This window comes from Hevea brasiliensis, chromosome 8 (genome assembly GCF_030052815.1).
Source record: "Hevea brasiliensis isolate MT/VB/25A 57/8 chromosome 8, ASM3005281v1, whole genome shotgun sequence".
Classification (NCBI taxonomy): domain Eukaryota; kingdom Viridiplantae; phylum Streptophyta; class Magnoliopsida; order Malpighiales; family Euphorbiaceae; genus Hevea; species Hevea brasiliensis.
In genome coordinates this window covers 29,327,270-29,399,358 of record NC_079500.1, presented here as the reverse complement: position 1 = coordinate 29,399,358, position 72,089 = coordinate 29,327,270, and the positions used below count along the sequence as shown (strand labels likewise).

The following is a 72,089-nucleotide window of genomic DNA, read 5'->3' as shown; positions in this document are numbered from 1 at the left end:
AAGCTATACAATAGAAAATTAGGTGATTCTAAAGCCAAAATAACCATAAGACATTGAACTAAAAACTTCATGTTTGGACCTAAACCCAGTTTATAGGGTAAAGTAGGGGAAATGTTGAGGTAATTCAGGAATGCCAAATCTGGAAATCCTGCACTTCAACAAAATTGTCCTGTGACCTCTGAATGGTTATCAAGCCATAACTTCCTCTAAAAAACTCCAATTGAAGTAATTCAAAATTATTTAGAAACCTAAGACAAATGCCTACAACATTGTTTTAGAGATCTGGTCCAAATTCAGAGCATAAGATGCTTGGAAATTGTTTGCGGTTTTATAACCACCGTAAGTACACGGATCACTAACAAGTAATAAAGTAGTGAGTGAAGTATCATCCCATGAGGAATTTAGTTAGCAAGTACCAAGCTACACAATAATTCTGACTGTTTAGGCTAACGAATATGGGTGAAGAGTGAATTAAATCTAATTTGGATACTGAAAATAAACTTTGAATAAAACTATCTATTAAAGTAATTCCAGAATTAAGATTTCACATTGTAACCTTATTATGAATTTTAATCATGTCTATTCATTGGATTGAGGATCGTCACTTTGATGAAAATTAATCCTAAGATATCCTAGGTCCTCTCTCAAGGCACCTAAGGTGTGTTTCGATTAGAGCTAAACCCTAATTTCGTTGGTGATTAGTCCTAATAAAAACCCTTTAAGATCTTTGATTAATTACAGAACTCCACAGAGGTCATCAGCCTATCTCTAGGTCAGATTTCCTAGGTTCAAAATTCTGATTTTCTAATATTAATCTTTATCTTTCAGTCCTTCAATTAATATCTGTAATCAATACTAAGTGGGTACAACCACATAGCATGCATTAAAATCGCAAGAAATTGAATCAAAGAACAAAATTCAAATCTAATAAATAAAAATCAATATTTATCCATAATAGTGATTACGAGTGTTACTCTCCTAATTCTAGAATTAAGAGATTACTCACTCATGGTGAGTTTAATAAACATAATAAAAATAAAATGAAAGAACATGAACAGTTCGCTTAAAGAAATAGAACAATAGAGCCGATGAGGGTTTCTTGTAGCCTTGGACTTGTGGAACTTCGGCTGAAGGTTTCCCTTTTCATGCTGATGCTCTCCTCTTCAATACGGCTGTATATGTGAAAAATGAGATTATGACTGGATTAGGATTTTTCGAACTCCCTTTTTGCTTTTTACTGCCTCTATTTATATTCCAAGTCTAGGGTTAGGTTTTTAGGGTCCCAAAAGCATTAGAAGTCTCTCCTCTCTGTAGAAACTGGAGCTGGAATCAAATTAGGAAATTGGTTGTCATGTGATACATAGCCCGTGTGTCACTACACGACCCAGGGCCGTGTAACTTATTAGAGCTTGAATGGTTGCATCTTGTATCGGGACAGAAGTTCACAAAGACCTCAGGTAGTTACACGGGTCTAATACACGGCCCGTGTACTTTTGTTCTTCAGAGAAGTCTTCAAGCCTGGCCCGGCAGAGACTTACATGGGTCTCCATAATTTACACGGGGCATGGTTCTTAATCTTTGGAGGCTCTCATTTTAAACAAGTTATGGAGCAATTTGTTTTTGCAAATAAGGTATACATCTAGACTGTGAACTAATCTATATAATTCATATTATTCATGTGAATATATGGCAGACTAGTGATACAATATGGTGGAGATCTTAGAATTGTATGAATATGGTTTAGGATCCATGTATTTGAATCCATTGTTGGGTCCTAATAATTTTTTCTTCATATTTGTTGAAAGAAATTGTACAGGTTATCGGGTTCAATTGGTAGATAAATGGCCATTGGTTTCATGTTTAAATCCCGTGAGAGGCATTTCCCATTTTTTCCAAGGTAAGCAACTTCACCCATTAAACCCAACCAGAACTAGTTTACCCAGTTGATTCACACAGTTACCCTGTCGGTTCATGTGATTTGATTCCAATTCTCATAATTATAGGGTTTAAGCTTGAATCAAACTAATTATTAGTTTGATTTCTTGTTCGACTAGTTAGTCTAGTTCTATTCTGACATCAATAGGGTAATGTTAAGCAGACTTTTACATGATCTTATGAAGCATGTATTGGAGCTGCATTCTAAAATTTACATGTGCTTTTCTCTGGTTTTCCTCCATTAATAAATGCAATCCAAACCATTAATTATCATTAAATGATGTTAACATAGCAAACATGTGGCGCTGACATGGTAAAACACATTGCACATATTTACCACATAGGCATCACATCTGCCATTTGTTGCCATGTCAACACTACAAGTTCGCCATGTTAGCATCACATGTTTGCTATGTTAGCGACATTTAATGACAACTAATAGTTTGGACCATATTTACTAACCGAGGAAAATATAAAATATTAAAATGACAAAAATTAAACAATGGTTCCTCATATGTTAAAATGCGCAATCACAAGATTTTTTTTTTAATTTTTCCCAAAAATATATACAAAATAGAAAAAGAATCATGGTCAATTATCAATATTAACATTTAATTATTGGCTACATATGAGCTTTAATTAATCAATTTTTGGATGCACCTAATATAGGCTCGAGCTCATATGAGAACGAGTTTAATTACCGTTAGATTAAATATTTGTATTAAGATATGTGTAAAATTAATTAAAGTATTTATATAAAGTACACGAATCTATAAGCAAAAATTCAATTTAACGAGGATATTTTCATCTTCATATGAGCTAGACAATGTGGCACATTATATATTATACACACAATAATATTATGTTCTTGATATAATTAATTTAACTGAGATTTAAATCAAAACTTCATAGCTTTTGAGATGAGCTAGTATTTTTGTTTTGAACAGTAATTGCTATGCATTATTAAGGGGTAATTTTTATAGCGTCTCGTATTTCATTTTCATGTCTTAACTTTAATTTGTTATTTAAAAATATTTAAAATTTAATTTGATTTCATAAAAATTCTTTTAACCTGCTGTAAACCTATTATAACAAGTTTTCAGGTTAAAAAGATAATAAAATTATATTTTTACCCCTTTTTTTCTCATACTTAAAAAATATCAGCCTTTTTAATTATTATTTAGACCTGTTACAAAAATATTAATACCATAATGATGATCTATTTTTTGTAAATAAGAAAAATTTACTCATCACTGAAAAGTGCTGAAACCGTATTTGTGGATTTTATATTGTGACTTAAATGAATTTTTTATTTTGAAAATCTACTATTACAGGTTAAATAATTTTTTTTTTAAATAAAATTAAAATTTAGAAATTTTTTAATAATAAATTAAAATTAAGAAAAAAATAGTTTAGAGACAGGTTAATTCAGGATGATTATAAAAATTACACCATTATCAAGGCTCATAGGTTAATTTAGATTAAAGGGTTTAAAAACATAAATACAAATAAAATAGATGGCCCAAGTTCAATACAAAATAATCACAACTCAACACAAAAATCGCAGCCCAAGCCCCAGCATAGAAAATCTAAATGAGGAAAAGAGGATCAGCGCTGCCACTCAGTCTCTACTCTTTGCTAGACCGCTGGCAAGAAAAATTACATAAAGCTGTTCAAACCCAAGGGCTACAAAGCCTATCACTAGAATATTTATATATTAGTTTGGTGAAACGAGGCGTATTTTGAATTTCAAAAAGCCTCAGAAACGCAAAAACATATACGCTGTAAGTGCGCTCACTTCCACTGCTCGCTGCCATCTTCCATTCCTGGCTTCTTCAGTTCACCTCCTATACGCACACATTCCCTGGTTTCGCTTTAGTCAGTCTTCAAATTGTGAAACCCAAGAAATAAGGAGAAAGAGAAATGGTGGTATCCAAGTCCAGGTATGAGGAAATCCGCCAAAAGAGGCTGGAAGAAAACAAGAAGAGAATGGAAGAGCTTAACTTGAAGAAGCTCGTTGTTGATATCCGTACGACCAGCCCTAAGACTTCTCCAGTAAGTGTGTATATTTGGGTTGGATGTGTTTTCTAATTGTATGTGTTTTTTAATTGGTATGTATGTCGATGATGATTTACATATGGTACGATACCTACCCTGGTGAAGCAGATGAAACCAAGGCTTCCTCGACCATCAACAGAGTTGGTACCAGTGAGGAGGTCCTCTCGTTTTGCAGGCAAGAGCCCTGTTAGCTATAAGGAGGTCTCTCTCTCTCTCTCTCTCTCTCTCACTCTCTCTCTCTCTCTAAATAGGTTTCTTCTCTCTGTGTGATATTTTTGTTGGTATGTTCTTATTGTCTCTGTTCTCTTTGTATTGGAAATTGTTAGGAATTACAAAGATTTCTGTGTGTTATTGAATAATAATCTCAATGTTATTCCAGTTAAGTCTGACCTTTGAATACTAATTTGATTATTGAATACGTTATTGTCAGTTAAAGATTATCGTTTTCTTGGGGTTCCTTTGATGTTATATCTTCACAACTCTGAAATGCGTATCTGATCCTGGACTAACATATAGTGCTTAATAGATTGAATTATTTAGTTTCAGCAAGCCTTTGAACCATCAGGTTCTCTTTGGTTTCGATAACGTTTTCTATTGATCCACAAGTTCCCTTTTCTCTTTTTGGCAGCTAGCACCTGAACCTTTGGAGAGACCCAGAAGGTTGCAATTGATTTCAGTAGATAAAATTTGCAGCATTTGACAATATATATATATATATATATATATATATATATATATATATATATATATATATATATATATATATATATATGTATCTTACACTTACTGTGAGATTCACTTGCAGGACCTACTGCTACCGACGACAAGATCTGTTGAATCGAATCTATGCTTCTGATGAAGTCAGGGGACATGCAGTTGATAGAGCAGGAAAAATTCAGTCAGCTTTAGAAGCTGATTTCCCTAGTTTTGTGAAACCCATGACTCAGTCACATGTAACTGGAGGATTTTGGCTGGTAAGTACTATCTTTGAGCTAAAGGGAAGAATCTTTTATCCATGTTAGTAGACCAATTATTTATGAATTATGAATTTGGTAATTGAGAGTTGCAATCATAATTTCTCTTGTAACATTTTTTTTACAGGGTCTGCCAGTTCAATTCTGCAAAGATCACCTTCCTTCTCATGACGAATATATTACTTTGGTGGATGAGAATGGAGATGCATCTGAAACAAAATACCTTGTTGAGAAAACTGGTCTTAGTGCTGGGTGGAGAGGGTTTACTATAGATCATAAACTGGTTGATGGAGATGCACTAGTGTTCCAGTTAGTTAGCCCAAGGGAATTTAAGGTAATTCCCGAGCTATTAAACTATTGTTTGTTTCATTTTTTATTCAAGGCCTAAACATTCTTGAATTTAAGTTTGCATCATGAATCCCTACTTGCATTTTTGTGCTTGTGTAGACACGTTTTTTAATGATATTTACTGGAAAACTATTTCGTATAGCCAACCTCAATTAGATTTGTATTAATTAAGGCTCAGTTGTGTTTATGTATTGAAATTTGTCCATGGTTTTACTACTTCCCAAATTTTCCTTCTCTAATATGCATTGTTCTAGTTTAGGCTTCTTAATTTCTTGGATGGTTAAAGATTATAGAAGTATTCAGTTAACAATCATATACACAGGGTTTTGAATTGTTTTCCTTATCCTTACATGATATTTTAAACAGATTGAACTTCTCTTTGCCACTTGCAACCCTTTTTCTTGAAAATGACTCTCTGCTCGATAATTGTTACATACTATAATAATAAGTAGTGTTAATCTCAGATAGTTAAGGGATTGGAGGGATAGATACTTTAGTAGTTAACAGAATCTGTTGTAGGCAGTTATACGATTCTGATAGGTTGTTAGGAAGCAATTAAACTGCTCATGTATAAAGGAGAGAACTCCTTCTGTAATGAGGCATTCCAAGTAGGGCTGTGCACGGTGCTAAACCGAACCAACAGGAGCCGTACCGAACCAAACTTATTTTGACACTTTGATTTGATTCTGATTCTTCACTAAGAACCGAATTAGAATTGTACCGAAACCGAACCGAAACTGTACTGAGCTGAAAATCGAATTTATACATATGTTTTTCTATAATTTTTTTAGATGCGTTATATGGTTTCAATATATATGTGTGTGTGTGTGTGTGTATGTATAATTGTGATTTTCTTATTAATTTTAGTTATAAATATATTAAATTACCTTATAATTCTTAATTATAAATATACTATATGTTAATTCATAATCATATTTGTATTTTATAGTTATTATTACATAATAAATAGTTAAAATTTATATTATATAATATAATATTATAGTATATAACATAATATTCTCATTTATAAAGGAGAGAACTCCTTCTGTAATGAGGCATTCCAAGTAGGGCTGTGCACGGTGCTAAACTGAACCAACAAGAGCCGTACCGTACCAAACTTATTTTGACACTTTGATTTGATTCTGATTCTTCACTAAGAACCGAATTAGAATTGTACCGAAATCGAACCGAAACTGTACTGAGCTGAAAATCGAATTTATACATATGTTTTTCTATGATTTTTTTAGATGCTTTATATGGTTTCAATATATATGTGTGTGTGTGTGTGTGTGTATGTATAATTATGATTTTCTTATTAATTTTAGTTATAAATATATTAAATTACCTTATAATTCTTAATTTTATATATATATATATATATATATGTTAATTCATAATCATATTTGTATTTTATAGTTATTATTACATAATAAATAGTTAAAATTTATATTATATAATATAATATTATATTATATAATATATTTAATCCTAAATTATATGTATACATTATGGTTAAAGATTATTTAATTTAAAAATAGCTAAAAGATATATTATATAATATATTATGTATTAATAACCTAATTCAAAACTTAAATGCTAATTTAAGTATAACTTTTTAAGGAAATAATTACATAAAATATTTTATGAGCTGAGAACTGAATCGGAACTGTACTGAACCAGAATTGAAGAACCAAGTATCATATTGAGCCAGAACCGAACAGTGAAGAACTGAATTGGAACCATACCAAAATTTTGGTTCGGTTTCGGTTCCTAGACAGACCCTTAACTGAACACGAATCGCACACCCCTAATTCCACGAATCAATAATAGAATATATTTCTCTCTTCTACTTTTTCTGTTCTCATCTCATCCGATATGTTCTCTTCTATTCTCATCTAATTTTTCTTCTCTGTTCCGAGTACAACTGATTACGTGTTAGTATACATTAACAATTGCTATTTTCTCAGGTGTACATTATAAGAGCATATGAATCAAAAGACAATGAAGAGAAGGAAAATGAAAAAGAAAACAATGAAGATGATGGCAAGGATATAGAAGTTACACCTTTGAATAGAAGTGCCAAACGGACTAGAGCAAGTAAGTGCTTCCAATATTCTTCCAAGTTCTAATACCTTTACAAGTGGTTCTCGTTACATAAAAATGTTTGCATATGCATCCATATAGTTCAAATAATTTGAACTACTTTTAACTTCTTATAACTATGCTATATGGATAAACTGTGTACTACACTCAAAGTACGTGCTCTTTCACTTATATAAATGTAAGACCCATTTCTTATAATTTATGGAAATTCTACATCTATGTGAGTATAAAGAACACTAAAAATTTAATATTTTAATTAAAGGGAGAATGTAGATTTGATCCTTAAAGGAGACATTGTTAGGAGGGACAATCACAAATTCTAAAGAAATTAATTTTTTGTAGACTATAAAATAGACGTGGAAGGATACCGGATAAAATTAAAAATTTTAATATTTCAAGTACACCGAATAATTTCTTGATAAAATATGCCTTTCTTAATAACTATTCATAACTATGCTAATATATGTCCTTTTTAATAAGTGGACATTTTTTTTTCTCAATTGGGAGCCTATTGATCTTGGACTACACAATTGCTGGTTTTTCAAACTAAAATTTTACCCATAAATTTTATTACATTTTTTAAAATAATACTATTATACATAAGCATTTTCATATTTTTCTTCAGATTTCATTCATATATATCATATTATTTAATTTTTATATTTTTATTTTGACCCTATGTTTTTATCAATATCTTTTATCTTTGCAATATTTAAAATTGGCTCCTCCAAAGGTAATATTCTAATTCTGCCGCTGCCACCCAAAATATGCCAAAATGACTCAATTTGCCTCTGATTTTATTTTTTAAAGTCAATTTAAACCTTATATTTCAAATTGTGTTAATTAGGCTCTTATAAAATTTAACTTTGAACAATTAAGCCTTTTTTTAATTAGATTAGCATGGGAAACACATGGATGTTAGCATAATATGTTACTTGCTATCTAAACTACACATTAAAATGAATAAAAAAAAATCTCTAAATTTTAAATATGATCATAATTTGGGAATTTTTTTTTATCCTTTAACACATTTGTTTATCAAACTTTGTATTACCAAACAATCATGAGTTTAATACTTTAATTTCAAACTAGTTTGAGTCGGACCATTTTTTGTTAGACACCAAAATCCATATCATGTAAATTTTTTATATTATTTTCATTCATGTCATCTTGGACTCCTTCTCTTGCTTATAGAGTTGGAGCCTCTTTATACCTGGAAAGGCTATGTGCGGCCCCCGACAAAAAAGATTGAAATGATTTTCTTTTTTCTTTTACTTTTACACACGCACGCGTACACACACACACACACAAATTATTATAAATAATATGTAAATATTGGTCCCCATATTTGTATTTGTTTTAATGATTAACGCAAACTAATTTTCATTAGAAGGAATCAATGAATTTTTCTTCATTGTTATCTTTTTATGAAAATTAAGTAATTAAATTTATAAATAAAATATGATTGATGGGTAGTTAATTGTTATTTTAATTTGTTCTTATTATCTTCTAATTGTATAAATTTTTTGTTAATTTTTTTTATTTTACGTATTTATTTGAAAAAGCATAGTTTAAAATGTAAAATAAAATTTCTAATAAAAAAATAAATGCACAAACTCAATTTTTTAATATCCATTTTATTATTATTATAGTAAATAATATTTAAAATTATTAATATTATTATGAATCATAATTTGAAAATTTTTATTCAACATGATAAATATACAATGGCCCTCTCAAAGAAAATATCCAGGCTTCATCACTTTCTTACTCATCATGTTTTCGTACTAGGATATTTGATTCTCTGCGTTGTATAAAATCAAATCATCTTAATCAATCATCTCTCATTTTATCACGAATATGTACTGTATGCATTCTCTGATGGATGCAGTGAGTAAAACAAAGTAAATATTTTGAAAGTATGCAAATTCCTTTTTGGTGGTTCTGATTTGTACTATTATTGGTTTTGGCAGGTAGGAGGTAGTCTTTGACAACATAAAAGCTGTGTTAGAGAGCTGGGTCTTTTTGTTTTGGCTTGTAGTAATTACCATACATGCCAATGCATTGTAAAATGGCATCTAATTCCTTGTTTAGTGGCACAAATACTATGGTTGAGAAATTAACTTACTAGTTTTCTGTAGCAATAGCATGACATTGCATTTTCTTATTAATGGTTGTTTTAGGGTTGTCAATATTTAGTATAACCCTTTTTTTTTTGTTTTTTTTTTAAGTTGTAAACTGATTTGCATTACATGGCCCTAGGGGCATCCAAAATACACATCTCCCTCAATGCCGTGGGAGGAACAAAAGGCCAATTGCTAAATAGTTGATTTTGCAGGTTTAGCTTAGAAACACAATCATCAGCTTTATTAGTTAATCTATTAATATTTATAGAATCAATCTTCTGAAAATTAGGAATACTAGAGGCAATGGCCTGAATTGTTGCGTACATTTCCCACCTTTGACATGAAGGGAAATTTTTGATGGTTGCAATGAGGACCTTTGAATCAAATTCTACTATTAGCTTGGCAATACCCATGTTTTTTTGCCAATTTAATCACTTCAATCATTCGGGAAATTTGATAAGCAATAAGTTGAGGATTCAAATTGATTTGCTCAAAGATTACTTTATTCTAGTGTTCCAAATGCACCAACATGAAATACGGATAGTAGATAGAAAGTTTTGATTCATTTCTGAGTTAGGGAAAGTATGCAATAGATCCATCCACCATTTAGAGAAGGAAACAAAACCGTGCCTATTTGGCTTATAAGCACAGGGACTACCATGTTGCCCTTGAATGACTGCACCAAAATAAAGATGCTCAAGATTCTTTTCTTCTTCTTACTGGCAAGTAGGATAGGGATGCGAGGATAGCTCCCATTTTAGTAAGGAGGTTAATAGGCTACAGGAGGTGAGTTGATCAAACAGGTCATCAATGAAGGGCAATGGATATCTATTTTTTATTGTCACCTTATTCAGCTGCAGATAATCAATACATAAGCGGAGAGTGCCATCTTTCTTCTTAACAAACAACACTAGTGCTCCCTAAGGTGACACAATAGGGCGAATAAAGCCCTTATCAAGCAACTTTTGCAACTGCACTTTCAATTCTTTTAGTTCTGTTGGTGCCATTTTGTATGGTGTTATAGAGATTGGATCCACATCAGGCATAACATTAATTTCAAACTGCACTTCTCTTTCCAGAGATAATCCTGGCAGCTCATCAGGGAACACATCCGGAAAGTCACATACAGTAGGAATGTCCCTTATTGCTGAACTCCCCACTTGGGTGTCTACCACATGTGCTAAGTATGCTTCACACCCCTTTCTGATCATTTTTCTGGCCAGTGCAGCCGAAATGATGTTTGACGACAATAGTTGCCTCTCCCCGTGTATTACCACATTACCATACTGAGGAAGACCAAAAGTGACTGTCTTCAATCTACAATCAATCATGGTGTGATGCTTGGCTAACCAATCCATGCCCAAGATAATATCATAATCTCTGAAGGGCATTTCAATCAGATCGGACAGAAAAAGTATGTCCTTGGATCACCAAAGGACATTCTCTATACATTCTATTAACCCTGACCTCTTGTCCTAATAGACTTGTTACTAGCACCTCAAAATCCATTTTCACACAAGTAACAGTAGTAAGGCAAGCAATGCTGGCACTAACATATGAGAGTGTAGACTCGAGGTCAAACAAAACATACACATCTTGATTAAAGATTGAGAAGGTACCAGCAACTATGTCTGAAGTCTCAGCCTCTTCTCGCTGTCTCATGGTGTAGACTATAGCTGGAGCTTGCTCAGACTCATTTACTGTACTCTGACTCCTTGGGGTATTACCCCTACCTGTGCCTCTGCCTCTGCTAGCTGGCTGTGAACCCCTCAGTGTAGAGGCTTAGGCTGATCCCTCTGATGTGGCAGATGGTCTAGAATGGCGTGGACTGGTACAATTTTTTGTAAAATGTTCAGTCCCTCCATATTTAAAACATGCGCCTGTGGCTTTAAAGCATACCCCACCATGTGTTCTGCCATAAGTCTCACATTGACAAACCGATAATGCCCCTCTAGGTGTCTGCTGGTTCTGCTAACCAGATCAGGGTGGTCTCTGGCCAGAAAATCTGCCTCTACCAGATTTACAGGAGTTGGATCCCCCAAAATTCTTTTTCTTCCCAGAACCACTTTCAGGTGCTTGATCAGTGGCCTTTTCAGTCTTCTCTTTCTCTTGTGTCCCCTTCTTAACTGATCCTTCCTTTTTAATTGTTTCTAAATCCAAAGCCTGTGAGATCAACTCAGAAAAATTCTAATGTCGGAATTCCACAACTTGCATTCTCAGATTAGGCCTTAACTCGGCCTCGTCTCTCTCATACTCTGCTATGGTTCTGTTCCCTTGCTTCAAACTAAAAAATTCTTACAATTTCATATCCACATAAGCATCAGGGACCCATTTCTGTCAAAACTCCCTCAAAAAGTTTGACCAGGTAAGGACTGGAGGTTCCACAATGCTGTGGGGGATGGTCTTCCACCATTCATAGGCATCTCTTTGCAGAAGTGAAACAGAGTACTCAAACTTCAGCTCTTTTGCACACTGTAGTTTTCTAAACACCCGTTCCATCTTTTCTAGCCACTGTTCTGCTTCCAGTGGATCCACGGTTCCTTTAAACTCGGTAGCCCCAAATTTCATTAGCTTCTCATACTGTCTTGCTGGGGGCTGTGGTTGTGTTGCAGGGGTTTATGTCTGTGCTAGTGTTAGCAAGTTCCTAGCCATTTGTTGAAACAACGCAGCCATCTGTTGTGCAAACTGATCAGGAAACTGCGGTACTTGAGGAGGAGCTGGAGTGGCTGACCCACTCACATTCTGGAGTGCTGGGACTTCCCCTTGTGCCTCAACCTCGACAGATTGTTTAACAGAATGATATCCCTTTTCCATTCTGATTTCAATAATTTTCTACTCCCTGACAATAACACAAGGAGGTTGACCTCCGTTAGTTCATATTCATGATGTAAATATGTCATATGTATCAATTTAGGACACTTGAGCAGTTCTACTTATCACAAGAAATATTCACATGCATAGTCAAAACTCATTTAAAAACCATGCTCTGATATCACTAAAACATGTAACACCTTACCCCTTCATAAGGCATAACATGATCCCGTAGTATACTTAATGAATTACTGAACTTCACCTACTGATAACTCATTAAATACACTACAAGTGATTTTAAAAACAATTTTGTCTTCTTTTGAAGGTGGTGAGCACTTTTAACAGGTATTAAAAACTTTTAAGTTCATTTTAAAAACTAGGTAAAAATTTTGGCTCTTTTTATTTTCCCTCAAATTTTATAAAAATTTCGGCAGAGTACCGTCTATAATTGAGAAAAACCAAAAAATTTAAAACCTATAAAAAGCACTTCCAATAAATCACTTCATAAATCTCAACCTCCAAATAATCTCAAACCAACCTCATCAACCACAATTCAACTCAAAACTCTCAGATCAAACCATTTAAAAATAATTCTATCAACATTGTATTCAATAAAGCTAATTAACATTCACAAGTTTAATTTACAAATATAAAATCCAAAAATAATATTATTATAATTTACTGTACAATTGCTCAATTTTATATTAATACATATGACACTACGATATTTACATCAAAATAACTACAAGGATATTAATAAATACCCGTACAAAAGGTCAATATAGTCCTCTCAATAGCAGCTCACTCTGCTGCTTTCTCCTTGCACTTATCTGCGAAAGCAAAATAAGCCATCACTGAGTAAAATTTACTCAGTGGTGCATAATCAAAATTTAAAATACTGTAAATAAAACATTTATTGACAAATCATAATTCAATCATTTCACATTCTCATTTCACAATTTCCAAATCACATTAATAATACAATTTTGTCAAATAATTTCATAAACATAGTGTTGCCAATCCATACACAACTTAAGTCATGACACAAAATTTCTGATCAATGCCGTGTTGTACACCACGACAAAGCAATCTACAACCTCACTAATTGAAATCAATGAGGGAGGTGGCTAGCTAGCTAATGAGTACTCATCCAATCTCGACCTCAACTGGTAAGCCAGAGAGGGAGGAAAATAATCGATCTCAACCCCATAAATGGAGGAGGAATAATATGGCACTGTCATGCTAAGTGTGAATCCGAAATCAATTTAAAACAATTTATTCAAATATTGCTTGCAAAATCAAATCAATTTTCAAAGTCACATTTTCATTCACAAAATGGCAACACAAAAGTTCTTAAACTCATAATTAATACAGAAATTTTATATGCATACTAAATCAAATTTTCAATGAGAAAATGCTTTAATAAGGTTTATTGCGCACAAACCTGATTTGAGTCGCCTCTAGGCCTTGACTCAATGTTCCTTATCCTTTCTCGGATCTTTTTCAACTGAACACACAATTTACAGTGTTTCAGTATCACATCTTATAATTAATCCAATAAATAAATTCACACCTACTTAATTGTAGCCTAAATTTATTTAAAATAACGTTCTTTGAAGTTTACATTTCAGGGTTACTATTCATGATACTATTTAAGTCAAAATATTGACTTTCTCACGCTTAATAGGTATGTGAATTCAATTACACCCACATACCACATTTTGAGTGCCTAATTTGTTGGCCTTGGTTGCCATTTCAATTTCTAGGTCTCCTAAGAGAATTTTCAATTTTTCAATTTTGGTCCCCTGTTTTGCACTATTCCATTGGTTTAGTTACTCTGGGAATTTGGCTAAGTGTTATTCATCAAAGTTGTTCCTTATTGTCTTAGCTTTAATTCCCTTTTTGAATCACTCCAATTGGAGTTTTGTAGCTCAAGTTATGTTGATTTTAAGTTGGCTTCCCAGATTGGTCCTAACCCAGAATTCTAGGTAACCTTTAGGTTCTGACAGTTTGGTGGTGCCAACTTTGAGTGGCAATTTCACTTAGTTCTGGGCAGAATTTTGGTTTATATTCTTCATGAAAGTTGTAGTACATTGTCATAGCTTTCCAATGGTATAAATTTCAGGTTATTTGAACCTGCTTAGTTGTAGTACATTGTTACTATTCATGATACTATTTAAGTCAAAATATTGACTTTCTCATGCTTAATGGGTATGTGAATTCAATTACACCCACATACCACATTTTGAGTGCTTAATTTGTTGGCCTTGGTTGCCATTTCAATTTCTAGGTCTCCTAAGAGAATTTTCAAATTTTCAATTTTGGTCCCCTATTTTGCACTATTCCATTGGTCTAGTTACTCTGGGAATTTGGCTAAGTGTCATTCATCAAAGTTGTTCCTTATTGTCTTAGCTTTAATTCCCTTTTTGAATCACTCCAATTGGAGTTTTGTAGCTCAAGTTATGTTGATTTTAAGTTGGCTTCCCAGATTGGTCCTAACCCAGAATTCTGGGTAACCTTTAGGTTCTGACAGTTTGGTGGTGCCAACTTTGGGTGGCAATTTCACTTAGTTCTGGGCAGAATTTTGGTTTATATTCTTCATGAAAGTTGTAGTACATTGTCATAGCTTTCCAACGGTATAAATTTCAGGTCATTTGAACATGCTTAGACCAAGTTATGTCCAAATGAACAAACAGTGTTTATTTGGTCATTTTGGTACAGTGGCAGTGCACATTACTCGGATTTGACCTAATTGTTCACTATCTTAATGTCATTTTCTGGGCATGGTTCATTTTCTGGGCATGATTTCTACATGAAAATTGTGTCATTATGTATCTACTTTCATATCCAATTGGCCTTATATTAATTGGGGTGATATAATTACAATTTTGGTCCCTGAAAGGGACCTAGGCCATACTGCATAAAATTGACCCTTTTCCAATCCGAATTGCATTGCACTTCTAATCACTCCAACACATTTCAATTGGTCACAATTGACCATTTCTAACCTCAATTAGGGTCAATTGCATCAATTGACAAATTTCTCCAATTTTTCCCCCAATTTCATGAACTCAAGAACCCTAATTTTTGTAACTCATTCAATTAATGCAATTGAAGTGTCTAAACATTGTTTACACACTTAATTCAACTCAATTACCCTTTTTAATTCATCAAACTCACTCAAATCCTATTCCCACTAATGTTGGCCTCAAATCCCTCTTGGCCTCACATGTTTAATTTGTTTGATTTTATCACAATTTCTAAGTTATTTCACAACATACACATGAATTTAACTAGGAAGTGAAGAGTTAGAACACTAACCTTTACTTTAGATTTCAATTCTTCAATTGCTTCACTTTTTTCCTTCCCTTTCTTCTTCAAGCTTCTTGTCAAGGTCAATCTAGAAGCTTTTTAGGGTTTAGGGTTAAAATTAGTGGGAGAAAATTAAGTTATGCAAGCTTGATTAACTTGTTAATGGAAGACACAAATGGAGGTGAGGAAAGTGGGAGTTTCGGCCGGTTGGTGTGAGGAAGAAAATGGGTTTGCTTTTGCTTTTTTTTTTTTTTTTTTTCATTTTAATTTGTTTTTATGTGTAATTATCTTCCCTTTTTGACTTAGTCAAAAATTAGTTTAATCAAAATTTATTTATGATGTCATAGGTGATGTAATTTGGATGATGTCATTATTCATATTTCTTTTCTTTTTCTTTTTCCTTTTTTTTCCATTCTTCTTTAATTTAATTATATATTCTAAAATTTTCATTTCTCAGATTTTATTGGACAGTTAGGTTGTGAGTCACCTCTAGGGGCGAATTGACCAATTTGCCCCTTGCCGGTCTGATCCGATTTGCACATAATCCAGTGTTTCTTCCTAAACCCTAACCCAATTATTTGACCTACCTATCAACTCTTTTCTGTGATTTTCTCTTTTCCATTAGCCTCGCAATAGTCCTCAGGACTGCGGTGTCACAATTTCCCATTCAAAATTAGGATTACAATTGACCTCGCAGTCACTTCCCGATAAAGTCATCCATCGCTATGACCCCCGGCTCATTTAACCTTTTATGCTTTGTTTTCTTTATTTATACTTATCCTTCTAGTCATCACTATTTGTTTTCATTTAAGGCTTTTCTAGGTGTCTTAAATATGGTTTTAATCCTCTTAATTGTCCGGACCGACACCGGTGTCACACCTTACCCCTCTGTAAGGCATAACATGATCCCGTAGAATACTTAATGAACTACCGAACTTCACCTACCGATAACTCATTAAGTACCCTACAAGAGATTTTAAAACAAGTTTCTTACATTTTGGAAGTGGTGAGCATTTTAGTGAGAATTAAAAACCATTTATTCAAAGTTTAAATACTAGTAAAAATTTTTGTCAATTTAAATTTTGCCGCAAATTTTATAAAATTTTTTACAGAGTTCCGTTTGTAATTGGAGAAAATAGTTCTTCAAATACCTGAGAAAAACACTTCCAAAAATTTCCTCAACTCCCATCCTCCAATAAATCTCAAATCAGCTCAATTCAAATCACTTCAAAGTAATTTCACAATCCAAATCAAAATTTATCATCTCAAAATATTTAATACTTCATTCACAAGGCATAAAACATGAAATTCACATGTACAATATTAAATTTACAGAAGAAAATCCAAAATAATATTATTACAATTTATTTACAACTGCTCAACTTTCATTGATACATACAACATTTCTATATTTACATCAAAATTATCTACAAGGGTATAAAATAATACCCGTACAAAATGATTGATGTGGTCCACAATTCGATAGCAGCTCACTCTGCTGTTTTCTCCTTGCTCTTATCTACGACAGCAAAATAAGCTATCGTTGAGTATAAACATACTCAGTGGTGCACAATAAAAATTTGAAATGCAATACGTAAATCATTCATTATCAAAACACAGTTTAAATATTTCTCAATCACATTTCGCAAACTATCAAAGCTCATAATAACACAATTTAATCAAATAATTTCATAAACACAGTATTGCCAAAATCATACACAACTTAAACCATGACACAAAATTTTCGATCAATGCCGTGTTGTACACCACGACAAAGCAATCTACAACTCTATTAATCGAAATCAATGAGGGAGGTGGCTAGCTAGCTAATGAGTACTCATCCGATCTCAATCTCAACTGGCAAGCCAGAGAAGGAGGAAAATAAACGATTTCAACCCCATAAATGGAGGAGGAATAATGTGATACTGTCATGCTAAGTGTGAACACAAAATCAATTCAAAATAATTTATTTAAATAATTTATGAGAAATTTGATCAATTTTCAAAGTCATATTTGCGATTATAAAATGGCAACACAGTACATAATTAATCACAGAAGTCAAAATTTTGAGAATAAAATATTTAAACAAGAATTATTGTGCACAAACCTAACGTGAGTCGCCTCTAGGCCTTGACTCAGTCTCTCAGAGCTTCCAAATCTTTTTCAGCTGAAACACACAATTTCACAGTGTTTCAGTACCATAACTTAGCATAATTCCAAAAATAAATTTCACTTCATTTCTACTAGCTCTATTGCGTTAAATTCGACGTTCTCGAAGTTTTTCTATTTCGGGTTACTATTCACTACACTATTCAAGTCAAATTGTTGACTTTTTAAGGCTTAATAGGTATGGGAACTCCAACTTCACCCACATATCACATTTTGGTCATTAAATTTGTTGGTTTTGGTCATTTTCTCAAAGCTTAAATCATTTTGGCCAAATTGTCAAATTTTCAGTTTTGGTGCTCCAAGTTACACTGTTCCATTGGTAATTTTACTGTTGGAATTTGACAAAACTTCCTTCATAGAAAATATTCCTTAATATCTTAAGTTTATTCTCATTTTTGGATCACCCCCAATTGGAGTTTTGTAGCTCAAGTTATGGCCATTTGAACCAGGGCTGCAGGATGGAAAACAACCCTAATTTTTTGGGTAATTTTGGTGCTGGCAGATTTGGGGTCACCAACTTGGGGTGGCCAAATGACTTGGTTGCTGGCAGAATTTGGACTTGTGTTCTTCATGAAAGTTTTAGATCTATATCCCATCTAACCACTGGCAAAATTTCAGGTCAATTTGACCTGCCTAGCTCGAGTTATGACCAAACGAACAAACACTATTCATTTGGTCAGTTTGTACAGTGGCAGACTGCTCTTATTCAACTTTGGTCAATTTGTTCACTAGGTTTTGGTCAGTTTTTGGGCATTGTTCCTAAATGAAAATTGTGTCATTTTATGTCTATTTTTATCCCCAATTGACATCATATCAATTGGACTTGTAAAATTTCAGTTTTGGTCCTTCAAAGTTGACTTGGTCATGTTGCCAGCAGCATGACCATATACCCTCCGAATTTGGCTTCAACTCCAACAATTCAAACACAACTCATTTGGTCACAATTGACCATTTTTCACTTCACAATAGGTCAAACATGCCATTTATTCATTTCTTACATTTTTGGTTCACAAACCCTAAGTCCCAAAATCCTAATTCACTTAATTGTTGCAATTAACTAAATTCAAAGCTTTCAACCATAATCAATCAACTAATGGAGGTCCATAAACTCATTTAAATCCATCAAACCATACAAGATCATGCTCCCCTTCAACAGGCCAAAATTTCAGTAATAGTCCTCACCCCATATTTTTATCTCATTTCATTAATTTCTAAGCTCATTTCAACAACTAATGATGCATTTAATTAACTAATTGATAGTTAAGAGACTAACCTTTGCTTAGATCCTCAAATCTCAATCTTTTGTTCTCCTTTCTTCTTTCAATCTTCTTCTTAAGTTGAGATTACAAGCTCTAGTAAGGTTTTTATGGGATTTATGAAGGGTAAGTGAACAAATTAAAGCTTGAGTGCAAGCTTTAATGGAAGATTAAAAATGGTGAAATGAAGGAGAGAGTGAGGCGGCAAGGGAGATGGAAGATGACCAAATAATATATTTTTTTTCTTTTCTTTTCTTTATTTATTTTAGGTTATGGAAGACCACAAAATCTAAATTAATAATTAAATTAATTAATTTATTTATGGCATCACGCATGAGGTCATGCATGATGTCATCACCTTCTACTTTTTCATTTTTCTCTTTTTTTTTTCTATTTTTCTATTAGTTCTTTAATTTAATTCTCGATTCCGAAATTTTCTTTTCTCTGATTTTATTTGACAGTTAGGTCAGGAGTCAGCTCTCGGGATCAATTGACCAAATTGCCCCTCGCCGGTTCATCCCAGTTTGCAAATAATTCCATATTTCTTCCGGCTCCCTGACCTAATTATTTGACTGGCTTAACAGTTCTTTTTCGTGATTTTCTCTTTTCCACTATGTTCATAAGGGTCCTAAGGACCGCGGCGTCACATTTTACGGTTCGAAATTTGAGTTTAAAACGACTTGTGATGCTTCGAGGAGGTCACCCATCGCTGTGACTCTCGGCTCGTTTAACTTCTTATGTTCTGTTTTTCTTATTTATACTTAACTAATTGGACATTACTAATTATTTGTATTTATGGTTTCTCTAGTTGTCTTAAATATGGTTCTAATCCCCTTAATTGTCCGGACCGACACCGGTCACCGGAACGGTGAAATATACCAGGCTATACAAATAGGGGTGTTACAACCGGTCACCGGAACAGTGCATTACACATAGCTATGCATATAGGGGTGTTAAATGGAACCTTAAATTGCCAAATAAAATAGCCATATTCTTATGGAAATTGTTGAAAGAGAGACTCCCCTCAAATTCCTTGATTCATCATAGACTGCCCCATCATTCCTCGGATTGCAGGTACTATAGTGCCCCAATGACTCTTAAACATTTGTTTTTTACCTGCTCATGGGTTAGAGATGTGTGGTTCAGTTCAGTCTTTCAAATCCACTCCACCTTCATCCACCATGGCCAGTTGTTGGCAAGAGTTGATAGAATTTCTAACTCATCAAAATGAGAGTAAGAACTAGATTATCAGACTAGTTTTCTTACTATAGCAGATCTAGAAAGCAAGAAACCCACTAATCTTTAACAGCCAACTCCAAGCTAAAGGGATGCTTTCGAGCTGCTAATTTCCAATTTGAGGAATTTCAAAGTATGTCGCAAGCTTAATCCCATACTCCAACACCTAGTCTGCTTTGAACTTGCCCCAAGTTGGCTTCATCAAGATCAATTTCAGTGGCGTTGTGTCTAAAAGGGACAATTAGGGTGTTGCAGCTACAATTGCGAAGGACTCCTTTGGTCATCTTGTCGGATGGGTTTGCCCAAGTTTCTATGGTATAGTGGATCCCTTTGTCATCGAGGCCTTAGCTTGTAGAGAATCAATTCAACTTACGCTGGAGAAAAGGTTCGAATGAGTTATTTTTTTAATGAGATTCTAAACTTGTTATTTCTGCTACTAAGGATGCTTTCTGTCCTTTTACCATCTAAGGCATTACGCTTGATATTTCTCATTGTACTAGGGAGTTTATTTTTGTATTTTCTAGCATGTCTATAGGCATTATAACCAGGTGGCCCATCCTTTGGCAACCACTACATGACCTTCCAGCATCTTTTATTTGTAATCCATTGTACCAAACTAACTTTGTTCCGTCACTCTTGGCAGAGCAAAGCAATTAATAGATCACTGCCCTTCTTCTTTGGCAAAAAAAAAAAAAAAAACTTATAAACATAACTTTTAAGCAAAAAAGAAAACAATAAGTTACTTTTCATTTTTGTATTTATAAGCTTAATGCTTATAAAATAATTTAACTAAATATTTTACTATATTTCCTCATTTGATTTTATAATTTCATTATATATATTTATTTTCATATACATGTTACAAATTTTATTTTTTGTAATAATTTAAATAAATTATTTACATTATTTTTAATAAATTTAAAAATTATGTTTTATTAATTTTAATATTTTATTTATAAAATATTTATCTATTTAATTTAAAAATATATTATATTATAAAATATGATTGAAATATATTTTGAATACATATTTATTATTTAAAAAAATAATTTGATATTCTCTTTAATTATTTTAATAATAAACAGATTTATAAATTATTTTTTTACAATACGTAGCTACTTATAACTTAAATTAACTTATAAAAAAATTTTTATAAACGCGGTACTCGGTAGCAAAGAAATGATGAAGAAAGGTAACAGTAGTGTTCTTTTCTTAAAGCCTTGTCCACAGCATCATTCATTCTGAAAGCCCAACCAACCAAATCAAACTATACCTCCTTCCTCCACACCATTCTCTTTGAAACTCCCTCCTCCACCACCATGCTCATTGAATGGACCTCAAATAATAATAATAATAATAATAATAATAAGCGCCCCTTAAGCAGAACATATTCTCCCCCTTAAACGCTCTACTGCCATGCATGCACCATGCCGAGCAATTTCACTTAAAAAGAACATTATTTGTAGTTTTTGATAACTTAATTTGTATAATAAATCTTCCCATGTTCTCTCTTTATTTATTTATTTATCCATGTTTTTTCCTTTATGCATTTAACTTTGATTTTTCAGGACTCTAACAAGCCTCTTCAGATAAGCTAAAAATGAAGATAGAATTGAATCTCCTCGTTTAAGCGCATAACTATGTCCACAAAAGGTTATTCACTAATTGAAGATCATAGTTTCGCCATTTGTTCGCTGAAGGATGGATCAATGCAAGCAACGACCTGTAAAATTTGTCACAGAATTTTTATCTTTCTGAAAGAATTAATAGATGTGAAGAAGATGAATATGCAATATGAACAGGACAACTATGCATACCTTGCCAACACTTCTACCCGAGTGAAGATTAGCTTGTCTTACTGAAAGCAAATCTTAGGAATGCCATGGATTTCCCATGTTTGCAACCACCTGGAATCGAGAAAAACAACCTAAAAAGATATGCTCATACTTGTTAATTAGTATTGAGACTAATATCTAATTTGTATGCTTTGAAGGCCTTATAGGACCTGAGTTCTTAAAAGCATACATCATATCAAGCAAAATGGGTTCTTCAAAGTTCGAGCAGAAAAAACCTTTAAACCAGAGACCTTATAAGCTAATCCAGTGGCGAAGAGATTGTGCAAGAACAATATTACAAATAACAGATATCATGAAAATTTGTCTTCCTACACTATAGCCAACTTAACGAAACCAGAAAGAAAAATTGCATAAACGTTATCTAGGCAAAATGACTTCATTGCCCTCTAATTTGTTAGGATAATCCATGTTTGCCAAAATCACTATGAAACTTATTAAAACTTGACTAAAAAATCTGAGATATAGTCAGGATGTATTGCATCTAGTTTCATTAATTCAAATGACCAATCAGCGGAGATCCTCATTAAATTTCTTAGAGGTCCTCAGATTAATTACATTTGTAACAAGCCAAGAGCATATAATATGTATCCAGCTTGAAGGTGAGTGTCAGAATGCTAGCTATTTGTTTGTAAAGTGTGTGAATACTGTGATTATGATTATAGATATTATAGGCAACAATTATGTGATTTATTATATTACCTAATTGATGTATTTCAGTCTGTATATAAACCCAGATTTTGAAGAAATAATCAAGCAATTAATTCCAATCTCTTCTCTCCATTCTTTTCTTCTTCTCTATTTCTCCAATTAGGATGAGCCCTAGGCCCTTGAAACATAAATCATGTTTGAATTTGCAGTCTTGAACCAAAAGGAAATAAAGAAAGAAAAAGTGTCACTGTACACATTATTATTATATTCACTTTTGGGTCGAGCATAAAAGGTTTCGAGATAGTGGACCAGAGGCAAGTAAATGACGGCCTAATATCATGAAAAAGAAAACAAAGATTTAACCTTCCTCATTCTCAACTAAAAACAGAACAGAATTAAGCTTTCCTGTAGAAAAAAGATTAAATAGTCTGTCCAGATGCTGTTGCCATAGGTGACCATATTGAATTAGAAAAAAAACCAGCCTGCAAGCATTGGCATTGTTAAAACAACTTGATCAACCAAAAGAGGGAAGGCCAACATCATATTCACATGCTTCATCCAATATATAAAATGCAATAATATGTTCAGTTCTTTTATCTGTTCCCTTTCATTTATGGTAACGGTTACTTTAGCCCCTTAACAGTAGCAAATGCAAGAAATAATATTTCTGGTCCCTTTTCTCATAGTTGGAACTCAAGTCAAACATGGAAAAAGTTGCATCCAAAATAATCATGTAAATGACAGCTGAGGCAAACCTTTAGGATCTCACACGCCTGTGAGCATAAATGTTGAGGCATAACCAATTCCCATTCTAAGCTAGAAATGCACACACAAGGATGCACAATTTACGTATATCTATGACTACTGAGAACACTAAAACATGGAGGAAGAAGCAAATAATGAGATCATGACGAAGATTTTGGTGCAGGTTCATTACATTCTGGGAAATAGTCATAAAGGATGAGAATGATTAGAATGCAAGATCCTTGTGTTTTCCACATGAAATTTGCCATTTTTTGTCATTGAAATTAGACACTGACAGATAATCTTAAGAATTTCCAGATATAATAATTATCATCAATAATTGTTGTTTGTTGGAACATTATATGAAGTTAGTGAACATGGGCAGGTGTTCTTGGGAAATGTTACAGCCAGACAAGCCACACAATTGCAATATTTAAATATGCAGGCTTTCCTTGCAATGTACGCAGAAAGATTTTAGAGAATAGCTTCTAGAAAATTAGTATCAGATGAATTTATCATCTCAAATTCACACCTGGTTTGCAATGCTCATGTTGTGGATTCCTTTGTAGGTGCGACATATAAGAGGCGGGCCCAGCAACAAGTCCAAGTTGAAGAAGAAGAATGACACTTGGCAGCTGTTGCTATTGGATTTACTTTTTATTTTTATTCATGTATTCTTAATTAGCAAAGTCTCCTATTATAGTTATAATTCTTGTTGAATGGTGAGACTTCCTTATAGTTATTCAGTTTGAAGAAATGAGTAACACAAGTAGAATTTCACAATCAAATCTTGAGATTGGCAGCTCTCTCATTCAATTGAGTTCCAAGGTTTAAAGGTTCCCTCTGACAAATCTGAAACTCCATCACCATATGCTCTTCATGGAGGGGCAGAAACAATAACGGAGGGAAGTCTTCCAACCTTGAGGGAGATTATCCTGTACATAGACACGTGACGAGATCCATAACTCTGGAATTTAACAAATTGGCATCAGAACCTAGCGTCATGGGTGATCAATCTAATTTGCAGCAGAGACTGGAATCTTATATCCAGTTATCCGAGGAACGTTATCAACAGCAGTTTAACAAACAAAAAGAAATCCGTGGATTGTTAGAAGGAATTGCGAGGCAGTTATCTGTCAGTTCAAACAACGAGGGAGGGTCAAGTAGTAGCAATCAACAAAGCCTGCCACTCCGAGCATAGAATAGTCATGAGAATAGACCAGGGGCAACTGTAGTGCCGCGTTACACTAAGCTTGACTTCCCAACATATGATGGCACAGAAGATCCTATTGGATGGTTGAATCGTTATGATTAATTCTTCCATAATCAAAAAACAACAGAGACAGATAAAGTGGGACTAGTAGCGTTCCATATGATTGGAGAAGCCCAACTGTGGGCATTCAAATTAGAACAAGAGGAGCCAAGATTATCACGGGAAGCCTTCAAAAATTATTTCACCTACATTTCGGTCCCCCACAGCAGAGTAATTCCCTGCGAGAATTGGTAAACCTGAAACAAACAGGAATAGTGGACCAATACCAATGCAAATTCCAGACTCTTTTGGCAAGAGTTAATTCGATTCGAGCTGATTAACAAGTTGAGATTTTTATGGCAAGGTTATCCGAATTAATCAAAATGGATGTGGAACTATAAAATCCACCAAACCTTGTGACAGCCATGAGTTTGGAAAGAATCTTTGAGAAAAAACAATTACTGCTGTAAGGTGTAACCATGAGAAGGGCGGCCTCCTCTTGGATAGGAACTCGACAATCTGGGCCAGACACATCCATCCCTCGACCAACTCAAGGGCTGACCGCCAGTGGGGTATCAGCCGGAAGCAACGCTAGCAATGCTTCTGGGCCAACTTTTCACTGACTCTCGAAGGGAGACATGGTTGAGAGGCACGCCAAAGGCTTTGCTACAATTGTGATGAGCCCTACACAATTGGTCATCAGTGTAAACGCCTCTTTTGGTAGGTAGAAGATTGGGAGGACCCTTCACAAGAAGAACCACCTGATACAATGGAAGACCCAAAAATATCCTTGCATGCCATTTTTCGACTCAGAAATGCCTAAACAATGCAATTGCAAGCAAAAGTGGGGGAAAATATACTACTAATACTAATGGATTCAGGTAATACTCATAATTTTATTAGTGAAAGCAACAAGAAGATTACAACTATCAATTCAACAACAATCCGGATCGCAGGTGTCTATCGCGAATGGAGAGAGAATTCCAGGTGTGGGCATCAATGACACGGTAACTGTATCTGTTGATTTTGAATCTTTTCTTACTGTTCTCTTTGTGATTCCACTAGCAGGATTTGATGTGGTCCTAGGGATTAAGTGGTTGGAAACTCTAGGTCCTATATTATGGGACTTTATTGAATTAACAATGAGTTTTGAAGTGGATGGGTATACTATCAACCTACAAGGGCAACAATCCTTATCCAAGCCAACCTTAAATGCTATCTAAGAAAAACAACCTCTGCGAGCTGAGATGAGTGCCTTACTAGAAGAATTTTCAGATTTGTTCCAACAACCTATTAGATTACCACCAATATGTTCCTGTGATCACTGTGCGTGTTTATTGGCAGCATTTGTTCCAGTTGTACTTCGGCCTTACAAATATCCCCACCTTCAAAAAGACGAAATAGAACGTCAATGTGAAGAGATGTTGAAGCAAGGCATTATTTGTCCCAGTAAATCTCCTTTTTCATCCCCAGTTCTACTGGTTCGGAAACAAGATGGATCATGGCGATTTTGTGTGGATTATAGGGAATTAAACTCCAAAACTGTGAAAGCTAAATTTCCAACTCTAGTAGTGAAAGAGTTATTGGATGAACTACATGGGGCTCCATTTTTCACTTAATTGGATTTATGTTTGGGCTACCATCACATACGAATGAATTCATTGGATGTGGAGAAAATAGCATTTAGAAGGCATCATGGGCATTTTGAATTCTTAGTCATGCCTTTTAGCCTCACCAATGCTCTATCCACCTTTCAGGCACTCATGAATGAAGTGTTCAAGCCACATTTCCATTAGTTTGTTCTTGTCTTTTTTGATGATATATTAATTTATAGCAAAATGGGGAAGAGCATATTAATCATATCCAATTGGTATTTGAATTACTATGAGCTCACCATCTTTTTCTTAAGCTTTCTAAGTGCTCGTTTGGAGAAACCCAGGTTGCATACTTAGGACACATTATTACTGGTGTAGGAGTATCAGTAGATGACAACAAAATACAGGCTATAACCGAGTGGCCAGAACCTCTTTCGACTAAGGCATTTCGAGGATTCCTTGAGCTAGCAGGTTATTATAGGCGATTCATAAAGGATTATGGCATTTTGGCAACACTGCCCACAAATCTTTTAAAAAATTTTTTTTTCTCTTGGAATGACACAGTCACAGCTTCCTTGTAAGCATTAAAAAAGGCATTATGATTGCCACCAATCCTCCTGCCATCGAATTTTTACACTGAATTTGTCTATGAATGTGATGCCATAAGAGGGGGAATCGGTGTTGTTCTTCAACAACAAGGTCATCCCATTACCTTCTTCAGTCGAAAGTTAGCCGAGAGACACCTCAAATTGCTTGCATATGAACGCGAATTGATTGATCTACCCAAAGCAGTCCAACATTGGTGTACATATTTATGGGGAAGATCTTTTCTCATCAAGACTTATCATTTCAGTCTAAAATACCTCCTTGAGCAGTTGCTCACTACTTCTGCACAACAACATTGGCTAAGCAAGTTGATGGGACTTGATTTCAGGGTCGAATATCGGGGCAGAAAATTTGAACCGATCAATTGATGCACTCTCAAGATGTGTGGAAGAGTCAGGTACCTTGTGTTCCATCTCTCAACCAGTCCTTAATTTGTTTGCAGCCATTAGGCAGGAAGTAGAAGAATTGAGGGATTTGTGAGAGTTACGAACAACATTCTCAATGGCACCTTATCCGCACCATGGTCAGTTCACGATGGCTTTATCCTTTATCATAACCTTGTTTACTTGTTGCTAACATCCCCACTTATCAAATCAGTAATTGCTAGAATTCATAATGGGACGCATGAGGGAACTCTTCACCACATCAGACAAGATTTTTATTGGAAAGGAATGAAATCAATGGTGCAGGATTTTATATCAGCTTGTGATGTCTATTAACAGCATAAAGCTGAACATTTGAATCCAGCAGGTCTCCTCTAGCCGCTTAATATTCCAAATCAAATATGGTCCGACATTTCCATGGCTTTAGTTGATGGTATGCCCAAATCCAACAATAAAACGACTCTCTTGGTGGTGGTTGATCATTTTTCCAAGTTTGCTCATTTGCACATCCCTACAATGCTGTTAGTATTGCTTTGTTTTCTTTGAACATATTTTCAAGCTTCGTGGTCTGCCTGAAACTACTGTTAGTGATCGCAATACAATATTCACCGGTCATTTTTGGAAGGAATCGTTCAAACTATGTGGCACTACTCTAGCATTCTCCTCAACCTATCATCCTTAATCAGATGGTCAAACCAAAGTAGTTAATCACACTATTGAGATGTATTAGAATCCCTTAATTAGTGTAAATCCCTTAATTAGTGTAAATTAGCTGCAAATTAAAATATAATTAGGAATCATTATATTTATTGGCCTATTAGTTTTCTATATAGTCCTAGCCTTTGTATATAAATTAGAATATTTGTAAATCATTTTTGTATAAAAGAAATATAAAAGAAATTCTCTAAATTCTCTATCTTCTACTTGGTATCAGAGCTGTGCTAAAATTTTTTGGCGTGAACAGTGTAGTTCTGGGTAGTTTTTTGTGGGTCAAGCTTTTACGTCGTTCTAGGAAGGGAGGTGACTATCACCACCCACTGAGGAGGAAGGACGCCAACCAATCGGCCTATGCCTAGAGTCCTGCCACCATCTGGTGAAAGGTGTGAGCTCACGCGCCTTCAGAAGTCTTGCGTCATTCTTCACGAGCCGGCGCGTGCACTCTTTTTTCGGTGATTTCTCCGACCGCGCCTCTTGCGGTGGACCTTCCCTGTCCGGCGTGTCTCTGACCAACGTGTTTCCACACTTGGTTTGCACATTTATTTTTTTGGGTACCTTCCGTTGCCCAATTTCTTGCTTTCTGTCTCAATAGCTATTCCTTTAACTGAAAAATGACTGATGGAAAAAAGGAAGCCTCTGAAACAAAGGCTGGATTTGTTAGTGATAATCCCTCTTTACAAATTTATCCTATAAAGTTGGATGGAACTAATTATTTTGCATGGTCTAGATCCTGTTTACTGTTCATTCAGGCTAGAGGATAGCAGGGGTATACTACTGGAGATAGGAAAAAGCTAGAAAGTGCTAGTTCTATCTACAGCTAGTGGGAGTCGGAGAACTCTTTTGTTATGTCATGGCTCATCAATTCTATGCAACCTCATATAGCTCGTGGGTATTTACTGTTGGACAGTGCAGCTACCATTTGGTGTGTTGTTTCTCAGACTCATTCTCAAGTTGGGAATGATGCATAAGTTTATGAGTTTAGAAACAAGGTTAATGAAATAAAACAAGGTGAGTTGATTGTTGCTCAGTATTATGCGGAATTGAGTGGTCTATGGCAAGAGTTGAATTTCTACCAGGACTTTAAGGCTTCATGTCTGGCTGATATAGTTAAGTTTCAGAAATTGATTGAGAAGGAGTGCATATATGATTTTCTTGCTGGGCTAAATGTGGAGTATAATCAGATTCGGGTCCAAGTGCTTGGTAAGGATCCTTTGCCCACCTTAAGGCAGACATACTCTTATGTTCAACAAGAGAAGAGCAGGAGTGTCATGATCAATTTGACAACTATTGATAAGGCTGGGCTAACTGCTAACTCCTTACGAGAACAGTCACATGGTCCATCAGATAAGGATCACTTGCATTATGACTATTGTGAAAAATCCCGGCACACCAAAGAACAATATTGGAAGCTACATGGCAGCCCAACTAAAGGGCGTGGAGGAAAAAGGATACGCTCTGCTAGACCACAAGCAAATGTATCTAAGGCTGTGAGTGTTTCTGAAGATAATGCTATCACTGGAATGTTTTCCAATGAAGAGGTACAAACTCTGAAGCGATTCCTATCACAGCTTGAATCACAATCCACTATAGTTGCCTCTTCGAACTTCATCAACTCAGGTAATACTTTTCTTGTCAATCATAATAATTCATTTTGGGTTATAGATTCTAGTGCAAACAAACATATAACAGGCTCTTCAAATAAATTCATATCTTATTCTCCATGTTCAGCAAAGAAAAAGTCTGCACTGCGGATGGATCCTTATCTAATGTTTCTGGAATAAGTTCTGTTAAATGCACTCCTACTATAAGTCTTAGTTCTATCTTACATGTACCTAGCTTTCCTATTAACCTTCTATCTGTTAGCTCTCAACTGTAAAATTGAATTTTTTCCTTCTCACTGTGTATTTTAGGAGTTGATAACAGGGAGAACAATTGACAGTGGTAGACTGCAACATGGGCTATATCTATTGAATGATTGTGTTGATCAGGCCATGTTGGGACAGTCTATGGGTGCTGAGTGTAGAAAGAGATGATTCTCCTTAATTTCAATTAATCTGTACATGGGTATATATATACAAATGATTTCTATAATTGTGTTTTACTAATTAGGAAGAAATCCTAAATAAGAAATCCTAAATAGGAATACAGAATACAGAATATATAGAGAAATAATATAGTGATTGACTTTCCATAACACTCCCCCTCAAGTTGGAGCATAGATGTTAATCATGCCCAACTTGTTACAAATGTAGTCAATCCTAGCTCCATTCAGAGCTTTTGTGAAAATATCTCCTAACTGCTCTCTAATTTTGATGTGTCCTATTGAGATGATCTGTTATTGAATCTTTTCACGAACAAAGTGACAATCAATCTCAATATGTTTGGTCCACTCATGAAACACCGGATTAGAAGCAAAATGGAGAGCAGCTTGATTATCACACAACAATTTCGCAGGCAGGGAGGTCTTAAAACCTATCTCATTTAGTAATTGAAGTATCCACATTACCTCACATACTGATTGTGCCATGGCTCTGTATTCGGATTCAGCACTAGATCAAGAAACTACACTCTGCTTATTGCTTCTCCAACATACCAAATTTTCTCCAACAAAAACGCAATATCCAGTAGTTAACCTCCTGTCAACCTTAAATCCAACCCAGTCAGCATCTGAAAAATATTCAACATTCAAATACCCATGATTACCATATAACAAACCTCTTCCTGGAGCGCCCTTCAGATAACACAAGATTTGTCCCAAGGCTTCCTAATGAGCTACAGTTGGGGAAGACATAAACTGACTTACCACACTAACGGCATAAGCAATGTCAGGACGAGTGACTGTAAGGTAGTTCAATTTTCCTACCAATTTCCTGTATCTCTCTGGATCTTCAAATAACTCACTATCCCCTGCTAACAGTTGTAAATTTGGAGTCATTAGTGCACTACAAGGCTTAGGGCCTAATTTTCCTGTCTCTGTCAATAAATTGAGGACATATTTTCTTTAAGATAAGAAAATACCCTTCTTACTTCTCATAACTTCAATACTCAAGAAATACTTTAACAATCCCAAGTCTTTGGTCCGAAACTGGGTTTGGAGGAAGATTTTAAGAGATGAAATACCTGCAGAGTCACTCCCAGTGATGATAATGTCATCCACATAGACTATCAGTAGAATTAGACCAGCCTCAGATTGCCTATAAAATACTAAGTAATCACACTTACTCTTTTGCATATCAAATTCTTGTACTGCTTCACTGAATCTCCCAAACCAAGCCCTAGGACTTTGTTTCAAGCCATAAAGAGACTTCCGAAGCCTATAAACTTTACCCAACTCCCTCTGAGCAACAAACCCAGGTAGTTGCTCCATATACACCTCCTCCTGAAGATCACCATGAAGGAAAGCATTTTTGATATCCAATTGGTGCAGGGGCCAATCATATGTAGCTGCTAAAGAGATAAACAAGCTAACAGAAGTAAGTTTAGCTACAGGAGAAAAAGTGTCAGAGTAATCAACCCCATATGTCTGAGCATATCCTTTTGCTACAAGGCGTGCTTTTAACCTAGCCACAGAACCATCAGGATTTACCTTTACTGTAAATGCCCATTTGCAACCAGTAGCTTTCTTACCAGTGAGCAAAGGCAACAGTTCCCATGTACCATTAGCATCTAAAGCCTCCATTTCCTCTTTCATAGTAGCACACTAGTCAGGATGAGACAGTGCCTCACCAACAGTATTAGGGATAGGAACAGAGTCTAAAGAAGTAACAAAACACCGAGAATAAGAAGACAATTGATTATAAGAAACAAAAAAAGAGATAGGGTAAGTACATAAACGTTTACCTTTACGAAGAGCAATGAGTAAGTCTAGATCAGAATCATAATCAGTATGAGGTACAGGATCTCCCAACGAAGTAGCTGGTGGAGGATCTGAGTCAGGAATCTCCAATCTCCTGGAATAAACATGAACAACGAGAGGTCGAGTAGGTTTAGAGACAGAAGGAACAGGCTGTGGGAGAGGACTAGACATTGGTTGGACAGTATATATTAAAAGATCATTCTCCTCCCCCTGACTCTCATACACAGATGATTAAGGAAAAAATGGAGTGGACTAAAAAAATGTGACATCTGCAGAAATAAGATAACGATTAAGAGTAGGAGAGAAACAGCGGTATCCTTTTTGCAGCCAGGAGTACCCAAGGAAGACACATTTGAGAGACTTTGGATCCAATTTAGTAACCTGTGGACGAACATCACGCACAAAACAGGTACAACAAAAAATAAGGGGTTCAACAGGGAACAAAGATTTTGTAGGAAACAAAGCAGTATAAGGAATATCCCCATTAAGGACAGAAGACGGCATACGATTGATAAAAAAATATGCCGCAGAAACTGCATCCGCCCAAAAGTGTTTAGGAACTTTCATCTGAAAAAGAAGAGCACGAGTTACCTTAAGAAGATGCCAATTTTTTCTTTCAGCCACGCAATTTTGGGATGGGATATCCACATAGGAAGACTGATGAAGAATGCCATTTTGTGTCATATAAGACTGAAATTGTGCTTAAAAGTATTCTTTGGCATTGTCACTTCTTAATACGCGCATAGAAATATTAAATTGAGTTTTGATTTCATTGCAAAAGGCACAAAAGAGAGAAAACAACTCAGAACGATTCTTCATTAAATATAACAAGGTAACACAAGAGTAATCATCAATAAAAGTAACAAAATAACGAAATCCAATTTTAGAAGTAACAGAACAAGGACCCCAAACATCAGAATAAACTAACTCAAAAGGGGATGAAGCCCGTTTATTGACTCTAGACACAGAAGGCAAACGATAATGTTTTAAAAACTGACACGACTCACATTTTAGTACTGATAAAAACTAAAACTGAGGACATAGATTTTTCATGGTAGACAAAGAAGGATGGCGCAATCTACAATGGGCTTTAAGAGGTGTTAAGGTACTGTAGCAAACAAATGACCGCAGTACATGATTTGCCAGAATGTAGAGACCACCTGACTCACATCCTCTACCAATAATCTGCTTCGTCGTAAGATCCTGAAACAAATACTGGTCAAGAAAAAAGGAAACAGAACAATTTAAGGTATGAGTAAGTTTACCAATAGAAAGTAGATTAAAAGAGAATTTTGGTAGATATAAAACAGATGATAAAGAAATTGACGAAGTCGGGTTCGCAGTTCTAGAACCCATGACACAAGAAGTAGAACCATCAGCTAAAGTAATAGTAGAGGAAGTGAGATTAGACTGAAAAGCAGATAGAAGACTAGAATTACCTGTCATGTGATCTGTCGCACCAGAATCAATAACCCATTTTGATGAGGAAGACACAAGGCATGTAGTGGATTTACCTGACTCAGCGATCACAGTGATAGTGGAACTGATAGGCTTTAGAGATGCCTGATATTGGGAAAACTATGCAAGATTCTCTGCAGATACCAAAATAGTTTTCTTAGAGGAAGATACTGTAGAATCCTCTGTTGTCATATTTGTCATCTGTGATCGCTGATTTTTCCTCTGAAGTTGCAGACAATTATATTTTGTATGGCCAGACTCATGGCAATAATAACAAATGACTCCTCTTGAGTCCTGATTAGAACTAGCCTCTCCATTACGTTGATTATTTCTGTTGCCTGTAATTCCTTCTCTACTTCCTCTTCTATTACCCTGTTGTCCATTTGAATTATGGATAATAAGAGCACTACTAGCAGGCTGTGAAGATTGGGTACTCTCTGTACGAAGGACCCGTGTGAACGTTTAATGCAAAGAGGAATTCTCAGAACTGGAGGGAATCTGAGATTTAGCAGTCTCATACTTTGAAGAAAGGCCTGCAAGAAAACTCATAACAGCCAGTTACTCCCGTTGGGCCTACTGAACTTTCACATCAGGATTAAAAGGCAACAATACATTAAGTTCCTCATATACTCGTTTAAAATCCATAAAATAAGCTGTGAGAGACTTATCCTCTTTCTCAGCACGGTAAAATGCTTTACAAGCATCATAAATACGGGAGATATTCCCTTTACCAAAATACAGAAAATCTAAGTAATCCATCAATTGCTTAGCAAATTCATAGTGATTAATTAAACTAATTACCTCACTGTGAATCAAGTTCCGAAGCTACAAAAACAATCGAGCATCCTACCTTAGCCAAGTTTGTCGTGTATCATCCATAGGTGGATCTTTAGTAAGGTGATCATCCTTATCAATGCTACGCAAATAGACCCTAACAGTCTTACTCCACTCTAGGTAATTCGAACCATTAAGTTTGTGTTCTGTGATCTTAGTCATCACCGAAATCACATTAGAAATAACATTCTTATTGTCTGCCATTTGTTGGGACAAAGAAAACTAACCAAAACGCTAATCCAAAGTGCTTACAATAGCAAAATAACCCAAAATCACAAATCAAGCAAATACCGAAATAGGATCTGAGAGCCAAACCTCAGAAGTCTTTTAATGGTATACTGGATCAGGCAACAACACACAGTAGTGGAATGAGGGGGTTGAGGCGACGCCGGCAATGTTGATCGAAGTCAAAACGGCCAGTCGGCAGCCAAGGTCTCTCCTGAGCTGGGTGGTGAGAATAAATAGTCACCTAGATGACCTGCTCTGATACCATGTAGAAAGAGATGATTCTCCTTAATTTCAATTAATCTGTACATGGGTATATATATACAATTGATTCCTATAATTGTGTTCTACTAATTAGGAAAAAAATCCTAAATAAGAAATCCTAAATAGGAATACAGAATACAGAATATATAGAGAAATAATATAGTGATTGACTTTCCATAACATTGAGGAAGAAATTATCCAGTGGCATAAAAGACTTGGACATCCTTCATTTACTGTTTTAGAGAAACTTTATCCTCTTTTGTTTAAGCAATGCAAACTGAATTGTTAGCATGTGATGCTTATGAGTTTGCTAAACATACTAGATAATCTTATCCTGTAATAAATAATAAGGCTTCAGTTCCTTTTATGACTATCCATTCTGATGTGTGGGGGCCTACTCAAACTGTGTCTTTATCGAGTTATAAATGGTTTGTGATCTTTATTGATTTTTATAGTAGGTTAACATGGGTATATCTGATAAAAGGGAAAAATGAAGTATTTTCATTATTTCAGTAGTTTCACAAAATGATTAGCACCTAGTTTGATGCTCATGTTAAAATATTGAGAACTGATAATAGTACAGGGTATATGAATGGAGTTTTTCAGGAATATTTAAAGTCACACGGAATTTTGCATCAGACTAATTGTGTTAACACTAGTGCTAAAAATGGAGTGTCTGAGAGAAAAAATAAATATTTACTTGAGGTTGCTAGGTCTCTTATGTTTACAACGAATATTACCAAACTTTACTGGCGACATGTAATTCTTTCTGCTGCATATCTTATTAACAGGATGTCACTCCGGACTTTGGAGTTTAAGAGTCCTTTAGAGGTTTTGCAAGGTAAAAATTCATATACTGCTCCTCCAAAGGTCTTTGGTTGTGTTTGCATTGTTCATTAGCCTAATAGGGGGAAGTTAGAACCTCGGGCCCTCAAATGTGTCTTTGTTGGTCATTCCAATACTCAGAAGGGGTATAGGTGTTACCACCCTCCTACATGGAAATATTTTGTGAGCATTGATGTTACCTTTAGGGAATATGAATCTTTTTTCCATCCACCTTTTCAGGGGGAGCATAGAAAGGAAGAAGAGGTGTCTTTCCCTTCTTATTTGTCCTCTCCCAACTTTCATCTTCAAAGGAAAAATCTGGGTTTAAAACCTATACCTAATAATGATACTCAGGGAGAGTCACCTAAATCTCAAGGGAGACTAAATAAACCAGATTTGAGAATCTATACTCGATGAAACAAGACAGATATAGCCATTAAGCAGGAGACTGCTAATCAATCGAAATCTCTAGATTCAATTCCTGAACATCCTATTGTATGTGATGAGTCTCCTTTGGTTCTTGAAGAGTCTAATTTTAATTCTCAGTCTACTCTTCCTTCTTCTGATAATGATCTTGATATTCCTATTGCTCTAAAAAAAGGTTTAGCACCTATACAAAACATCCCATCTCTAACTTCATTTTCTATGATTCTATGTCTCCATCCTATAAAGCCTTTCTATTGTCTATTTCCTCTATTTCTATCCCACAGGATTGGAAGAAAGCATGTCTTGATCCAAAATGGAAGGCAGCCATGGTGGAGGAGATGAAAGCTCTGGCAAAGAATGAGACATGAGAACTTATTACTCTTCCACTGGAAAAAAACTAGTTGCATGCAAGTGGGAGTTCACTGTGAAACATAGAGCGGATGGTTCAATTGAAAGGTATAAGGCTAGGCTAGTAGCAAAAGGCTTCACACATACGTATGGGGTAGATTACCAAGAAACGTTTGCTCCTGTTGCTAAAATGAATACCATCATAATTCTACTATCATGTGTAGTAAATCTTAAGTGGAATTTGTAGCAGCTTGATGTAAAAAATGCCTTTCTACATTGTAATTTGGAAGAAGTGTTGCATATGAAAATTCCTCTAGGGTTTAAGGATGGAAAGACCAGAGGAAAAGTTTGCAGAATGAAGAAAGCACTATATGGTTTAAAATAGTCACCTAAGGCATGGTTTGACAGGTTCAGTAAGGCTATGGTTTCCTTTGGATACTGCCAAAGTAATGCTAATCACACCTTGTTTATAAAACACTATAGAGGTAAGATCACTCTACTTATTGTCTATGTGGATAATATTGTGGTAACTGGTGATGAAAGGGAAGAAATGGCTCATCTAAAGGAGTGACTAGCACAGGAGTTTGAAATCAAAAATTTGGGAAGGTTAAAGTACTTTATTGGAATAGAGGTTGCCAGATCAGATAAAGGAATCTTTATTTCTCAAATGAAGTACATACTGGATCTGTTGGAGGAAACAAGAATGCTAGGTTATAAACCAGCAGAGTCTCCCATTGAGACAAATCACAAATTGCAAGCTGGAGTTGGGGAATCAGAGGATATAGGGAGATATCAGAGGTTGGTTGGTAGACTAATTTACTTTTCGCATACCAGACTAGATATAGCATATGTAGTGGATCTAGTGAGTCAGTATATGCATGATCCTCGTGAACCTCATTTGGAGGTTGTTTTCCGCATTTTGCAATACTTAAAATCTGCACCTGGGGAAAGGACTTCTTTTCTTAAAGCATGGCCATCTTCAGATTAAGGCCTTTACAGATGCAAATTGGGATGGATCTCTTGATGATAGGAGTCGACATCTGGTTACTGTACTTTTATTGGTGGTAATCTAGTCACCTGGTAAAGCAAGAAGCAAAATGGAACAGTTAGATCTAGTGCATAGGCTGAGTTTAGAGCAATGGCTCAAGGTTTTGTGAACTATTGTGGTTACGAAAGTTGATGGAAGAATTAAAATTGTTGGAAGCTAGTGGTTTGTCCTTGTTCTATGATAACAAAGTTGCTATCAGTATAGTTCACAATCCAGTTCAGCATGATCAGACCAAGCATATAGAGATTGACAGACACTTCATAAAAGAAAAAGTTATCAATGATTCCTTAAGTATCTCTCACGTAGGGTCAAAAGACCAGTTAGCTGATGTGTTCACTAAGAGATTAAGTTGTAAGGGGTTTCATACCCTAGTTTGCAAGTTGGGCATGTGCAACATACATGAACCAACTTATGGGGGAGTGTTAGAATCCCTTAATTAGTGTAAATTAGCTATAAATTGCAATATAATTAGGAATCATTGTATTTATTGGCTATTATTAGTTTTCTATATAGTCCTAGCCTTTGTATATAAATTAGAATGCTTATAAATCTTTTTTGTATGAAGAAATATAAAAGAAATTCTCCAAATTCTCTGCCTTCTACAAGATGTATCTCCATTGTTTTGCTGGTGAAAAAACAAAGCAGTGGGTGACTTGGCTTCCTTGGACTGAATATTGCTATAATACCTCATTCCATACTATTCTTAAAACATCTCACCTTTAGGTGGTTTATGGAAGACCTCCACCTCACTTACTTTCTTATGTGGGAGGGTCATCTCATGTGGATGTGGTTGATCAAGCCTTGCTTCAAAGAGATCAGATGCTTTCCTCCATCAGGTTCCGTTTAATGCAAGCACAACAACGAATGAAACAATAGTATGACAAAGAGCATTGTGAGCTAGCTTTTCAACTTGGAGAGTACGTATGGTTATGCCTCCACCCCCACCGCTAATGATCCTTAGCTGCCCAGAAGCATTCCAAATTGGTTCCAAAATTTTTTTGGCCATTTTAAGTACTCCAGTGCATTGGCCAAGTGGCTTATAAGCTTAAATTACTTGCTAGTTGCAAACTGCATAATGTTTTTCACGTTTCATTATTAAAAGCCTTTAAAGGTGAACCACCTACTACAATTCCATCCTTGCCTCATTTGGTTGATGGACAAGTAGTGCCAACCCCTTTTAAGGTTCTTCACTCTCGCCTCAATCGGGGATTATGGGAAGTGTTAATTCATTGGCAAGGGATGCAACTTGCGGATGCTACTTGGGAACTAGTTCGGGAATTTCAGGCTGCTTATCCTAAATTCGAGCTCAAGGACAAGCTTATTGTCCTTAGGGGGGGGGGGGGGGGGGGGGGGGACGTGATATTGTGGATTCCTTTGTAAGTGCGACATACAAGAGGCAGACTCAACAACAAGTCCAAGATCAAGAAGAAGAATGACTCTTGGCAACTGTTGCTATTGGATTTACTTTTTATTTTTATTCATGTACTCTTAATTAGCAAAGTCTCCCAATATAGTTATAATTCTGGTTGAATAGTGAGACTTCCTTCTATTTATTCAATTTGAAGTAATGAATAACGCAAGTAGAATTTCACAACCAAATCTTGAGATTGGCAGCTTTCTCATTCAATTGAGTTTCAAGGTTTATAGGTTCCCTCTGATGAATCTATAACTCCATCACCTTAGGTTCTTCGCACAGGGGCAGGAACAATAATAAAGGGAAGTCTTCCAACCTTGAGGAATGTAGAAAGAGATGATTCTCTTTAATTTCAATTAATCTGTATATGGGCATATATATACAATTGATTCTTATAATTGTGTTCTACTAATTAGGAAGAAATCCTACATAGGAATACAGAATACAGAATATACAGAGAAATAATATAGTGATTGACTTTCCATAACATTCCCGCTCAAGTTGGAGCATAGATATTGATCATGCCCAATTTGTTACAAATGTAGTCAATCCTAGCTCCATTCAGAGCTTTTGTGAAAATATCTCCTAACTGCTCTCTAATTTTGATGTGTCCTATTGAGATGATCTGTTATTGAATCTTTTCACGAACAAAGTGACAATCAATCTCAATATGTTTGGTCCACTCATGAAACACCGGATTAGAAGCAAAATGGAGAGCAGCTTGATTATCACACAACAATTTCGCAGGTAGGGAGGTCTTAAAACCTGTCTCATCTAGTAATTGAAGTATCCATATTACCTCACATACTGATTATGCCATGGCTCTGTATTTGGATTCAGTACTAGATCGAGAAACTACACTCTGCTTCTTGCTTCTCTAACACACTAAATTTCCTCCAACAAAAAAGCAATATCCAGTAGTTGATCTCCTGTCAACCTTAGATCCAACCTAGTCAGCATCTGAAAAACATTCAAATGCCCATGATTACCATATAACAAAACGCTTTCTGGAGTGCCCTTCAGATAACACAAGATTTGTCCCAAGGCTTTCCAATGAGCAATAGTTAGGGAAGATATAAACTGACTTACCACACTAACGACATAAGCAATGTTAGGACGAGTGACTGTAAGGTAGTTCAATTTTCCTACCAATCTCCTGTATCTCTCTGGATCTTCAAACAACTCACTATCCCCTGCTAACAGTTGTAAATTTGGAGTCATTGGTGCACTATAAGGCTTAGAACCTAATTTTTCTGTCTCTGTTAATAAATCGAGGATATTTTTTCTTTGAGACAAGAGAATACTCTTCTTACTTCTCATAACTTCAATACCCAAGAAATACTTTAACAATCCCAAGTCTTTAGTCTGAAACTAGGTTTGGAGGAAGGTTTTAAGAGATGAAATACCTGCAGAGTTACTCCCAGTAAAATGTCATCCACATAGACTACCAGGAGAATTAGACCAGCCTCAGATTGCCTATAAAATACTGAGTGATCACACTTACTCTTTTGCATACTAAATTCCTGTACTGCTTCACTAAATCTCCCAAACCAGGCCTTAGGACTTCGTTTCAAGCTGTAAAGAGACTTTTGAAGCCTACCAAATTTACCCAACTCCCCTTGAGCAACAAACCCAAGTGGTTGCTCCATATACACCTCCTCCTGAAGATCACTGTAAAGGAAAGCATTCTTGATATCCAATTGGTGCAGGGGCCAATCATATGTAGCTGCTAAAGAGATAAACAAGCGAACAGAAGTAAGTTTAGCTATAGGAGAAAAAATGTCAGAGTAATCAACCCCATATGTCTGAGCATATCCTTTTACTACAAGGCGTGCTTTTAACCTAGTCACAGAACTATCAGGATTTACCTTTACTGTAAATACCCATTTGCAACCAATAGCTTTCTTACCAGTGAGCAAAGGCAACAATTCCCATGTACCATTAGCATCTAAAGCCTCAATTTCCTCTTTCATAGCAGCACACCAGCCAGGATGAAACAGCGTCTCACCAACAATATTAGGGATAGGACTAAAGTCTAAAGAAGTAACAAAACATCAAGAATAAGAAGACAATTGATTATAAGAAACAAAAGAAGAAATAGGGTAAGTACATGAACGTTTACCTTTACGAAAAGCAATGAGTAAGTCTAGATCAGAATCATAATCAGTATGAGGTACAGGATCTCTCAACGAAGTAGCTGGTGGAGGATCTGAGTCAGAAATCTCTAATCTCCTGGAATAAACATGAACAACGAGAGGTCGAGTAGGTCTAGAGGCAGAAGGAATAGGTTGTGGGAGAGGACTAGACATTGGTTGGAGAGTATATATTAAGAGATCATTCTCCTTCCCCTCACTCTCATACACAGATGATTGAGGGAAAAATGGAGTGGACTTAAAAAATGTGACATCTGCAGAAACAAGATAACGATTAAGAGTAGGAGAGAAACAGCGGTACCCTTTTTGCAGCCGGGAGTACCCAAGGAAGACACATTTGAGAGACTTTGGATCCAATTTAGTAACCTGTGGACGAACATCACGCACAAAACGGGTACAACAAAAAATACGGGGTTCAACAGGGAACAAAGATTTTGTAGGAAACAAAGCAGTATAAGGAATATCCCCATTAAGGACAGAAGACAGTATACGATTGATCAAAAAACATACCGTAGAAACTGCATCCACTCAAAAGTGTTTAGGAACTTTCATCTGAAAAAGAAGAGCACGAGTTACCTCAAGAAAATGCCGATTTTTTCTTTCGGTCACGTTATTTTGGGATGGGGTATCCACACAGGAAGACTGAGAAAGAATGCCATTTTGTGTCATATAAGACTGAAATTGTGTTGAAAAGTATTCTTTGGCATTGTCACTTCTTAATATGCGCACAGAAATATTAAATTGAGTTTTGATTTCATTACAAAAGGCACAAAAAATAGAAAATAACTCAGAATGATTTTTCATTAAATATAACCAGGTAAAACGAGAGTAATCATTAACAAAAGTAACAAAATAATGAAATCCAGTTTTAGAAGTAACAGAACAAGGACCTCAAACATCAGAATGAACTAACTCAAAGGGGAATGAAGCCCCTTTATTGACTCTAGACACAGAAGGCAAATGGTGATGTTTTGCAAACTAACACGACTCACATTCTAATACTGATAAAGACTGAAACTGAGGACATAGTTTCTTCATGATAAACAAAGAAGGATGACCCAATCTATAATGAGCTTCAAGAGGTGTTAAGGTACTGGAGTAAACAAGCGATCGCGGTACATGATTTTCTAGAATGTAGAGACCACCTGACTCACGTCCTCTACCAATAATCTACTTCGTCGTAAGATCTTAAAACAAACACTAATCAGGAAAAAAGGAAACAAAATAATTTAAGGTACGAGTAAGTTTACTAACAGAAAGTAGATTAAAAGAGAATTTTGATAGACACAAAATAGATGATAAAGAAATTGACGAAGTCGGGTTCACAGTTCCAGAACCCATAACACAACAAGTAGAACCATCAGCTAAAGCAACAAGTAGAGGAGTAAGTGAGATTAGACTGAAAAACAGATAGAAGACTAGAATTATCTGTCATGAGATCTATCGCACCAGAATCAATAACCCATTTGGATGAGGAAGACACAAGGCATATATTGAATTTACCTGACTCAGAGATCACAGTGACAGGGGAACTGGTAGGCTTTAGAGATGCCTAATACTGAGAAAATTGTGCAAAATCCTTTGCAGATACCAAAATAGTTTTCTCAGAGGAAGATACTGTAGAATCCTCTGCTACCATATTTGCCATCTGTGATCCCTGATTTTTCCTCTGAAGTTGAGAACAATTATATTTTGTGTGGCCAGACTCATGGCAATAATAACAAATGACTCCTCTTGAGTCCTGATTATAACTAGCCTCTCTATTACGCTGATTACTTCTGTTGCCTATAATTCCTCCTCTACTTCCTCTTCTATTACCCTATTGTCCATTTGGATTATGGCTAATAAGAGTACTACTGGCAGGCTGTGAAGATTGAGTACTCTCTATACGAAGAACCCGTGTGAACATTTCATGCAAAGAGGAAATCTCAAAACTGGAGAGAATCTGAGATTTAGCAGTCTCATACTCTGAAGGAAGGCCTGCAAGAAAACTCATAATAGCTAGTTGCTCACGTTGGGCCTGCTGAACTTTCACATCAGGATTAAAAGGCAATAGTGCATTAAGTTCCTCATATACCCATTTAAAATCCATAAAATAAGCCTTGAGAGACTTATCCTCTTTCTCAGCAAGGTAGAATGCCTTACAAACATCATAAATACGGGAGATATTCCCTTTACCATAATACAGAAAATCTAAGTAATCCATCAATTCCTTAACAAATTCACAATGATTAATTAGACTAATTATCTCACTGTGAATCGAGTTCCGAAGCTGCAAAAACAATCGAGCATCCTCTCTTAGCCAAGTTTGTCGTGTATCATCCGTAGGTGGATCTTTAGTAAGGTGATCATCCTTATCAATGCTATGCAAATAAACTCTAACAGTCTTACTCCACTCCAGGTAATTCGAACCATTAAGTTTGTGTTCCATGATCTTAGTCATCACTGGAATCACATCAGAAATAACATTCTTATTGTTTTCCATTTGTTGAGACAAAGAAAACTAACCGAAACGCTAATCCAAAGTGCTTACAGCAGCAAAATAACCCAAAATCACAAATCAAGCAAATACCGAAATAAGATCTAAGAGCCAAAACTCAGAAGTCCTTTAATGTTATACTGGATCAGGCAACAACACACAGTGGTGGAATGAGGGGGTTGAGGTGACGCCAGCGATGTTGATCGGAGTCGAAACGGCCGGTCGGCGGCCAAGGTCTCTCCTGAGTTGGGTGGTGAGAACAAATAGTCACCCTAGATAGATGACCTGCTATGATACCATGTAGAAAGAGATGATTCTCCTTAATTTTAATTAATCTGTACATGGGTATATATATACAATTGATTCCTATAATTGTGTTCTACTAATTAGGAAGAAATCCTAAATAAAAAATCCTAAATAGGAATGCAGAATACAGAATATACAAAGAAATAATATAGTGATTGACTTTCCATAACAAGGTAGATTATCTTGTACATAGACTCGTGATGAGACCCATAACTCGGGAATATAATGGCTCACGCTAGAAATTATAAAGTATATCATTTTATGAATTGGTGTCACACCTTACCCCTCTGTAAGACATAACATGATCCCGTAGAATACCTAATGAACTACCGAACTTCACCTACCGATAACTCATTAAGTACCCTACAAGGGATTTTAAACAATTTTCTTACTTTTGTCAAGTGGTGAGCATTTTCTAGTAAGTACTTAAAACATTTAGTTAAAATTAAAACTAGTTAATATTTTTGGTCCATTTTAGTTTTCCACAAATTCTATAAAAATTTTGACAGAGTTTCCTCTGTATTTTGAGAAAACCGTTCTTCAAATACCTGTAAAAAGCACTTCTAAAAGTTTTTCTCAACCACTACTTCAATTTCACCATCAAACTCAATCAACTTCACACTCATTTCAATAAATTTCTCAAAATACTAGCAATACATTTCATTCAAATTAAATAAAATAGTTTCATTCATATTTTATTAAAGACAAAACAATTTATATACATTCTTACAAAATTTATATCAAAAGAAATACAAACTAAACTTTATTACAAACTTCATACAAATTTTTTGTACAACTGCTCAAGACCCATTTACATGTCCATACATTTAAGTGCAATATATACATCAAGAAAATATTTACAGTTAGGGTATAAATTATACCCGAAGACTTCAAGTTGATGGTTCCTCACACCTCAGCAGCTCAGTCTGCTGCTCCTCTAATCTCTCAGTCTGACAAAGAATAAAGCTATCGCTGAGTACTAGGACTCAGTGGTGCACAATATACTAAAATAATCTTTATGCAAAACTTAAAGCACATTTATTCAAAGATTTGGCGAAACACGAAAATTAAATACAAATCATGCATTGTGAGATTTTAAATGTAAACCAAGTTCATTTCAAAGTATCAAAACACATTTCACAAAACCCACAGCTAGATCATGCCATTTGAAACAAATAGAATCTCAATAGCCAGAGGCTAAAGAGAAATCACATGAATCTCAATAGCCAGAGGCTAAAGAGAAATCATATCACAGGCTAGCTAGCTCAAATATATGGATGTCCATTCACATCCTCTTCTACTGGCACACCTCAACACTTCTCTAGAGAAGGAATCAAAATTCAAAACTAATTACCCCCACTAGTCGTGCTAGTGAGGTGTTCAAATATATGGTCATGACATTGTGGTTTCAAAACTTATCTTAACAATTTGCTAAACATTGTCATTTCAAATATACATAATAACTTTCACAATTTAAATCAAACATCATAAGAATGCTATAATCCAATATTTCACATTATTCAAAACAATATGCAAAAGATGATTATAAAAGTATATGTTGTGCACAAACCTCAAACGAGTCGCCTGTTGGCCTTGACTCGACTCCTCGGGTTCTGTCCCGGTATTCTTTTCCACTGAAACACGCAATTTTACAATGTTTCAGTACTAGAACTTAAAATAAATCCAAAATAAACTTAGCTCCACATTTACCTAGCTCTAACGTGTTAAATACGACGTTCTCGAAGTTTTGTGTTTCGGGTTACTATTCACTGCACTATTCTAGTCAAATAGTTGACTTTTTAAGGCTTAATAGGTATGGAAACTCTAACTTCACCCACATACCACATTTTGGTCATTAAACTTATTGGTTTTGGTCATTTTCTCAAATCTTAGGTCATTTTGGCAAAATTGCCAATTTTCGGTTTTGGTTCTCCGAAGTTGCACTGTTCCATTGGTCGATCTACTGTTGGAGTTTGACAAAACTTCCTTCATAGAAAATGTTCCTTATTGTCTTAAGTGTATTCTCATTTTTGGATCACCTCAATCGGAGTTTTGTAGCTCAAGTTATGGCCAAAATAAGTTTATTGTTCACGTGCACTGTTCATACTGCAATTTAGGTGCTGGCAGATTTTTAATCCAACTTTGGTCAGTAATTTGATCAAGTTAAGTTCATAATTTGGTCTAACTTTCTTCATATAAAATGTTCTACTATGTCTTAGGTTTCCATCGGTTCAAGAATCGCCTAAATCCGAGTTTCCTAGAAAGAGTTATAGCCATCCAAACCTTACTGCTCAACTGAAAATCTGCAGAATTGCAGGTTTGGTAACCCAACTTTGCTCCATAATTTGAATGGGTTAATGGCATAATTTGGGGTGATGTTCTTCATGAAAGTTTTAGGTCTATATGCCCTCTAACCCCTGGCCAAATTTCAGCTCAATTTGACCTGTCTAACTAGAGTTATGACCAAATGAACAGTGCAGTGGCAGCCTGCTATCATTTCACTTTGGTCAATTGTTTCACCAAGTTTTGGTCAGTTTTTGGCCATGGTTCCTTAATGAAAATTGTGCTCTTTTATGTCTATTTTCATCTCCAATTGGTGGCATATCAATTAGACTTGTAAAATTTGAGTTTTGGTCCTTCAAAGTAGGTTTGGTCATGCTGCCAGCAGCATGACCATTGACCTACGAATTTGGTTTAATTTCCTACCATTCCCACACAATCCATTTGGTCATAATTGACCATTATTTCACTTCACAATAGGTCAAACATGCCATTCATGCATTTCTCCAAATTTTGGTTCACAAACCCTAACATTCAAACCCTAATTTCACTAATTCATTATATTTAACTACTTTCAAAGCCTTAAACCATAATAACTCAACTACTTAAGGTTCATATATTCATTTAAGTCAATCAAACCATGAAACAATACTTTCATACCATGCTGGCTGAAATCTTTATGATCCCTTATCTTAACATTTTGTTTTAACTTTCATCAAATTCCAACTTAATACAAATAGTTAATCATTAATATAAAGAAAAATTTAAGAGATAAACACTAACCTTGCTTGGAGGGTTTCTAGGCTTTACTTCCTTCAAGTCTTTCTTTTTCTTTTTACTCTCTAATGCTTCTTCAACATGTAAAGAGAATTTTTAATGTTGGGACTTTGTGAATTTATGGAAGTAAGTAAGGAAATTCAAGCTTTCTAATTCTTAAAAATGGTGGAACAAGTGAGTGAGAATGAAAGGGAGAGATGGGGCAGCACAAGGGTGAGGAAGATGACTTTGTTTCTTTTTTTTTTTCCTTTCCCTTTATCTAATTTAATTTATGAAAGACCACAAAAAAAATCCCAATTAAAAAATTCAAGTTATTAATTTAGTTATGACATCATCCATGATGTCATAACTTTTGACTTTTTCATTTTCATCTCTTTTTCTTTTTTTTTTTATTAGTTCTTTAATTTAATTCTCGATTCTGAAATTTTCTTTTCTCCGATTTTATTGGACAGTTAGGTCAGGAGTTAGCTCTCGGGGTCAATTGACCAAATTGCCCTTGGCCGGTTCATCCCGGTTTGCAAATAATCCAATATTTCTTCCGGCTTCCTGACCTAATTATTTGACTGGCTTAACAGTTCTTTTTCATGATTTTCTCTTTTCCACTGTGTTCATAAGGGTCCTAAGGACCGCAGCGTCACTTTTTACGGTTCGAAATTTGAGTTTGAAATGACTTCGCAGTCGTTCCCGAGGAGGTCACTCATCGCTGTGACTCTCGGCTCGTTTAACCTCTTATGTTCTGTTTTTCTTATTTATAGTTAACTAATTAAACATTACTAATTATTTGTGTTTATGGCTTCTCAAATTGTCTTAAGTGTGGCCCTAATCCCATTAATTGTCAGGGCCGACACCGGTCACCGGAACAGTGAAATCTACCAGGCTATGCAACGGGGGTGTTACAATTGGAAATCTAAAGATAGAGAACTTGTAGAGGTAAAAGAAGCAGAAGTTTATAAGACATTAACACATCAATGTAAACTGGGAAAGTAGACAAGCATTTGACCACCTGCACATTGCTATAGTAAGGGCATTGTTGGAATTCCAATCCCTATATTAAATGGATTATTATTTCTTTCTCCTTATGTATATCTTGTTTCCTATTTGCATTAGTTTCCATTAAATTAGGTTTCTTTGTAAAGCTAGGAATCTTATATATAAATAGGCATATGTACAAGGTCATTAATCCATAAGAATAGACAGAGACTTAGCTTCTAGGTGGCTTTAAGGGAGGAGGTGATAAATACCACCTCTTCTACAAGGAAGACCAGTGTATTTTCAGCAACATTTTTCAGCAATCTTCTTTCCATGTCATGCCTTTAACTAAACTAAACCTGTGACTTGGTTCTCACTTTTCTACCTTTAAGATATTATATAGTAATTTCTTTCTTTGATCCTTTTTTTTTTCACTTTGGTTCTTTGAGTCTTGTACTTTGAGATAGCTAAAGGGAAAAAAAAGCTACTGGAGGTAATGCAAATATTTTTAATGATAATCCCTCTCTAAAAATTAGTCCTATAAAGCTTGATGGAACCAATTATCTTGCTTAGTCGAGATCCTATCTTTTGTTCATTCAAGCTAGAGGATTGCAGGGATATATCACTAGAGATAAGTCAAAACCAGAGACCACCAGTTTCACCTACAATCATTGGGAATTCGAAAACTCTCTGGTAATGTCTTGACTCATTAATTCTATGCAACCTCAAATAGCTCATGGATATTTGTTATTGGATAGTGCGGCTGCCATTTGGAATGCTGTTTCTCATATCTATTCTCAAGTAGGTAATGATGCATAGGTTTATGAGGTAAGAAATAAAGTTTATGGTACAAAACAGGGTGAGATGACTATTTCTCAGTATTTTGCTGAGTTGAGTGGCTTATGGTAGGAGCTGGATTACTATCAAGACTTTTAGGCTACATGTACTGGTGATGCAGTAAAATTCAAAAATTGGTTGAGAAAGAACGAATTTATGATTTTCTTACTGGGCTAAACATAGAATATGACTAGATTTGGATCCAGGTACTTGGTACCTTTGCCCTCATTAAGGCAAACTTATTCTTATGTTCAATAGGAGGAAAGTAGAAAAAGTGTCATGGTGCATGTTTCATCCATTAACAAGTCAGGGCTTGTAGCTACTGCCTTTAAAGAATAATCACATAGCTTTACTCCATCAGACAAGGATCATTTGCACTGTGACTATTGTGGGAAATGTCGCCATACCAAGAAATACTGCTGGAAACTTCATGGTCGCCCAACCAAGGGCCGTGGAGGAAAAAGAATGGGCTCAGCAAGACCACACGCAAATGAATCTAAGAAGTGGAGTTTTCTGAAGATAAAGCTGCAACTGGAATTCTTTCCAATGAGAAAGTGCAATCCCTAAGATGTCTGCTGTCATAGTTGGAATCTCAGTCTACCACAATTGCCTCTTCCAACTTTATCAAATAGAGTAATACTTTTCTTGCCAATCTTGAAAAGTTTTTGCATTATAGTTTCGGAAGTAATTAAATACATAATAGGCTCTTCAAATAAATTCAAAACTTATTTACCTTGTTCAGGAAAAGAAAATGTCCACATTGCACATAAATCTCTATCCAGTATCTCAAGAACAGGTTCCGTTAAATGCAATCCTACTTTGAATCTCATCATAGTTTTACATGTTCCCACCTTTCCTATGAATCTCTTATCCGTTAGCTACATTATAAAAGCACTTAACCATAAAATCTCATTATTCCTTACTCATTGCATATTTCAAGAACTGAACACAAGGAGAATGATTGACAGTGGTAGACTCTAAGATGGCCTATATCTACTGGATGACTGTGGTGGTTTCTCAACTCCTAGTACAAACCAAGTTTGTTAGGACAATCTGTGAGTGCTAAATAAGAGATTCGCCAAGGGCATAAGAGATTAGAACATTATTCTTTTCAAACTTTAGGGAGGTTATATCCCATTTTGTTTAAGAAATACAAGTTAGAAGGTTTAGTTTATGATGCTTGTGAACTAGCCAAACACGAAAGATAATCTTATCCTACAATAAATAATAAAGCCTCAATTCCTTTCATGACTATTCATTTTGATGTGTGAGACCTACCCAAACTATGTCTTTATCTAGACATAAATGGTTTGTTACCTTCTTTGATTGTTGCACCAGATTAACTTAAGTTTACCTGATGAAAACAAACAGTGAGATTTGTAATTTTTTTTTCAACAATTCCATAAAATGATTTGTAATTAATTCGGTGCTCAAGTAAAAATTCTAAGAACTGATAATGGTACAGAATATATGAATAGACTATTTCAAACTTGAAGTCACATGGTATTTTATGCCAAACAAGTTGTATTAACACTAGTGCACAAAATGGGGTGTCTGAAAGGAAAAATAGACATTTATTTAAGGTAGCTCAAGCTCTCATATTTACTATGAACCTTCTTACACCATACTGGGGAGATGTTGTTTTGTCTATAGCCTATCTGATTAATAGAATGCCTCTTAGAACCTAGATTTTAAAAGTGCTTTGGAAGTTTGCAGGGGAAAAAACTTTTATACTATTCCACCTCAAGTGTTTGGTTGTGTATGCTTTGTTCATAAACTAATGTTGGGAAATTAGAACCTCAAGCTTTTAAATGTGTTTTTGTTGGATATTCTAGTACTCAAAATGGTATAAATGTTATCATCCACCTTTGAGAAAGTATTATATAAGCATGGATGTCACTTTTAGGGAATCTGAATTGTTTTTTCAAACACCTTTTCAGGGGGAGAATAAGAGGAAAAAAGTGTTTGTTCCTCCATCTTCTTTCCTTTTAATTCTTCAAGGTGAGAGTAATGATGTTCAGGATGAATCACCTCAACCAGTTCAAAATGGATCACCTTAACCTAGAGAGAGATTGAATAGGTTGGATTTAAGAACCTACACTCGTCAGAGTATAATGGATGAGACCATTGAGCTTGATACTTTTACTCAATCGAAATTCATGAATTCAGGCCTTGGACATCCTGAGGTATGCAATGAGTCTCCTTATATTGCTATTTCTAATCTTGATTCTGATCTTGATGTCCCCATTGCCTTAAGAAAAGGAGTCAGAGCTTATACCAAGCACCCATTTCTAATTTTTCATCTTATGACTCATTATCCCCATCCTATGGAGCCTTTGTGCTGTCTATTTCTTCTATTCTATTCCATAAGATTGGAAGGATGCATATCTTAATTCAAGATGGAAGACTGGTATGGTTGAAGAGATGAAGGATTTCGCAAAGAATGGGACATGTGATCTTATTACTCTCTGTCGACACTATATTTTGGTCGATCACCGAAATCAATGAACTTTGAAAATTGACCCCAACCGACATTCTTCAGTTACAAGTGACTCAATCAGGAAATAAACCGATCCCACATCTAGTCGAATGCCTTCCAATCTCTCGACAAAGGAAATCACACCAATATCAAGTCTCCATGCCGTCCAATCTCATTTCCGATCTCTCGTCAAAGGAGATCAAACCAATATCAAGTCTCCATGCTGTCCAATCTCATTTCTGATCTCTCGTCAAAGGAGATCAAATCAATATCAGGTCTCCGTGCCATCCAGTCTTATTTCCGATCTCTCCTTTATAAATATTATGGAAAATCGTTTAACAAAGTTAAGGTTGCAGTTTGACTTAATGGTGTTTCCGATCTTAAGAATTCAAATCAAGTTTCCAATTTTAATGATCTAAAGTTTTACCCAGTGTTTGGTTCCACCTTAGGCCAATCTCATGCTTACAATATTTCTCCGATCTCTCATACTTAGATTAATAATCGCTTTTAAGTTTGATGTTCTAATATGTTCAAATAATCAAGCACTCATACAATTTGGATACTTTCCGATCTCATCAAGAAATTGAGCAAAAGAGATTTCATTTCATTTCAAAATAAAAGTACAATCATTCGGCTGGAGGATCACCCCCAGCCTGTTCTACATCAACATTTTGCTCACACTCTTTATCTCCCCCGGGCTCCTCGTCGCTCTCGTCTTCAGCCTTTGGAGCGAGCTCATTCATCCAGGAGAAATTCTCTTCAGGATACCGTTTCTTTAGCTCGACCATAAGGTCGTTATGGGCATTCACATAAGCCCCAGCCTCCTTCGTAGTACTCTCCTCTTCCTTAGCTTGAAGTTCCTCATCCTTGGCTTGGAGCTCTTCCTCCTTCCCCCGAAGGTCTTCAGCATAACGAGCAAGATCGGCAGACCAACCAGCTCGAGTGTCTTCGAGTTCCCGTTCCACTTCAGCGATCCTCTCCTCATAACGCTTCATCTGATCCTCCATTCTGGCGATGTACTCGTTAGCAGAAGAGAGCTGAGCTTGTGCAGCAGAGGCATCTTGGACCGCCTTAAGGATCTCTTTCTTCAAGACATGGGCTTTCTTTCTGAGAATATGCTGGTTTGCGATGGCCTCTAAGCCTAAGCTCATTGTCTGAGCCAAGATATCATCCAAGCTCTCCTCTGCCAACCTGTTCCGGTCTTCTTGGAAGCAAATAGAAGCTCCAATGACTTTGGCCAGTCCAAGATTCCCCCTAATAGAGCGGTTCCTTTCCAATGATTAGATCAGAAGCTGTGCACCCTGGGAAAGTGTCCTAACCGTGGGATCGGAAGACTCCCCTTCTACATTGTCAGAGGTCAGAGGAGGAGGGGGAGGTGGAAGCTCGATTTATTGAGGAGCCGGGGCGATGACATCTACCTCAGTGATCGGTTGCTCCTGAGGTCGGGGAGGAGAGCTCGGCACCTCTATGGATTCACGATGAGGGGTCTGAGCATCGACAGTGGCGGCCCCCTTCATCGCCCTCACTTTTCTGGAGACCTCCCTCTTTCGTTTGCATCTCTCCCTAGAAGCATCACCGCCATACCTGCACGAAAAAGAAAGTCAGTGAGTTCACTAAGATTCAGAGACCAGAGATATGGGTGGTACCAGGGCCGAGGTCAGAGAGCTGAAGCTCGTATTCTTCGCCAGTGATTAGCCGCATCATCCAATACTGCAGTTCTGCCATCACTGCGTCTAAGCAAGAGAATTTTTGAGTGGACGCCTGAGACTTTAACTCTTTCACCATGGTGTCTTCGTCCTTATTTAAAGTGATCCTTTTTGGGATCGGAGCGACCAAGTGTTGCCAACTCCGTGGGATCCCCTCAAAGCCGTTCCGAATCTTACTCCTCAAGATGAAGAACCGGTTCTTCCAATTCTTCAATGAAGAAGGAAGATCGGTAAAAAGAGAACAATGGGGCTTAGCTTGGAAGAACCAGAACTCATCATCTTTCCTTTGGGCGAGCCTATGCAGCTCGGCAAAGACTTTGGCTATGGGTTCCAGTCCCTTAGCTCGGCAGAGGCCCCGGAAGGCTATTAGAGTCCGCCAGGAGTTCGGATGCACTTGGGCTACCGAGACATGGTGGAATTTTAGGACGGCTTTGTAAAATTCGTCCAAGGGAAAACGGAGCTCGGCCTTCAGTTGCTCTTCATACACCATGATGAGATGGCCCTCATCAAAGAAATGGTCAGCCCGATGATCGCCATGGCATTTGATCAGTTCAAAGGAGTCGATCTGCAGATTATACTCCTGGCTTATAGATTAGAGATCGGTTTCTCTCAAGACTGAAGGCAACTCATCAATTGGCAAGTTGTCTCTTCTCAAAGATGTCCCTCGCCTCGGTTTGGTACCTGAACTAGTTACCGGGACGAGGGCTCTGCTGGCCTGACCACCCAATCTAATCACGTCACCCTCTTTTGAGGTCCACGAAACATGGACAGAAGACGGACTCGCAGCTCTCTGACCCTCGGCGCTGCTCATTTTCAAAAGATACCAAAGAAGTTTAACTAAGAAAAGATCAAAACCCTTACCAGAATGTGATCGGCATCGGAAAAACTTAAAGAAACCAGAGAATTTTGAAATCACTCGCAAAGTGCTGAAAATGACATAAGGGAACAGCTGACTGACCCTTCCCCTATTTATAGCCGTCTGAGCATTCAATGCTCACAGTGTCCCAAGCGACACATTAGTTAGCGGAATCCGCCCGCTTTCTTGACACGTCACAGGAAAATTCTAGAAACACCATAAATAAAATAAAAGGAGATCAGCTGGCTAAGGTCGTCGGATTAAGGAGGATGTTCAGAGTCACAGATCGGCTAAGGATGATTTAGTTAGGAACCAGATCGGATATGCACATCAGAGATCAAAAAATAACCAATGCAATAATTAAATGATAACCGTCAAACAAAATTTCATTTCATTTCCAAAAGGTCAGATTACATCATTTGGGCGATCTCAAGAGATCAGATTACATCATTAAGAACCTTTAAAGGTCAGATTACATCATTTGGGCGATCTCTAAAGATCGGCACTACATCCTACCTAGTAAGGACTTATGTCAAAGCCTAGTTTTGTGGTTGAATCAAAAGATGTGTTTGATCAGAAAGCTAGCCATAGGCATTGGATAGATGTGCAGCTCAGATGGAGTGACTATGACTCTCACGATGGTGAGTGGAGTCATCGTCGATATCATCGACCATAACCGAGCTGCAGTCGAGACACCCGATGTGGTGAGGAGCCAAATGAACTTCAAAAGGCGGTCACCAATATTAAGAGGGAAATTAGTAGTCCTCTCACTTGAAATCGGTTCACCGATTATATCGGTAGACCGATTCGAGATCGAAAAGATCGACATTTTCGATCTTGATTGGTAAATTAGTCCGGTTCTCTCACTGTCATCAGATGTGGTTCTCATGATTCTCTGATCACCAGGATCATAAATTTTTAGTCAAGGAGCAAAGAGAGCAGTCGAAAAAAGATCAAAAGCGGTCACCATGGTCAGAATGATTACCGGAGAAACTAGAACAGGAGAAATGGAAAATGGAAGAAGGAGAAATGAAATGTGGAAGAGTTTCCCCGCTGAGGCATATATATATAGGGCCTGAGCATTTATTACATACAGAAACCTAAGCGGATGCATTGGTAACCGAAGAATTAAATGCTTTAACTAAGGCAGGTCGGGTAAAGAAGAAAGTTCTAGAAGGGGAGAGTTCGGGGAGAGAGGCCCGATATGAGAGATCGGAAAAGGGTCATAATAGAGAGATCGAAAGGAATAAGAGATCGGAAAGCAGAAGAGGATGAGATAACTTCCAATAACTCTCTACATAATCAGAGCCGAGGTAGTTAAAGCGCTGCAGGAGGGATCAAATCTTCAACGCACACCTCATTTGCAGAATCGCCCACATTGCTGATAGACGCCAAAAAACAGTTATGATAGTTCTGTACATCACAATCCCCACCGTTGATTATACTTGCAAGGACGAACTCGGAGCCCTTGGATCAAAAACGGACAACAGGTCCGGTACCTTTTATTCCCAGCCCTCGGATCCATCTTGTAAGGCAGGATCCTGAGCCGTTGGATTAGGAAGAGAAAGGACAGATATTCTGGATAGGATCCCAGCCATCCATTTTGATTCTCTTTAATTCTCAGACATCAGATCATGTCCTTTGAAATCCAGACCTTCCATCTCCATAGGAGAGATCTTGACCTTTCATTAGGAGCACCCGTTCCCTATAAATACCTGCATGTAATACTGTAGAAGGGACGAACAAAAAAAGTGGTGGTGATTATAGTGGAAAGGCTCTGAAATTTAATTCAGTCTTACTGCTTTGCCATTCTAAACTTGCATAAAAATTGAGAAACTTCAGAAATTAGTTTTCTCCAATGTCTCCATTGATAGAGTTTTCGAACCCTAAAATCCTTCATTTTCAGTTTGTTCATCACTCTGCCATACCATTTCCGTTCAGTCTTGTCTTCGTCACCCCATCACCTACATATTCTTCTCTCAGCTTGACCTCATTCTGACCAGGTAACCGTAGCTTCGACTTAACTGCATTTCAACCTGGTTCTCGCAATCTCAAAGTAAGCATTGGTCTCGGAACCATCAGCCTTCAACGTAACAATATTTTTGATCTCCAAAGTCAGTTTGATAACCTCGACCTCACACAGGTAAGTATCTAGACTGTCACCTTGCCGAACGCTCTCGTTTTACGTTCTCTGTTTTTATTCTCAAAATTCTCATTAAGTTCAGTTATACTAAAAATCTCCATGCGGATCCTTCAGGCTGATAATCACTCTCTTGAGTTTACTTTTTCTATTCTCTAGTTCACGTTATTTATTTTTTCTTAGTTTTTATTTCCTTCAAATATAGGTGTTCCGGTTACAAGTAACTTCTAGGTAATTTAGCAAAGTGTTGGTAGTAATATCCTAACGTGATAGTGTCTTTTGAAATAAGTAAAATAATCAAAGAATGAATAGGGAATCAGGAGAAAAGTCATGAGGTCGGGCTATTAAGTGACTCTAGAAAATAGCATAATAAAGCGAGGATCGAGATAGGACCCCAGACTAGTAACTAAAAGAGATTAGATGTAGCCAGCCAAAGAGTTCAGACAAGAGAGTCATATACGAGATCGGTGAAAGACTCGGTCCTAAACCAAATACTTTAAGAGGTCGGGGGAGAGTTCTTACCTGATCCTCATTCAAACAAAAACACGGAGATCGGAGGAGAGTTCTTATCCGAGATCATTCATTAAAACTTTAAGCCGAATACTTTAAGAGGTTGGGGGAGAGTTCTTACCTGATCCTCATTCAAACAAAAACACGGAGATCAGAGGAGAGTTCTTATCCGAGATCCTTCATTAAAACTTTAAGCTGAATACTTTAAGAGGTCGGGAGAGAGTTCTTACCTGATCCTCATTCAAACAAAACATAGAGATCGGAGGAGAGTTTTTATCCGAGATCCTTCATTAAAACTTTAAGCCGAATACTTTAAGAGGTTGGGGGAGAGTTCTTACCTGATCTTCATTCAAATAAAAACGCAGAGATCGGAGGAGAGTTCTTATCCAAGATCCTTCATCAAATTTTAAACCAAACACCCTAAGAGATCAGGGGAGAGTTCTTACCTGATTCTCGCCTAAATTAAAACAAAGAGATCAGAGGAGAGTTCTTATCCGAAATCTCCAACTCAAAACTCTTAATAAAATATATCTAGAGATCGGGAGAAGTTTCCTGCCTGAGCTCTCTTAACAAAATTCAAACTAAATGACATGACCCCAATACACAAGACAATTTCACTCAAACACTTATTCACTAAAGGGCCATCTCACGAACTTGTGTTCCTGGGCAACCTAAGATAAGTGAAATATCAAACATCCCTTTATTTTGCACAAAGGATTAACATTATCACTATCCCAACCCCCTAATTACCCTTTTAATTTATAAAAGAGCATAACATTAAATCTGTTTACCTTCATTGAGGGACGAGGCGGGGTGCCTAACACCTTCCCCGCCCGTATATGGACCTCGAACCTAGAATCTCTGTTTTCGAAGTGGTTTCTTTTAAATTTATTTTCACGAATGGTTTTCTTTAATTTTCCTCAAAATTAAAGTGGCGACTCCTCACTCTTTCCCACTTCAGTGAAGAGCTTTCATCCAGGCGACAGCAAAATACCTTGCGACACTCTCCCTGCTAAAGAAAAAAAAAAAACCAGTTGGATGCAAATGAGTGTTTACTATAAAGCAAAAAGCAGATGGCGCAATTGAGAGATACAAAGCTAGATTGGTAGCAAAAGGATTCATATAGACATATGGGGTAGATTATCAGGAGACTTTGCCCCTATTGCAAAAATGAACACCATTAGGATTTTATTGTCCCGTGCAGCAAATCTTGATTGGAATTTACAACAGTTCGATGTCAAGAATGCTTTTTTGTATGGAGACTTAGAGGAAGAAGTGTATATGAAAATACCTTCAGGTTTTGATGATGAAAAAACCAAAAGGAAGGTTTGCAGATTGAAAAAGGCTTTGTATGGCCTAAAGCAGTCTCCTAGAGCATGGTTGACACATTTAGCAAGGCTATGATCTCTTTTGGCTTCTTTCAGAGCAATGCTGATCACACTTTATTTATAAAACATTATAGAGTTAAGATCACATCACTTATTATTTATGTGGATGATATGTAGTGACAAGAGATGATGAAAAAGAAATTACAAATATGAAGCAACCCCTAGCACAGGAGTTTGAGATTAAGGACTTGGGAAAGCTGAGGTACTTTCTTGGAATAGAGGTTATCAGATCAGATAAAAGGATCTTTATTTTTTAGAGGAAGTACATATTTGATATTTTAGAAGAAACAGGCGTGCTGGGCTATAAACTAGTAGAGTCTCCCATTAAGAAATCATAAATTGCAAGCTAGAGTTGGGGAGTCAGTGGATTTAGGGAGATATCAAAGATTAGTTGGCAGATTGATCTATCTTTCACACACTAGACCACATATAGCACTTGCAGTAAGTCTGGTGAGTCAATATATGCATGATCCTCATGAATTTCATTTAGAAGTTGTTTTTCACATCCTGAGATATATGAAATCTGCCCTTGGGAGAGGACTTCTTTTCTCAAAGCATGAATATCTTCAAATAAAGGCTTTTACTAATGCAAATTAGACGGGATCTCTTGATGACAGAAGGTCAACAATGGGTTATTGTACTTTTATTGGTAGTAATCTAGTCACTTGGAGAAGTAAGAAACAAAATGTAACTGGTAAATCTAGCGCAAAGGTTGAATATAGAGTCATGGCTCAAGGTGTTTGTGAATTGTTGTGGTTACGAAAATTAATGGAAAAACTAAAACCATCAAAAACAAATAGTTTAAACTTGTTTTGTGATAACAAAACTGCTATTAGTATTGTCGACTATCCAGTACAGCATGATCGAATGAAACATATAGAAATTGACCGACATTTCATAAAGAAAAAAAGTAAAGATGGATCGTTGAGTGTCTCTCATGTGACTTCTAAAGATTAGTTAGCCGATATGTTCACTAAGGAACTTAGCAGCAAAATGTTTCATTGTCACACCTTACCCCTCTATAAGGCATGACATGATCCCGTAGAATACCTAATGAACTACCAAACCTCACCTACCGATAACTCATTAAGTACCCTACAAGGGATTTTAAAACAATTTTCTTATTTTTATAATTGGTGAGCATTTTCTAATAGGTATTAAAACATTTATTTAGATTTTGTAAACTAGTTAAAATTTTTGTCCCATTTTATTTTTTCGTAAATTTTATAAAAATTTCGGCAGAGTGCAGTCTGTATTTTGAGAAAATAGTTCTTTAAATACATGTAAAAAGCACTTTCAATACTTTATCTCAACAACTTCATCAATTTCCACAACCATCCCACCAAATTCAACATCATTTCTCAATTTCCAAAATTCAACAATCATTAAAATTCTATTAATCAATTTCATTCAAATTAAAATAAAATACTTCCATTCATATTTCATTAAAGATAAAACAATTTATATATATCATAACAAAAATTTACATTAAGAGAAATTCAAACCAAAATTTATTACAAGCTTTATACAACTCTATACAACTTTATACATCTGCTCATAACCAATTTTACATGTCCATACAGTTACATACATTTACATATATCAAAATAGTTTTTACATTCAGGGTATAAAATATACTCGATAACTTCAAAGTAGGTAGCTCCTCAATCCTCAGCAGCTCACTCTGCTGCTCCTCTAATCTCTATATCTGAGACAGTAATAACAGCTATCGCTGAGTACTAGGACTCAGTGATGCATAACATACTAAAATAATCTTTATGCGGAATTTAAAGCATATTTATTTAAAAATTAAACTAAACATGCCATATCAATACAAAACATGATTTACAAGATTTTAGTTCAAACAAATTTATTTCAAAAGTCTCAAAACCGTTTACATAAAAATACATAGTTATATCATGCCATTCGAAACAAATAAAATCTCAATAGCCGGAGGCTAAGGAGAAGTCACAACACAAGGCTAGCTAGCTCAAATATATGGGAACCCATTCTTTTTCTTCTTCTATTGGTACACACCTCAACACTTCAGCCAGAGAAGGAATAAAAATTCGAAACTGATTTCCCCCACTAGTCACGCTAGTGAGGTGTTCAAATATATGGCCATGACACTGTAGTTTCAAAACTTATCTTAGCAATTTACTAAACATTTATTACCATTTCAAACATACACAAATAAACTTTCAACAATTCAAAGCAAAAGCATAATACACATTTCATGCACTTTGTAAATGAATTTTAAAGCATATTGATGTTGTGCACAAACCTTAAGTGAGTCGCCTCTTGGCCTTGACTTGATCCCTCGGGTTCTTTCCCGGTATTCTTTTCTACTGAAACACATAGTTTCACAGTGTTTCAGTATCACAATTCATCATAAATCCAAAAATAAATTCAAATTCACTTATACCTAGCTTTAATATGCTAAACTGGCGTTCTTTAAATTTTGTATTTCGGGGTTACTATTCATAACACTATTCAAGTCAATTTGTTGACTTTCTAAGGCTTAATAGGTATGGAAATTCCAACTATACTCACATACCACATTTTGGTCACCAATTTTGTTGGTTTTGGTTGTTTTCTCAAAAGTTAAGTCTTTTAGGTAAATTTGCAAATTTTCAGTTTTGGTGTCTTATGTTGCATTGATCCATTGGTCATTTTGCTGTTAGAATTTGACAAAATTTTCTTCATAGAAAATATTCCCTATTGTCTTAACTTTATTCTCCTTTTTGAATTACTCCAATTGGAGTTTTGTAGCTCAAGTTATAGCCATTTGAATCATGGCTGCCGGATTGGACTTAACCCAAATTAAAGGTCCCATAGGCAAATCCCACATTGGCAAAGCACGGAGATGGTCTTAGGTTCAAAAAGTAATGATATGTAAAATGGGGGAACTAATCACTAGAGGCACCTTTTGGTGGAATGGCCTAGAGAGTTAGAAAAACTCTAGGGTTAAGCATGCTTGCTTGAGAGAAATCCTAGGATGGGTGACCTCCTGAGAAGTTCTCCATTCCACCTATGGGACAAAATCGTGAGGCTTATGGCCAAAGCGGACAATTCCTCTAGTGGTTGGAGTCCGATCATTACAATTGGCATCAGAGCCACTCGCGTGTCCTCTTAGGCGATGGTGGGGAAAACCTCAGCGAGGACGCTGAGTCCCGAAAGGGGGGGAGAAAGGTCCCTTAGGCAAATCCCACATCGACAAAGCACAGAGATGGTCTTAAGTTCAAAAAGTAATGATATATAAAATGGGGGAACTAATCACTAGAGGCGCCTTTTGGTAGAATGGCCTGGAGGCACCTTTTGGTGGAATGGCCTGGAGAGTTGGAAGAACTCCACGGTTAAGTGTGCTCGCTTGAGAGAAATCCTAGGATGGGTGACCTCTTGGAAAGTTCTCCATTCCACCTATGGGACAAAACCGTGAGGCTTATGGCCAAAGCAGACAATTCCTCTAGTGGTTGGAGCCCGATCGTTGCATTCATCCTCTAATTTGCAAGTTGGGCATGTGTGATATGCATGAACTAACTTGAGAGAGAGTGTTAGAATCTCAATCCCTACATTAAAAGGATTATTATTTCTTTCTCCTTATGTATATCTTGTTTCCTATTTATATTAATTTCCATTAAATTAGGTTTCCTTGTAAAGCTAGAAATATTATATATGAATTGGCATATGTACAAAGTAATTGATACATAAGAATATATAGATTTTTCTCTCCATTCTGTTGTTTCAAATCAATAGGCATCAAACAAATTCCTTCAAATAAGATGAAAGCCATCAAAGATATAAGAAATCAATAAATAACAATGGGCAGGGAGAACCAGCTTGCACTAGAGAATATCCTTCCATAATAACAATAAGGAACTAAAGAAACTAAAGGCAAAAACATCATATTTTGTGGTATTTCAAGGTAATGATACAGTTAGCCTTCTCCATATTGCAATGAGTTTGAAGCCATGCTTCCTCAATCCCTTCACTGAACAAAAAAGAGAAAAAGAGGAGAGAGAGAGAGAGAGAGAGAGAATGGGGGGAGGTGGCGGTGCAATATAGATACCCCTAGACTACAAGGTCAATGACACTGGGGAAAAAGATAAAAGTATGAAAATAATATCAACAGTCTACATATAATGGAGACTCATGCTTACAGGAGTAATACAAGGGCAATAAATAATGAAAGCACACTAAAAGGTGCATACCACAGTTTGGCTTTTTGCTAAAATCTTCTCACAAAGTCCAGTATAATTTGATGGCATCCATCCATGTTCTCCTTGATACTGAAAAAAGAATATCAGAGCCAAGTACACTAATCCCAAGAGTGAAAATTCATACATACTTTACTATTCATAATAGTTAGATATTCGTAACTTATAAGGCCCATTGATGCAAAAAGATATTAGTTTAGCTTTCCTAGATTGAAGATAAATACCTAAATAAGTAGTGAAATGCTACATTATAATAATCACAAGTTGATCATATCTTCATTATTAAATTTTGAATAAGAGTATGTATCATTTTGTTGACCCCTTCATTTTCACATAAAATTTTAACTTGATATATTAGTCCAACAACTCTCATAGTAATGATATTACATAAAAAGTTAGTTTTCCACACAAAAGAAAAGCCAAAATGGTAATTATCTTATGAAGATGAAAGAAAACCTAAACTTTGCAAGGGTAACAAAAGAAAATAATTTTATATTAAAAAAAAAAAACAAATGCCAATCATATAGGAAGTTTGTGAAGAAAAAACAACCTGCGAAATCATTCCGATCACAATAAGTCGCCCATGGACTGCTAAAGCATTCAGACACAGGTCAAACAAATCACCACCAACAGATTCATAGATAATGTCAACACCTTTAGGAAATTCCTTCTTTAGAACCTACTAGAAAAGAAGGTCTTAAGTATTTCCTAAAACTCTACAATATATTATTAAAAAGGTAGAAAGAACAGCAAAGAAAATGCATAATTACATCCCAGTCCTTTATGTAAGTCGCTACTAAAATTAGAGGCCTTTCACATGTTTGATTTTACCGAATATCTTTTACTTCACACAATTTAGAAATCCACTACAACATTGTTCGAGATTCATTTAAGTGACATAGACAAGTAAGAAACAGATTACTTAGTATTGCATTATAAGAATATTGAGAATAAATCTTAAAGGAATCAAACTTGTGCTTAAAGGTTTTTCAATAATTGCACAGAGGTCCAAGAAATGTGTGCTTCTGCTTCCACAGTAGTCAATTCCAAACAGAAAGTAAAAGCTAACCAAGAGCAAAGTATTGTTATATAAATTAAATCACTGGAATTTGGGTATCTAAATTCTCAAATGAATTTATTGGGTAATTTTTGAGCCAGTAATTCTCATGACTTGAAACTCAACCTGGCACTCCTTTTACACATTATAACATGGAAAGAAAACTAAATGAAAGATGAAAAGTTTGAATTCGAAGCCACATACAATTTTGATATTTTCAACTTTATAATCTATGACTCGATCAACTCCCAATTCTTTCAATAGTGTTGCCTTTTCCTTGCCTCCACAAGTTGCAACTACCTTATTGCCAGCTAACTTTGCAAGCTGCACATTTAACAGTTTAAAACATATACTTGCTTCCATTGTGAAAATGGAAAAAGAAAAAAATGAAGATTGAGTGAGCAAGGAATAATGTTTTTATACTTGTAGCAAAAATAACTAAGAAATGAATAGCAAACAACTTATCACCCAAACAAGAAATCCATGTTGCTAAAACAATTGTCCCAAAAAAAAGCAAGTAATCTATTATTTTCAATTTGTGAATGCTACCTAGTTTACAATTCTTGACAAAGTGAAAGATAATTCTATAGAACTATAATCAAGCTACTTATGTTGTATAAGAGTGGATGTTCACAAAATGAGTGTGGCAAAAATACAAATGTTAAAATGGATGACTGATATTACAATAATGAATAAGATTAGGAATTACCACATCTACCAAAGAGTTTATGCAGCACATATTGGGGATAAAATAAGAGGATCGACGAAAATAGTTTGATCATGTCCAATGTAGAACATCGAATGCTCTAATATGAAAGTATGTGTTGGAATCTCAATCCCTACATTAAAGGGATTATTATTTCTTTCTCCTTATGTATGTCTTATTTCCTATTTGTACTAGTTTCCATTAAATTAGGTTTCCTTATAAAGTTATTAATCTTGTATATAAATAAGCAAATATACAATAATTGATATATATGAAAAATATAGAAATTTCTCTCAAATACATTAGTTTCATCATGGTATCAAAGCTTTCGATCCATTAGGGCGGGCTTTAATACTATTGATCAATGCTGTTTACGCGTACTGTTTATTGGTATTGTTTATGCACACTATTCCTGAGTTTTGTTCATGAGTATTAGTCATCGGCACTGTTCACAGCACGTGGACCTCTGACTTTTCAACTGTTTCTCGTGTGTTGCACTTCTACCCAGCCTTTGTTCTTGATCTGACCACAAGCGAATATGTCTAAAACAGTGAATGACTCCGAAAGAACAAAAGATGTTAGCATTTTTTCCAACAGAGAAGTTCAATCCCTAAGGCATTTATTGTCTCGACTTGAATCTCAATCTTCAACAATTGGTTCTTCCACTTTTGTCAAATCAATTAATGTTTTTCTTAGCAATCTTGACAAATCTTGTTGAGTTATAGATTCTGGAGCAAACAAACAAATGATGGGCTCTTCAAATAAATTCTCTACCTATTCTCCATGCTCAAGAAAAGAAAAAGTTCGTATAGCGGACGGTTCCTTAATAACAATTTTTGATACAGGTTCTATTACATGCACTCCCAATTTAAATCTGACTCTAGTTCCTCATGTTTTCAGCTTTCCTATTAATCCTTTATCTGTCAGTTCTGTTACCCAAGCCCTTAATTGCAAAACTGAATTTTTCTCCTACTCATTGCAGATTTCAAGATTTGAAAACAGGGAAATGATTGGCAGTGGTAGATTGCGAGATGGTCTGTATTTTCTAAATGACAGTTGTAGTTTCTCAAATCTCCAAGCAAACCAGGCTTTGTTAAGACAATCTATGAGTGCTAATGAAGAGATTATCCATTGTATAGGAGATTAAGACATTCATCTTTTCTTGATTTAAAAAGGTTATATCTTAATTTGTTTAGAAGTTGTAACTCGAAATTACTAGTTTGTGATGCTTGTGAATTTGCTAAACACACAAGACAATCTTATCTTTCAACAGATAATAGAAGTTTGATCCCTTTTATAATTATTCATTATGATGTATGGGGGCCTACCCAAACTATTTCTTTGTCTGGATATAAATGGTTTGTCACTTTTATTGATTGTTGCACTAGGCTGACATGGGTTTATTTGATGAGAGTAAAAAGTGAAGTGCTTTCTTGCTTTCAATAGTTTCACAAAATGATTTCACAGTTTGATACTAAGGTTAAAATCTTAAGAACTGATAATGATACAGAATATGTTAATGATATTTTTTGTGCTTATTTTGGGGGATGCAGTTCTTGCTGCAACAAATCTTATCAATAGAATGCCTCTAAAAACATTGAATTTTAAGAGCCCTTTAGAGGTTTTACAAGGCCATAATTCTTATACTATTCCTTCAAAAATTTTTAGATGTGTCTATTTTGTCCACAATACAAATATTAAAAAGTTAAAACCTAGAACTCTTAAATGTGTGTTCGTAAGTTATTTTGGTACTCAAAAAAGCTATAAATGTTATCATCCTCCTACTAGGAAATATTTTGTCAATATCAGAACAAGATAGATACAACCACTGAGCTTGATATATCTAATCAACCAGCATCCCTAGAATCAATTCCTTAAGAATGTGATGAGTCTCCTTTACTTCATGATGATCCTAATTCTATTTCTGAGTTGAATTCTACTATTGATGATCTTGATGTTCCTATTGCTCTCAAAAAAAGAGTCAGAACTTGTATTAAGCATCCTATTTCTAATTTTATTTCCTATGACTCCTTGTCTCCTTCCTATAGAGCCTTTGTCTTGTCTATTTCTACTGTTTCTAAACCACAAGGTTGGAAGGAAACATGTCTTAATCCAAAATGGAAGACTACTATGATTAAGGAGTGAAGGCTTTGGCAAAGAATGGGAAATGGGATCTTACTACTCTCCCGAATGCGAAAAAATCCACTGGATGCAAGTGGGTGTTCACTGTAAAGCACAAAGCAGATGGCTCAATTGAGAGATATAAAGTCAGACTGGTAGCAAAGGGATTCACGCAGACATATGGGGCAGATTATCAAAAGAACTTTGCCCCTGTTGCAAAAATGAACACTATCAGGATTTTATTGTCCTGTGTAGTAAATCTTGATTGGAATTTACAACAGTTCAATGTCAAGAATACTTTTTTGCATGGAGACTTAGAGGAAGAAGTATATATGGAAATACCTCCTTAATTTGATAACGAAGAAACTGAAGGGAAGGTTTGCATATTGAAAAAGGCTTTGTATGACCCAGCAGTTTCCTAGGGCATGGTAAGTTATTTCTAGTATGAAAGTAACATAAGTTAGTGGTGAAAGGATTGAGAAGAGGAAGGGAGAGACCTAAAATAATGTGGAGGGAAGTACCATCACAAGATTTACAATTCTTAGATATATTAGTTTTAAACATAGCTTAATGACAAAAAAAGGATCTATGTAGCTAACCCTAACTAGTTTGGGATTAAAACCTAGTTGTTATAGTAGAATGCTACTGAGTTTGTATACTTTCCCATTTACACATAAAAAGAATAATGAAAGCTATATATATGATTCCCAGATAGAGACTCTATAGTCTACAATGTGCAAGTTCAGGTGCAACTGACCATCATACATAATCTAACATAGGCATGTCTCATAATAATTCCCAAGCATGCAAGTACTATTAATTCACATCTAGACTATTCAAATTAAAAAAAAAAAAAATCTTCACAAAAGAGAGGCACCTGCACTGAGATAAATAGTATTATCAAAATGTTATCACTAGAAAAAATGATTTGCAAGATATATAGGGAAATTCCATTTAAACATGTAAAGCAATAGGCAATGGCTATTAACTACAAAGCAAAAACAAAATTTCTTATGATTAGTAGAAAGTAAGCAAGTTAGGCCAAATACAGAGAATAAAATAAAAATAATTGCAATTAGGTTGGTTGTGTATACCTATGGCATAAAAACATAACTAGGTATGAAGATTCTTATGCACTTATTTATTCACAGTATCTATACAAGAGATCAAATACAAATAGTAGGCGAAACAATCGGCATATATTTATTTTATCATAATCAGAGTAGCAAAATTATATAACTGTGCATCAAACAATACATAAATTCAGAATACAGCCTTTATATATAACAATACCCTCAAACTGGTGTATAGATGCAAAAGTGTTGATATGCATGTATCTCCTGGAGTTCACTATAGTTGGAATTTTTAACGTGTCTATCCATATTGACTCCTGGACATCATGTAAACTTTACAAATCAAAATCCTGATTTCCTCTCCTTTATTAAATGGCCAGCAACGTCAAAATGTACAAATGTTTATTTTTGTCATCAATTCCAGATACAATTGCAATTGGACCTCATGGGTTTTCCAACGGACAATTCAATTCCCTTGATAATCAACCAAAGAATTTCAAGCACATATCTGCAGTGCAAAACCTAAGCTTGCACTTGGATTAAGTAACAATGATGTACAACGATTATTCTCAAGTGAAATTTAAATGCTGTATTAATTACACCATCAAGTTTGGCATATCACTCAGAGAATTCATCTCTCGAACAGTTGGCACACTACAAGACTGGTTTTCCTCCATTGGAGAATATCAGAAAGCTCAATTTTGCCACCTGACTCCCTTACAAGCAATCAACGCTCTTTTTGCTGAGTTTAGTTAGATAACAAAACAGAATCCTTATAAATCTAATCTGTTCTGGAAAAAAAAAGTATTGTGATCTTTCATTTATATTTACTGTACCTTATAAATATTTTCCATTTTAAGGTTGCTCATATATCACATCCATTAAGATTGTTACCAAGTATAAAAAATTTAAATAACAAGCAGTGAAGTATGTGATATAATAATGGATTAATAATAAAGGTAAATAAATGACATGAGCATTAAGGGACAACTTGCAATAATAATAACCACATATTACTGCAGCAAAGAAGTAAAACACATGGTAAACTCATTTATCGAAGGACTAATAAAAGTTAACCTGGACAACAAATTGGCCAGTCCCTCCTGCAGCAGCAGTAACAAGAACTACTTTGCCTGATTCCATCTGTCTAGCCTAAAGTTCCGTAACAGGAAAACACCATTAGAAGAAACAAAATAAAGTGTTCGAATGAAGGGTTTAAGTTATACTTAAAACATTATTACAAAGGTGTAGCTGAACTTCCAGATTTAGCACATGCATAAAGCGCAACCTTTTCTAGAGCAATTGATGCTTGTTAATCCAGAAGTAAGCATAGCAACAACTTCAGGATCTGGTCTTGGCACAGGAAGGATATGTTTTGCAGGAACCTGAATTGTGTACATCATCCTTCATTCATAAACTCAATGACTGTATCTAAGATTTTACAATAAAGTAGAAAGTGAAAAAGGAAAAAAAAAAAAAAAAAGAGAGAGAGAGACAGAGAGAGAAATGATGCAGACAAAGAAGCAACTCTTGCCAGTCGTTAAAAAGATTTCCTTTGAGGATGGTATACCACTGTGAATTCAGCATAACTCCCAAATGTCATAATCGCAGCAGGAGTGCCAACTTTCAGGTCCCGAACTGATTCCCCCATCGCTGCAATTATTCCAACTGCCTGGAAGGAAGAAGAAAAAAAAAAGAAAAGGAAAAAAATTTAAAGAAAATAGACAATCATCCACCAGACATCTAAAGTAGCGTTAGCTTTATTTTTTATGGTCATGACCAACCAGAGAATGTCAACATGATCAAATTGCATTATCGTAAATGTTTCATGCTCCTCGAAACCAGCATCAAATGGAAGACGGGAACCAATGTCTTTGTTGTTGCCAATAAAATATCGTCCTGAGCTAAAGTTGACCCGCTTGCAAGTTCATAACAAGTCAGTCAAAAACACGATAGGCACATTTGTGTATAGATTCAGAGATAGAGAAATCACATAACTTCCACTAAAAGAAGAAAAAAGCCTTGGTATGGTTATGCATGATAACAGTGAAAATGAAGATGAGAATTGATGAGAGACTTCCTTTCCTCACATTTCTCCCTTCTTTACAACTTATTTTAAAAAGCCACCCTCTCTTGTCTGTAAATTAAGAGTTTTCTCTGATAAAAGCATACAGTTGTGAACAGAAATTTCAAAAGGTTTAACATAGCTGGGCAGTTTGGGAATTACCATAAATCTTGTAGGGGATTGCTCAACTATTCTAACAATCCTAAAAACACCCAAATGTAGGCCGAGGTTCTACAGGTCTAGTTGAAATCCAATTAGAGAATTAAATGTGAGGCAAGAGGCTCCACAAAAAGAGTCAAAGACACTGCTGAGAGCATCAGAAATTTATACAGGATTCTGTGGCCGTTCTCAACTCTTTCTCAATCAAACTACAAACTGGAAAGAAACCAGTTGTGCTTAAGAGTTAGACATTAACTTAGAAGGTCACATCCTTAAGAGAACTACAAACATACCAAACTATATATTTGGCATGAGAATACATTTGTTTGTGCATGTGTATAAACAAACACAGTTTCCCAATTAACAAATATCTAGGTGAAACAAAGTAGTGTAACAAACAAAGGAAAACAGGATTAGCTGAATAACGCATTTTAGAAACTGTCAAAGATCAAAGGGTAAAAAGACAATTAGAGCCACTCATGCAAGTACAAAGTTAGCACAAAAAAAAAAAAATTTGTTGATACACATGACTGCAGGAGGCAACTGACCATATAGTAGACTCGACCAAGGGCTGGTTTAGAACCGGAAATGATCAAAACCAAATTGACCAAAACTGGATTAAACCTGAACGGAACTGACTGGTTCAGTTCTGGGCCAAAGCAGTTTTTCTTTTTAAAAAAAATGAAATTTTGGGGAAAAAAGAATCAACCATTGGATTTGATAAAACCGGAACCAGAAACGGGGGCCCTACAGTTCCAATTCCAGTCTGATTTAGCCTGTTGGCCACATGTATCATACAGTGAACCAACTAGTTAATTCTTCTCTAAAAAACCAATCAGGAATTCTATATTAGACTTTGTGCAACAAAGATAAGAACAGAATAAGGTTTCAAGGAGAAAAAAGTTGATTAAAAATAATTGAAGTTAATCTTTTCAATGAACTTACATCACTTGCATTTACACCAGCATTAATGACTTTCACAAGAACATGATGTGGTTCGATTGGTAATCTCAGTGGTGTGCGTACGATGCGGGTAGCATTGCGGAAATTGTGACTTAAGGTATGGACAACTCTGACAAGGAAAATCTATCATGTATTAGTAAGCAATTTTCAGAAACAGTTAAGGAAAGACTCACCATTTACCCTCATGATAATTTAAGATGGTTAAAATTTAGAAGACTTACATGCATGATTTCAATGAGATAGAATATCATAAATTAAAGCAGTTAATCTAGAGGGCACGAGATAAATATATCAAATTTGTCAAAATTATAAGACCATACCTTCCAGCAATAGAAGTAAAGATACACTATACAGTCAAAACCATTATGTTATATATTAGAATACACTAACATATATTAGAATGTTTGATTCAGTATTTCAATTCACTAATAATAAATAACAGTTCATTTTTGAAAAGAAGAATGTCTTGGATTAGAGTTTGGTTTAGACTTTGCCTCATAATAAACCAATTCAGATCAGACCGTAAACCATAATATAAACAGACACATAATTTTTTGGTTTCCATGCTCTTACCCATCATCTCATTTCTTTAAATAAAATAGAGAAAAACAAAACAAAGAATGATAAACATGGCACTTATTAGGAAAAATACGGATAACAACCAATATTTTATTTAAAGAAATGAGATAATGGGTAAGAGTAGAAACAAAACAATTTTGTCTCTGTGTTGGTTTAGTTTGGTTTTATATTCAAAAGAATTGGTTTGGTTTGAAATTAACTGATGCCAATTTGCCATCTGATTCTAAACCTTGAACCAATCTGTTATGGAAAGTCAATCACTATATTATTTCTCTGTATATTCTGTATTCTGTATTCCTATTTAGGATTTCTTATTTAGGATTTCTTCCTAATTAGTAGAACACAATTATAGGAATCAATTGTATATATATACCCATGTACAGATTAATTGAAATCAAGGAGAATCATCTCATTCTACATGGTATCAGAGTAGGTCATCAATCTAGGGTGACTATTTGTTCTCACTACCCAGCTCAGGAGAGACCTTGGCCACCGACCGGCCGTTTCGACCCTGATCAACATCGCCGGCGTCGCCTGATCCACCACTGTGTGTTGTTGCCCGATCCAGCACACCATTAAAGGACTTCTGAGGTTCGGCTCTCAGATCCTATTTCAGTATTTGCTTGATTTGTGATTTTGGGTTATTTTGCTGCTATAAGCACTTTGGATTAGCATTTCGGTTAGTTTTCTTTATCTCAACAAATGGCAGACAATAAGAATGTTATATCTGATGTGATTCCGGTGATGACTAAGATCACGGAATACAAACTTAATGGTTCAAATTACTTGGAGTGGAGTAAGACTGTTAGGGTCTATTTGCGTAGCATTGATAAGGATGATCACCTTACTAAAGATCTACCCACTGATGATACACGACAAACTTGGCTAAGGGAGGATGCTCAGTTGTTTTTACAGCTTCGGAACTCAATTCATAGTGAGGTAATTAGTTTAATTAATCACTGTGAATTTGTTAAGGAATTGATGGATTACTTAGATTTTCTGTATTCTGGTAAAGGGAATATCTCCCGTATTTATGATGTTTGTAAGGCATTCTACCGTGCTGAAAAAGAGGATAAGTCTCTCACGGCATATTTTATGGATTTTAAACGGATATATGAGGAACTTAATGTATTATTGCCTTTTAGTCCTGATGTGAAAGTTCAGCAGGCCCAATGGGAACAACTGGCTGTTATGAGTTTTCTTGCAGGCCTTCCTTCAGAGTATGAGACTGCTAAATCTCAAATTCTCTCCAGTTCTGAGATTTTCTCTTTGCATGAAACGTTCACACAGGTCCTTCGTACAGAGAGTACTCAATCTTCACAGCCTGCCAGTAGTGTTCTTATTAGCCGTAATCCAAATGGACAACAGGGTAATAGAAGAGGAAGTAGAAGAGAAATTACAGGCAATAGAAGTAATCAGCGTAATGGAGAGGCTAGTTCTAC

At 35.7% G+C, this 72,089-nt stretch overlaps 1 protein-coding gene and 1 long non-coding RNA gene across 5 annotated transcripts; one reads left to right on the top strand and one right to left on the bottom strand.

The window, feature by feature from the left end:
- The first annotated feature begins 3,630 nt into the window (after nt 1–3,630).
- On the top strand, nt 3,631–9,610 carry LOC110644464 (B3 domain-containing protein At3g19184). Its single transcript, XM_058152062.1, has 7 exons — nt 3,631–3,990; nt 4,102–4,194; nt 4,622–4,653; nt 4,799–4,967; nt 5,095–5,301; nt 7,283–7,412; nt 9,392–9,610. Exons 1-7 carry the CDS (start codon nt 3,859–3,861, stop codon nt 9,400–9,402), a joined length of 774 nt encoding a protein of 257 aa, XP_058008045.1. The 5' UTR covers nt 3,631–3,858; the 3' UTR covers nt 9,403–9,610.
- A 35,774-nt stretch (nt 9,611–45,384) lies between these two features.
- On the bottom strand, nt 45,385–68,559 carry LOC131182334 (uncharacterized). Of its 4 annotated transcripts, XR_009150670.1 has the most exons (6): nt 68,452–68,553; nt 68,170–68,285; nt 67,959–68,033; nt 63,186–63,305; nt 61,919–62,603; nt 59,123–59,415 (listed from the first exon to the last, which is right to left on the bottom strand). It is a non-coding gene; the product is annotated as an uncharacterized LOC131182334 (long non-coding RNA). The 4 variants fall into 4 exon arrangements; XR_009150672.1 differs by lacking the exons at nt 59,123–59,415; nt 61,919–62,603 and adding an exon at nt 45,385–45,399; XR_009150669.1 differs by having other exon boundaries at nt 61,919–63,305; nt 68,452–68,559.
- Between the last annotated feature and the right edge of the window lie 3,530 nt (nt 68,560–72,089).

Bases quoted from the DNA above. Each gene is read 5' to 3' on its own strand.
- LOC110644464 (XM_058152062.1), top strand. From the start codon at position 3,859: ATGGTGGTATCCAAGTCCAGGTATGAGGAAATCCGCCAAAAGAGGCTG. The intron at 4,195-4,621 runs GTCTCTCTCTCT...TCTTTTTGGCAG, and splicing joins GCCCTGTTAGCTATAAGGAG to CTAGCACCTGAACCTTTGGA. The intron at 5,302-7,282 runs GTAATTCCCGAG...CTATTTTCTCAG, and splicing joins TTAGCCCAAGGGAATTTAAG to GTGTACATTATAAGAGCATA.